The sequence below is a fragment of the Equus quagga genome, chromosome 12, assembly GCF_021613505.1.
Source record: "Equus quagga isolate Etosha38 chromosome 12, UCLA_HA_Equagga_1.0, whole genome shotgun sequence".
Classification (NCBI taxonomy): domain Eukaryota; kingdom Metazoa; phylum Chordata; class Mammalia; order Perissodactyla; family Equidae; genus Equus; species Equus quagga.
Window position 1 is genome coordinate 24,143,778 of NC_060278.1, and position 72,089 is coordinate 24,215,866.

The window sequence follows — 72,089 nt, forward strand, 5'->3', positions numbered from 1 at the left end:
GCAAGACTCAATAAGACCATACAATATGCTCTATCTAATTATATCTGCATGCTTGTGAAATGGCAGTAACTCCAGAGTAAAGGATGGTGACACAATGCCTATTACCTTTGCTGTTTTAAGAAGGCTCTTGATAACCAGGTCCACAAATACAAAAAGGTCTCTAATAAATTCAGCATACATGTCTTTCCAAGTCTTCTCCCCAGTGGTCTTAGTTCTACCTTCCCATGCAGTTCCCTTCTCCACCTGACAGTGTAGCAAAAATGTCAAGACTAATTTAATTATCATATAGCTTTGATGTTTTATTTTTCTATAAAGATTTCTTCTTCGGGAAAACAGTCTTTTGTCAACAATAACCAGTCTATCTATTTTTAAAAAATAGGAAACTTAAAGTTTCCCCTGCCATTCGGCATTCCCTTCTCTTAAGCAAAAGTTTTTTCCAACATAATGTTCCTTCTTTTCCTAACAAATATGTGTTTGCCTTTGTGATGCTACTCTTCAGAGAAAAAAAAGAGAAAGAAGTGCAATGAGGAAAGCATGGGTATCGTTACAGGGATGATGCTGTATCTCAAAGCTCCACTTGGCTTTTTCTCCAGCGGATGTTCGGCGACCCTCTAAATCCCTCAGTCTGTAGGTCTTAGAGGTTTTAGCAGTTGCTCCATCACATGAAAATTGGACACACATGTGCTCCTGTTCATTCACAAATTTTCCATGGAGAATAATTACATGAAACTAACAGGAAAAATCAAGCCTGTTGGAAAATTTTTTTAGTACAAACCTTCTGTTCTTGCTATAAAGCAAAACAAAAAAATATAAAATCCAAGGTTTGACCTCTAAATTTTTATTATCATGTGAGTTCTAATATTTAAAACTTACCTTTAAATACTTTTCTTATTTTTCTACCTCTCGTTTCTATCATTTTTGGTGCCAAAGCTTTTTGTAGCCTTTTCTGAAAATGACTTTGTCATTAAAGTACAATTTTGAAGACTTTCAAAGTACCGCTTGTTTAATTTTGTCAAAAAACCCTTCTGCTTTTTTTCCTCCACACATTTGATTTTTCACACTTGCACCCCTAATTCCTTCTACGGCAAAACCCACCTGTGGCCACCAGGGGACCAGCTCTGTGTATGCAACCAGATGGCATTTTCTTCTAAATGGCCATCTTCCACTGACCAGACTAAACACCCAAACCCAGACCAGGGCAGAAACTCCCAAACATCGCTGATAAATCAATGGGATCAAGGGAATTGTAGGTCTTTCCCTATAAGGTTATGTGGCTTTCCAGGTCCCCTTTTGGGCTTCTGTAGTTGGGATGGGAACAAAAGTCTGAGAGGGATACAGACTAAGTGAGCTTTTAAAGTGGACCTGGTTCTGGAGTGGTAAAGCGCTTTGACAGCAAATGCAAAGAGTGGAAACCAAGATTTTCATGCCTTATAAATCTTTCCCAAATGTTTCATCAAAAGGGCTCTTGGCAAACAGCATTAAGCAATAAATATCCACAGATTACAGAGTGAGTGAACATGTTATTACCATTGGTTTAAAAGAAAATGCCAGGAGAAATGCTGACAAGACATTTTCCCCCAAAGAAAGAGTGGTCTCAAGTCTGCATCCAGCTTTGATCCCATGTAGGTGTTGTGACTTGAGGTGAGCACTCAGAGTTGCTTTGAGAACTTGATTGAAAGCAGCATCCTATCTTCCTATTTTTCTGACTACAGGTTACTACTGAGGCACTTAAAAGAATCCTTGGTTAGTGTGTCCATGGAAATGGTACACATCCAAGAAGTAAGAGTATAAATCCCTAGAAACATTTTATCATCCTCTTCCCATTCATTTGTTCCTAACAGGACAGTAAATGCTGATCCCATAGATTATATTTCCAGTTCACTGAGTGGAGGAATAATCTCCAAAGTGTTGTCTATGTACTTCCAGACAATCACACGATCACAACAGAACCAAAATTTATTGAGTACTTAATATATGCCAGGCTCTGTGCTAAGCTCTTTACACTATATTTTCTCATTTAATCTTTACAGTACTCATGAGAGGGAGGTATTGTTAATCCCATTGACAGGTGAAAAAACTGAGAGTTAAGTCAGTTCCACAGAGTTGCAGAGTCCTTAAGTATAAGAGCCATGTCACTGTCAATCACCACAATTTTCTGTCTTCAATGAGTCTACAATCTAGTTGAAGAAATAAGACATTGTCATGTGAAATGCTGGCCAAAAAAGACAAGACATACACCCCCCCACACACAAACACACATGCAGAGAAATAACATAACTAAATACTATTTTGGAAGGGAAGGAGAGAGTGACCATTACTATGGAATTTTGAGGCACTCAAGAAATCTTTTTTTAAATCATTGAGGTACATTTTAAAAAGGGGAGCTGAAATTGAGTTGATTTTTCTGGCAGATAGAATGAGAAGACCAGAGGGTTTCCAGTGTTGTACAGAGGACCTTAAGGCCGTGTTTATTGTGTAGAGTGTACATACTTCCATTTAATAAGCAGCTTCAGAAAGAGTAAGCAACACTTTCCATGGGTGCTAATGCAGGTGGGAAGTGCACTTCCCTATATGGAGACTTATTAAAGTCCATTCACTTTGACCCTGTAATTCCATTTCCAGAAATCTTTTCCAAGGAAATAAGAAGAGATTCAGAAAAAAATTATTAATTCAAAACATTTTTATTGAGCATTCCCCACGCGCTGGCCAGTGCACTAGACCCCACGGCATGGCAATGAACCACACCAGGAAGTTCCTCTTGGAGTTTCCAAGAGTCTTCACTGAAGCACAACTTATATCAACAAAAAATCGGTTTCAAACTGAATGTCCAACAATTGAGGGATGTTTAAAGAAATGTTTAAATAAACCATATTATTTCCACAGGACTAAACACTAAGCAGCCACGAAAAATCATGTTTTTAAGTATATTCAAGAGCATAGGAGATGCTCACAATAATGTATAGCAAAAAAAATAAATAAATAAAATAATCTTTCCCTCTGGGGCTATCTGGCTTTCCAGGTCAAATTTTGAGCTTCTCTAATTGCAACAGGAATACAAATCTGAGAATACAGATTCGGGCAAGGTAAACTTTGAAGTGGCGCTGCTTACGTTTTGATGCCAACTTTGGAAATATACATGATAATATTCCAATTTTAAATATATATGTATAGCTTTCCCTAAATGTGTGATTATTTCCTGATGGAAGCATTATGTTCAATTTTTGTTTTCTCATTTATGCGTCTTTATGTTTTCTAAAATGTGCATGCTTTTACTTTTTTACTTGTACAACCACAAAAAAATTTTTGAAATAAAATAAGAACAAGAATTACAGTAATCTCTCCCACGTGGTTTGCTGCCCTTTTTTCCATTGGTATCAGAATAAGTAATTGTGATATTTCCTTACATTGGAGATTTCTCCTAAGCTTCTTTAGATTTTTAGTTCCTGTTTGTGGACTGAAAGCCCAAACTATGAAAATAGAGCAGAATTATTTTACATGATAAGATTCAGTTAATTCCATTTCTCGTTCAGTGGGTCTCATATTCAGGAACTGGAAGCACAGGTTCCACCTCTAAGATACCCTGCAATGAATCAGGCCATCCAGCGTTTACGGTTCCATGTCCATCATGTCTGGGCAGTTCCAGCTTGAGAGACAAATAGCCCTCCAGCGAATTTACAAGGTGGATTGCGAGAACATTGCAAAGTTCAGGAAACCACAAGTCACATAAGAAATAGAGCTAAGAAAATAGTGCAGACTCTCTAAACCCACTTCTTAAAAACAACGTGACTAATAGCTAAGATATTTCTATAAACACGCTCCACGCATAGTAGGCACTTAATAAACATAAGTTTCTATTCCACTTCGTCATTTATTTTAATCATATCTTAAAACAACATGCATCCATCAACTTTTATAGCTGAGTCAAATCGTCAGAAAAGTGGAAGGGGTGTTTGCGTTCCCACTGTGAAAATACTGTTGGGGAAAGTTTAGGCCATGAAAGCTTGGGATTCTTTTTCCTTTTTAATGACCTAATAGTCGACACAGTAGAAATACATCACATGAGACTACGTGAAAAGAGATGACAACTGATGAGAACTAGTATTTACAGTGGACAAGTTATTTTTTTTCCAATGAAAGAAAATCTAAACTGAGGATGCCTTGATGGGGGTGAGCATGATTAAATCAGGCTACTTCTTTAAAAGTAGGGTTAGAAGTCTTGCTTCAAAAGGAATTTTGTTACGCCTTGTTCTCCTTTTCATATTCAAACATTGGAGCCAGGATTGCAAGCCGGGATTTTTCGGGTGTCTGCATTTTAAAAGATTTTGTTTATGTTAAGGCTTAGGCCACTTTAATAGGTATGTTTTAAGGGAAACATTACCTTTGTGTGACCCGGGATTTGAAGGTGAAAATGCAGTCACTGGAAAAAAAGGCATCCTAGTTGTCATGGATGAAATCTCTAACCTTAAGACAATTGTGTGTCATCTTGCGATTGTCTTCCTACAGCAATAAAAGACACTTGAACCACAGCTGGGGCAAAGTAGGTTCTGATGGATCGTGATTCTTCACTAGCAAAACACAGACCGGTTAAAAATAAACATGTTAAAGGAAAATAAATAAACTAGTGGAATTTTATGGAAGCAGCAAAACATGTTCAGTGATCCTTCAGAAGCAGCTTCCAACTTTCTCCACTCACCTCCCCCCCAATGCTTAAACTGTTGTTATAAGCTAAGCATTTCACCTCCAGAGAGATGAATAAAATTGTGCTGGTTATCATATATCAGAATTACACAGGACATCATCTGTTAATGATCATTTATTCCTAGCTACTTGAAGAATAATACCCAGTAATTATGGCAAATGTAAGTCAAACAGTAATAGCATACTTTACATAGTATAGTAATTATAAGTTATGTCCATGCATCTGGGACAAGGGTCTTTTATGCTCAGTATTAAATCTATGGTACAATTTATTCATGGTACCGTCACTGGGATTGAAGAAAGCAAGCTTGCCTGTAGAAAGGAAACTTGTCCCCCTTTCATATTTCCCATAACTCATTTGAAGAAAACTGCTCTTTGCATGCCTTGCTAAACCCAATTACCACCAAGACATCATAAACAAATATTCATTGCATTTACAGTTGGTTCTTTATTGCACAATGCAAAATGTATTGTTAAAATTTAAACCATTTAAAGGGAGTAAGCATCCAGATTTCTGCATTCATTTAAAATTTAATTGAAAAAAATCTCAAGCATGTGTTGCAATATTTTCTTATTCAGAGACTGCTGCTAAATGAAGAATCATATAATACTCCCAAGTCTAGCAAAAGCTGGACAAGAATTTGGGCATCTCTGGCTTTGATATTTGTTACAGTGGAATTTACCAGTTTGCTTAAGTAGAAAGATATTATATAAAAGTTTTGCAAGGGCTGGCCCAGTGGCATATTGGTTAAGTTCAGGTGCTCCATTTTGGCAGCCCTGGGTTTAGGGGTTCAGATCCCAGGCGCAGACCTACACACTGCTGATCAAGCCATGCCATGGCAGCATCCCACATACACAAAGAGGAAGATTGGCACAGATGTCAGCTCAAGGCCAATCTTCCCAACCAAAAAAACAAAAGTTTTGTAAAACTTCAGGATGAAATGGACCTTTAACAATAACTCAATGTACCCCACTCAGTAGACTCTGTCAGTGTAAATCTTCTTGAGGCTCCAGGTACACTCAGAAAGAAGTATTGAATGCTACTGATGCCATCCTAACTCTGAAGTTAATAGGTCTGTTAATTATACATGTGTATATATCTAGCATATAAAAAAATATTAAACTGATAAGGAAAAATAATTCTCATTGAAAGAGAAAAGAAAGACTCTTCAAGGCCCTTCAAAATTTGGCCCCTGTCAATCTCTCAGGCCTATCCAACAACACTCTCTGGGCTGCTCCAGCCATAACAAAAGAACTCCTTCCAAGCTTTCTGTCCTGCAAAGGAATCATTCTTTTGTAACGGATACCTTGCGTCTGTTTCTCCACCTGGTAAATGGAAACCTACCGCTCAGGTTTTAGCTTAAATATCTCATCCTCCAAGAAGCCTTCCATGCCCCCTCCCCAACCGTCTGTTACTCACCATGGATGTACTCTGTTAATATCTTTTACTTTTCCCTGATCGTCATCTGTATTATATTTCATGGCAACTGCTTGTTTATTTCTTTACTAAGCCCTTCTCACAGAGGGCAGGCAGGCGCCATTGTTCCAGCTCAACATCAAATGTTTAATACCTACCACAGCGACTGGCACAGAGCGTGAGCCCCGTAGATATTTGTTTTTATTAATGAATGACCCTAGGCCAGGCTTCTTACATTGCTTCCAGAGAAAAACTTTGGGGATGGGGTGGGGAGGGCAAGTTTGCAGGCAGGAGCCAGAAACTATCAGGAGGTGTGCCAGGTAAAGGTCTACCTTTGTTCAAGTAAGTTCGATCACTTAATCTTTAAGTAGGTTTCTTTCTTTCTTTCACCTTCTCTCCTTTATCTATCCTTCCTTACCTAATTTTATACATTAGAGCTTCTCAGAGCCTAACGTTTATTATTAAGTTCCATGAAGGTTATTTTCCAAGCTTCTTTGCCCTTGGAACCTTTTGTTCTGAGAGCATCCACTAAGATATGAGATACGCAGTGCACAGAGAACACAATTTGAGAAGCTCTGTCCCGGGCAGAGCTTTCTGTAATGTTATATTTCTCTCTACATCTATGAAATGGGAATAAAAATTGTCTGCATTGATCTGGTAGGAACAATAAATATGTTATTATGAATCAAAGCCAGTATCTATTGACTTCATTGATCTATTGCATGAGAAAGACTTGCCTGACACCAGACAGAGGGGAAGTATTGCTTGAATGAAGAAAGGAAAAGAATCCACATAGAGATGTCTATGTACATCCATGAATTTCAGTTCTACCATTTTCTAGATTGCCATTTGCCTATCATCAAATAACATTTATTAAGCATGTGGTTCATAATCTGTTTCATGTTTCAGTAAACGATCTTTCAATGAAGGGATAAATGAGTAAGTGAGGATGATCTTCCACAATTTCTCTCTTTATCATTAACTTTAAGATCAAGCCTCACAACAGAAAGTGGAACCAAATGAAGGATGACTTGGGAAGCCTTCCATGCTCTACCACTTTCCAGTCTTACCTCCGCCCCACGATGGGCTCTGCACAGTTCAGATAAAGATGAGATTTTATTTATTTGTTGCTCTGTTTTCCACCCAGATTTGTCTTTCTGGACTGACACTGATCCTAGGCCAACTAAGCCGATATCATTGCAAGGGGCCAATTTCTAACATGCTGGATAGAAGAGGGAGAAGAAAGGGCCAGATGAGCAGATGCTATTGTGTCCAGGAATAAAAGGAAAAACAAGCATAAAATTAAGTCCAAGCCTGTAACATTATTAAGTAATTTTGGAAAATCAAACTGAATTTTCATGGTTTATGCTGCTATTATGACTGTATGTTTCCCAATACTTCCGTTATCCACTGTGTATGAGGGGAGTGGGAACATTCATGAATTTTTTAACCAAACAATTATTGCTGTTTACTCAAGGTGAGAATGCAATAATTTTGAAATTGAGGTGAATTGTGTTCAAACTAAAATTTTACAAAATAGAGGAAAGATCTGGGAAAAGAAAGACAAAGGGCTACAGGGCTTTCCATGAGTCCATACATGGCGATTACCAAAATTAATGACATTAATTAAATCAAAAGGATACAGACAATGCTTTGGATATGGTTACTTTTAAATTTAGCCTATATTCAACATCAAAACATCAGTTTAAAAGGTAAGACATGAAGTTAGTCTTCTAAATATATACACAGTCAGATATACAGATACCTAGAAATAGCTAGCAGTTTGGGCTATATGACTCCATGGTTAGGGTTTTCAAAAATGCAAAAGAGAGTAACAAATTCCCATCAACTTAGCAGCATAAAACAATACATAGTTCTTATCTCACAGTTCATATGGGTCAGAAGTCCAGGCAGGGCTTACATGGGTCCTCTGCTTATGGCTTCATAGAATTGCAATAAAGCCATCTTCCAGGGCTTGGATCTCATCAGAGACTCAGCCAGGGCAGATCTGCTTCCAAGCTCCCTCAGGTTACTGGCAGAATTCATTTCCTTGTGGTAGCTGGATTCATGGAAGTTTGCTTTAAAACATCAGACCAAGGTGGAGCCTTGTATAGTTAATGTAATCTCAAGAGTGGCATCCATCACCTTTGTCATACTCTATGGGTTGGTGGAAAGTCCCAGGTCCTACCCACACTCAAAGGCAGGGGATTATACAAGCACGTGAACACCAGAACCAGGGATTGGGGCCACCTTAAAGTCTATCCACCAGAGCCACAGCAACCTGTGAATTGTACAGCTTTTAGCTTCTACTACTAGGAAAGATGGCTTTTTTTCATTAGTACCAGTTGGAAAAATCCTAGGGAAAGATTCTAATTGGCCTAGCTAAATTTAGGGGTCCATCACTGGACTAGTCCACTGCAGCCAAGGATGTACAGTCTCAAGTTAGTCAGGAAGACAAGCAGAGGGAAAGGTAGAGCCCAAGAAACAGGGGGTAGGGGTACAGGTTCCCAAATCCTAGTTATTCCAAACCAGGTTCCCACTATTTTAGGAAATCTCACTTATTACATTGCTTTATACGTCTTTTGGTCTTGGAGGTCTGGCCTTCACAATTTCAATCAGACTGAGGGAAGAAATAAAGACACCTCCTCTTATCCACAAATGCTGACAGATACATCACAGTCTTAAACCGTAGGATATGGAGGTAAACATTTTAAATCTAATAAATAACATCTGAAATAATTCTTCCATAGCAAAATAAAATACCTTAAAGATAAATCTTAGGGTGTATTTGTTCTAATGCTTGCAATATTTAACAATATCTATTTACTTTCTGCTTAACAACCTATTAAGGTGTGTCTACACTACAGTAAACACACGTTGTAGAGGTAAAAACTAGAATTACAGAACACTGCTTAATTTTCTCACATTGTTAACCACATCAGTGCAAACTGCAAGACTAAAATTCAGAAATTTTTTACAATATTTCTTTATCTCCCTGACCTAACTGAGTCTACACATAAGTAGATAAATAATACTGTAAAGTTAATAAATAGAGATGAGGCGAAGGCAATCATAAATATAATGAAAAGAGAACCTCAGCACTTATAAACCAGTCAAAAACTTCTTTCTCTGTTTGAAAACAGTACTATGAAAAAAATACCATAATCTTGACCTTTTAACGATTTTTATTTTATAGTTTTTATTTTTAGAAATTCAAAGCTATTGAAATCTTCTTTCCTAACCTTCATATTTTCAATTCCATTTTTAACACTTGCAAAACACTAAAACAAAATTTCGCTGAGCTTTAATGATAACAGGAAATACTCCCACCACAGCATGTTCAAAATTAAGAAAACATTTGATCATTTGATAAAGAAGTACAAAATATTTAGATCTGTGATGCAAACTTTAAGAAATGGTATAAAATAAGGGTAGTAAAGAATTTCCAGAAAAGCTGTTTTTGTTTGTTTGGGATGTTAAACCAGGAAAGAAAATTGCCAAATAAGAAGAGAAGCATAAATTAGTTCAAAAGACAGCTAAGACATCTTTATGGAAAGAGAAAATTGATGGATCCAGCCTCAGAGCACGGAGGTGGAGTTAAAGAACATGAGCTTGTCTTCTGTCAAGCAGTCCTTAAAGCCAATGAGCAATAATGTCTCTAAAAAATGTCACTTTGCAGGATATCCCTTTTTATATGCATTTGCCAAGCAAGGGTGAAGCAAGAGGGCAACCCTTTATTGGAGCGGCCAGTCTGTCAGATAAAACCAGACTTCCTGGAACCAGGATCTCAAATATTAGTATGATTGACCCAACCCCTAAGGTTTCCAAGTCGACAGTTCCCTGTAGTTAACACTGCTTTCTTTCTTTCTTTTGATGAGATCTTAAAAATCAAGCCATGTTCTGAATATGGTTATTCCAAGAAATGTTTCTTCTGATTGATTTAAGCATATTCTAAACTTCTTTCTGACACACAGAGCCATAAATTCTTGGACTACAGAGTTAGCAGGCAGCTTAAAAAACAGCACTCTGGGGAAAAACAAAATAATCCTCTGATTCGTGTAGGGTGAAGATGCAGTTTTTGTGGACTTCATGAAGGAGGTGTGATCACATAGAGATCTTCACAAACTTTGGTTAATTGCGGCTTTAGTCATCTCCCAATCCCCAGCCTCCTAAATCCTATGAAGTTGATTATAGTCATCTTTTAAAACAAGAATAAATGGTGCCTTACTATTTCATAAGTAAGATACTTAAAAATATAATGATGGTGATGACAGCTGCTTCCAACTCCTGACTACCTTCTAAGAAGCCAGCACAGAGCAGTGGTGATGAGCACAGACTTTGCAATCCAATTACAGAAGCCTGGGTGGGAATCCCGATTACTTAAGAGTTGGCAAATAACCACGCTGTAAGTCTGTGTTTGTTCGTTTCTCTGTAAAATGAGCCTCAAAATAATGCTACCAGCTGTGGGCATTATCTGAAATAATGTATATAAAGTGCCTAACACATAGGAAAACTCAATGTATCTAAGTTATAATTATTGCTGTGCACCAGGTGTTATTTTACTAGAAATGTTTTATTTTTGGCTCAGTTAGTCCCCAGAGCAATCCATGCACTTCACAGATAGAGGAGACAGACTCAGCAAGGATCAGTAACTTGCATAAGACCACGTGGTTGGTAAGTGGCAGAACCAAAATATAAACTCCAGTCTGTCTGCCCTCAGAGCCTGTGGTCTCCCACTCAGCAAGGTAGAAGGAGGACTGGAGTTTTGTTGGTGTTTCCCTGAAGGGCAAAGAAAATGGTTTCACAAAGAAAAGAAGGAAAGGAATCCTGTATTCCATGGCTCTCCTGATAGATTGTGTTAAAGCTAAGTCTGATGTCAGGATCTAGCAAAAAAATTCTGACCAGTGAGAGAAATTCCTTATAGTCTTTTTAACACTGTTTAGGAAATCTAATTATGCATCCATTCATTCATTCATTCAACAATTGTTAAGCATCTATTATGCACTCAACGACTGGGCTAGGTTCCATGTGAATGCAATCTAATGGAAGTTGACTTGTGTATTAACTAAGGGCATATGTTCCAAATTGGTATGAGAAGCAGAGAAGCTTCAAAAGAAATATAATTAAATCGAGTTAGGAAGCAAAGTAGCAGTTCAATTAGAGAGACGGGTGCCTTCTGATGAATTCTTTGGACAAGTTAGGTAGTGGATGAAAAATTTAAGACCCATGAGGGAAATCATGATAGAAATTCAAATAAAGTTTCTAAACCGGGATCAGTGTGTTGATATTAGAAAAGCGAAGAAAAAGTGATGGATTATTTAAAGAAATATCTCCTTCTCAAAGTCGTATGCAACACTGGTCAATAAATTGGCAAGACTATAACCTAAAAATCTGTACATCGAAATGGATGTTTCCACATTGCTCTACCAGGTGGAAAAGGATTAATTATAGTTACAGAATCAGAAAACTGTTCCTAAAATCTTAAATGTATATGCATCCTTTGTGTTTTGAGAAGATGGCATTGTATTTCTCTCAGCATATGAAATTCTATGCATACATAGCTATTGGACAATCATCAATGTGGCATATATGTTGAATTATACTGATTTATTTTAGTTTTTTTTTTTTGAGGAAGATTAGCCCTGAGCTGACATCCACTGCCAATCCTCCCCTTTTTGCTGAGGAAGATTGGCTTCGAGCTAACATCAGTGCCCATCTGCCTCTGCTTTATACGTGAAATGCCTGCCACAGCATGGCTTGATAAGTGGTGTGCAGGTCCACACCCATGATCTGAACCAGCAAGCCCCAGGCTGCTGAAGAGGAGCCCACGAACTTAACCACTATGCCACTGGGCAGGCCCCTGAATTATACTGATTTGTAATTTTTAGCTCTATTTTGGTTTAACACATTTTCCCAATAGATGTTACATTGTGATTAGTTGTAAAAAAAAAAGGTCATTAGTCATAAATAACACAGTGTAAGGCTGTACACAAAATTCAGGGCTCCCCACTCTGGCTTCTCCTTTTACCTTCTCACTTTCCAGCAGCTGTAGTTGCTCCAAACTCCCAACTCTGCTTCCTCAGGCCGTAACATCTGTGGGTTTTTTGCTGACTTTTAACCACTGAGCACCACATAGAGTGGGCCCTTCCAACCATCTCAAAGCAGTAAAAGCAGGAAACCCACCTGTATCAGTATCAACTTGTTCCTGGATCTGCCTGCTTTGGACTTCCTTCCAATGCCCTTAGATGGTTAATTTTTATGTTTTATCTGGAAAATATAGTTATCTGCAAGAAGGTTAATCCAACTGGAGGTTTCTTGACTATCAACAAAAGCAGGACTCCAGACTTGAAGGTCATAAAGTCAAATTGCACTATTAATATCATTTGTTAAAAGTGCTTCAGGACTATCAAAGTGAAGACTCCCTCAATATCTTTTTTTTTTTTTACTAAATATGAGAAACCTTTATCTCCAACAGAGACTTTCCACACAAAATGAACAGATCTTCAAAAACTAGAGAATCAGCTTGTAATTTCAGACTGATTTGTTTTAAAAACCCAGTTACTACTAACTTTGAATGGTCCTCACTATGGCTAATTTAGGCATTGTGAGTCTTAGGCCACATCTGTTACAACTATCTTGTGAAGATAAACTAGAATTCAGGGAGTTCCAACCATCTCATTTGCTTAATCAGCTTACCGGTAAAGGTCAAGAAGTTGGCCACACAGAAATAACTATCAATAAAAGGAGGCCTTGGAATAATGAAACGTGCTTCTACATGTGTCCTTCATAGAATTTGTAATCTAAGATTGACATGTTTGAGCTTGAGGTTAAGAACTGGAAAAGAGATGCTGAGAAGTAGACACAAGAGGAAGAACCAATCAAAAATCCTTGTCAGGCCATCCTTTTGTTGCTAGTTTAAGAGATTTCACTCAGGTCAGCCTTTGTTTAGTTATCATAGTATCTAACATAGGATTATAGCATCTAGAAATTTGCCATTTATCTTATCAGAAATATGACACAGTAAATAAAATTCTATCTTTTTTCATGAAACAAACCTACCTCTAAATTCCTCCTCCTCATTCTTTATCATCCGTGAAGTAACACTGTACATTATTTCTGCAATTATGCTCAATTATTGTGTTTATCATTACACATAGATCAATGGCCGTAATAAAGATAGCTGTACTATTATTGTTTGCATGTAAGGGATACATTGAAATACCTATTTCTACCTCTTAAGTAATTGGAAATGGCATTTGAAAAACAAACTTCAAAATTAAAATTTAATGAGTCCAATAAAAATACGCAAAGTCGCCTAAAGAGATAAAATGAATTCCAGGCCAGCAAGATTAGATAGTAAACGGATTGTAATATGCCCATAAGAGAGAATGTGTGGACAGAAAGGGATTGCTCAGCTCCTGAAGCAAAGGGAAAGGAACTCCAAAACCAATCCTTAGCAATGTCCGTTCAAACAGGGCAAGACTTTAAGCAAAGAAAAGATAGGATTTAATTTCAGAAAAGATTGTATTTTAAAAAGATCACTTGGCCAGCTCAAGGCCATCACCAGTCAGACCACCCTGAAGTCAGCTGTATCCCTACTATAAAGGTGGGCATATCAGAAAATCTCATTTATTCATTCGCTCATTCATTCATTTATTTAACACCCTTCTACTGAGTGCCAACAAAATGCTGATGCAGAGCAAGAGGCTGGTCATACGATGGTGAGCTAAACAGACAGAACCCACTTTCATTAAGCTTCCACTTGAATAGGCATGATAAGCAATAATTGAATATTCACAGCTAGAATAGAATTACAGATAGGGATAAGTTCTATGAAGGAAATGTCTAGGAGATTATAAAAATATTAAGAAATGGGCTCAGGGAGATTTGGACTCATACCCCACGATCACACTATTCTAAACTGATGGAGTGAGATGTGATCCCAGGTCGTCTGTCTCCAGAGCCCACCTTTGTAAATTACATGTACGTCAGCAAAGTGAGCATGCAGAGAATGCAGTTTTAACCTATTTTTAGGTAAGTCTTTTATTTTCAAATTAATCCTTGCTATAAGGCTGGCTTGTATAGACCTGCCTGTCTCTGGTCCTTTAATGCATCATTCATTTAAATTTTCTTTCCCACAAGCAAATCCTGAAACCCAGGGTCTATCCTCCTGCTGTGGCCATGCCAATCCATGACCCATCGTTGATACTGTCACACAGAGAGAGAGTCCACATTGAAGGGATCAAATTCACAATGTTTTCTCTATAGTGGTTTTATCTCTGTGTTCTGATATTAACACTATAAAGACCAAGGGGCGGGGGGCCATTATACTTGAGAAATGAGTAAAAACAGTATATTCCAAAAACTGCAACAAAAACCATTGCTTTTCATTCCATGTGTGGAATTTTGATGCTAAAATAATTCTTTGAAACACTCACAGGGAATGCAGCCCATTAAGTTCCTTAAAAAAAGGACAATCCTTTCCAGATCCACTGAAGTCGTATGTATGACAAGTTTCATTTCAAACATACTTTAAAAACATGATGTAACCCTGACAAGTCAGACTTTGTAACTTGGCAGAGGCCAAGATTTTGAAATGTATTTATGTATGTGTTGGGTGTAAACTGTTATTGTACTGGAAAACTTCTTGAAAGGGATTTTTATAAGTCTCATCTTGTCACTCTCAAGTGGCTGTTAAAAATAGAGAGTTTATTGGCACCCATTTTTCCTTGTATTAGAGAAGGATTAGCTTAATCCTGCTGGAATATCTTAACACTTCACTATATTCAATTTTATACAACTAAACTTTTATTATGCACAATACTAAAATAACTTCACGTATCCTAAGTGATTCAAAAGTTAGACATTTGTCAGGTTTGTTTTTACAGACCTATGAAACTTAAATTCTATTCTCTAAACAAGGTAATTTTTTGGTTTCCTACCTATACTTAAATTATTTTAACTCTAGGTTAATGCTTATTTCTTTTGTTTTTCCTATAAAATATTAGAAGGTTTCTCTACACATTTAATGCAGCAGGATAGAATTAGTCAAGTAATTGATCTTCAGCACATTGTGCAATTTACAAAACTATTTGAGATCCTTCTTTTTTAAAAAATGTCTTATTTAGATATAAGACATTTCTATGTACTATAACTGTTCTCTCCAATTATAAAAAGTCCAGTTATGACTTTCTGTCCCTCACTCCACATTCTGGGCCAGTCCAAAACTAAGTTAAATAGAAAAAAAATGTGTCCTAATGCCCCATCAAATTTTAGGCTGCTTTTTTTTCTTCAGTGTTTCCTCCATTCATTCTCTTTCTCCTTTTTAAATATCCACTGACCTTCTAGGAACAAAACCTGATATGAAGAAATAATCTCTTTTTGTCACCAATAGAATAATTTGAATTTAGGCTTACTCATTCCCTCTTACAGAGATATTTGTCTTTTAAAACTTATCTCTACTCTTGAAAGGAAAGAATGTGTCCTTGTTAAAGAATTTCAAAGAATTGTTTCTCCCTCGTGCAAAGGAATGCACCTTGTAGCTACATGATTTGGACCAAGGAGCTTCAACGGTAGTGACACAGGGAAAGAGAGAGATGGGAGATTCAGAATAGCTCTTACTTGCCTCCGAAATCATCCCTTCCCTTCCCAGTCCATTGATCAGGACCTGTCACGTGCCCCACCCCATTATAAATGAAGTTAGGAAATGTGAGCAGCATGTGGCTCTCTGATTGCTGAGCAAAAATGATCTTGGTTTCTTCGGCTACCCTTTGCTCCCTTCTTCCTACACAGAAAACACTCTCAACATCTCCCCAATGGAGGTAATCCCAAATCCTGGCTGGTCACTGCGTCCAAACTCGAAGTCTAGACAGTGAGCTGTGGTGTCTTCATCAAGACTAGATATGACTCTTCTTGATCTGGAGATGTATGAACTAAAATAGACATTTTCCCGCACATTCACACCCAAAAGCCACAGTGAAACAATGACAGGAAGACCCCAATGGATACTCCTGTTCAGAAAGGGGAAGAACAGAAGTCAGAAAGCAGCCATGGTCTACATCAATTCTGAGATGCTGCCACAGGCACTGTAAGGCCTCCACCCTGAGGTCTGAAAAGTGCCTCAGCTGGGTCTTGCGCTGCATCCCAGCCTCCACCATCTGGGGATTCTTTCTTGTCCCTTATCCAACTTGGCCACATATGGAGTGAGTGTCGGAGGACAGGGTCTCTGAGGACTGTTCAGCTTTCCTGCCCACTTCCAGCTTCAGGGATTTCGATGACGCAAGAGGTGTTTTAAAAGTCGTGAAAGGTGGGGCTGGCCCCGTGGCCGAGTGGTTAAGTTCGCGCGCTCCGCTGCAGGCGGCCCAGTGTTTCGTTAGTTCGAATCCTGGGCGCGGACATGGCACTGCTCATCAAACCACGCTGAGGCAGCGTCCCACATGCCACAACTAGAAGAACCCACAACGAAGAATACACAACTATGTACCGGGGGGCTTTGGGGAGAAAAAGGAAAAAATAAAATCTTTAAAAAAAAAAAAAAGTCGTGAAAGGTGATTTGCTTCCAGGCTCAGTTTCTTTGGCAGTTCATTTCTCTCCAGGACTAAGCGGGTCTCTGTGATCTTCTTAGTCTGGAAGCATTTGGCCTCTAGCACAAGATAGTCGGTGAACATTGACTGTCTGTCACAGTCATGCATAAATACAGTGCTCCCCACAGTCCTGAGATTAAAGTATTGCCATTTTGACCATTTTAGGGATGGGGAATGTGGGAAAAGTTATTTTGAGAAGCAGAGTATCTTTTCCAAAACACCTCAAAAGAAGCATTTGAGTAATATGCCAATATGACCTTATGTTGGGCCTATTGATGTGCCCGTTTGGTCGGACCAAGGTAACTATGGAGACAATGGGACATAAAATTTGAAAATTAGACTCTTTGCAAAAAATCCAAGACTTATGGTCACTACATGTATGTTATATGTACTATTTTTGCTTCTTTCACTCCACATACATTAGGCTTTGGGTTGGTTGGTTGTTTTTAAGCCAACAACTAAGATGTTACGTTTTGGTCAAATAGGTGCCTGTCTCTTCAATTTGGGGTTCACTGGGAGAGACTGGATACCAGCTATTTGTTAAAACACTTAAAATTTTGCGTTGCACAATTAGAACTTAAGAAGTACCCTTTGCTGATTATGAGAAACAGAACATTTTTTTTACAAACCTTTCTTTCTTGTTTGCCCCTATGGCTTAATCTGTACAAGCACAATTGGATGTGGCAAATGTCTGCTTGTTGTGATTGCTCACCATGAGTGTTAAACAGCTCACACTATGGGACTGACATTTCTAGGTCACAGTCAAAGGACATCACCAGGGCTTTTTGGTCATGTCAAATTCTACACTGCACGTGTGCTACCTTTCCTTCCAGTATAATTTTGTTTTAGAAATGAATTGCATTAAAGCCAACTCAGAAGCACTCATTTAAATCCTGCCCTGCCAACCCTCTTTGGGGGACTCAGTTACATTTCTGAATTCCCTAAATGAAAGTTCTACTTGATTCCAGCGAGTTTTAAAGCAATACACCTCCTGAAAAGTGTGGCCTCATCCTCGTCCTCCTCCGCTACCTCCTCCTCCTCCTAATTTTTTTAAAATTTGATTGATACTGAAGATCTCAGAACATTTCCAAATTCCAGTTCTCTCTGACTCAGGACCCACCCCCACATAAATGGTGGCAGGCCAGGATTAGGACAAAATGAGTGGGCAACTCGTCTGGGGCATATGATTTAATAGGGTAAGAAAAATAGTCATCAAGATTAGAAATATTTAAATGCAATGTATTAAAAAATAAAAATTAACGCAAGATATCCATGATGAACAAAATATCAAATTTTGAAATAAAGACAAAGTGTCATTGTTAGTTTTATCATGGTGCATTATTGTGTGAAGGGAACAGCCATTTCCAATCAGTCTTGGGCTCACAGTCAAGGAGGCCATGGCATTCCTCGTAGTGGGATTATAAAGGGTGACAAATGGCTAGCAGAAAGCTGGGGCAGCACGACACTTTTTATACAATCATTTTTTTTTTATTGTAGAGCTGGTATTACTGTTTCCCCTTGGTTCAAAATATGAGAGGATATTTTGTTAAATGCATTCAGGGGATGCGCATTTTCCTTTCTACTCCAGTTCCAGTGTAGCTTGACCAGCACTGAATGGTGGTCTCCTTGCTTTCTGGCTGTCAGAGCCACTGGTTGCCCATTCAGTTCTCTCCTCGCCTCCAGGTCCTCAAGCTTCAAAACTGTCTAGACTCTCCCCCCCGATCTCATTTCCAACTCCTTTCAGTCAGGGTTCAGGTGGTTCCACACTTTGGCTGCAGAAACTCTCAGCAGGAACTCAAAAGAATCTAGAACTTGGGATCAGAGGTATTCATAGCTGAAGCCGGATCAGAGCTAGTGATTTTAGTGAAACTCAACTGAATTTCCATTTCTATTTTGGCACATTACATATTAAACTGCTGCAGGCCAGCTGGAGAGCTCCCTACCGTCTATCACACTTGCTTCTCTGGGACAGCGTGTTCTTGGTCCTAAACTCACTTACAAATGAACTTTCAGGGGACAGCTCTGTACCTGGATGACGGGCAGGGCTCATTTAGGAAAACCATCTGATGCCAACACTACCTAGAAAAATGCACACAAACAAATCAACGTAAGTCCACCAAATAAGTGTCTGGTTTCCTATACACAATTAAAAAATAATAAATAATTTGATTTTTGAATGTTGATCAGCCGTTTGTTCCATAACCAATTATTCCTTTTTAGTAGAATGCATAACTGGATGTTGTTTACTGATGCTGTGGAAATATTGTTTTTGATTTTTTTCATAGATTTTTAATCCATAAAATTCTCTGACATCATTCTCTTTGGAGCATCCTACTTTACTAGCTTTCATAAATGATAAATATATATTTTCAATTTCTGAGAGAAACATGCCTACATACCCAGGGGTCTTATTAACTCTCCTTGTTTCACTTAGTGTGTATCGATCAAAATAAAAGAGAATGCAGTAAAACGTGTTTCTACTACTCTTCAAAACCCCTGGCAAAGAGAAATATTCACAGTATTGTTTTACACGTCAGTTGGATGGCTATTGATAAAAGTGAATTATTTTGTATTAAAGTATGTTACCAGAGAGTGGCTCAGTGGTTGCTTAACCAGAACAAGTCCCCATTTCTAGAGCACACCCTTTCCTCGAGGAGGACGCTGTAAGCTACTGAAGAATCACAGTAGTAATTGACCTGAGTCTATACATCAAGCCTAAATAGACACAGAGTAAATTGCATAGCATTTGGTAAAACGGGTTACTCACTGTTCCTCTTTCTACCCATAATGACTGTAATTCAATTAGGCTTATTGCCTGTTATTCAATATGATACTACTGTAAAATTGTTCCTTTTGCAATACAAAGTTTAGAGTTAAAGAGCCTGCTTTTCTTCCTGTAGCAGATGGGCCTTCTTGTATTGGAACAGGATTTCATTATATTTAAAAACTTTTTCCACTGTTTACTTTATCGCTGGGGTCAGATAAAGGAGCCAGAGTCAGAATTAGTCGCTTGCTCTGGGATGGGGGAAGTGAAGAAAGAGAAACCCCAGCGGAAATCAGTTGTGGATTTATTTGTATTTCCATAGTGCAGAAATTACAGGGACCTTAGCAATGTTGGAAGAAAAAGTATGGGGGGAGGAAGGTGTCCATATTTTTATTATTATTCCTAAAATAGACTACAAATAATTCTGGGATCTTTTGGTCAGGGTATTTAAAACAGTCTATGAATCATAAATATTTTCAATCAATCTCAAAACTTTTTACTATTAAAAGAAAGACTTCCCAGCCTTAGCCTACCAAAAAAAATTTATGAAGAGTTCCCTTTAACTAACCATGAAAAACACCTAGATATAGAGTTGATTTTAAGATTAAAAAAAAACTATTTTACAGGTTCGAGGAATTTTCATGCAACTTAAATAAGAATCAGATCCGAGTAGATAGGAGCCAGAGGATGGGCTTCAGTTATTACCTCTGTGATGAGTTACTAAATCTCTCTCTGTCTTATAGACAAGTTACTAAAACTCTCTCTGTCTTGTGCATCAAAGAGGATATTTTGAGTAGATGAGTCATGTAAAGTACATGTAAAGCATTTAGAAGAGTCCCTGGTACATTGCAAGTCTCAAAAAAACCCCAACTACCTCATTCTCATTATTACTACTCATTTACACAGAATAACATTGAGTTTGATCATCCTGTGAAGTCTACTTCAGTTCACACCTCCATAGAACTCACGGTGATAATGGAATTCTTTTCAAACAATTTAGTGACTGTGTTATACAATTTAACACGCGATTACATAGCTAAACCTCTGACTAGGAACGTCCTCCTTGCGAATATCTGATAGATATAAACATTTTGCTGCTTCTTCCTCCTACCAGTTTTAGGTCTGAGAATGCTGCTTACATTCCCCTAAGTTAGAATGATACTCTTCGAGTACACACACACATATCTGTGTGGCCCTAACTAACTTACACAATCTAGGGAACCAGGGACGATGACTTGCACCATTGGTACCCCTTACAGTGCATATCACCTGCTAGAAGCTTAAGAAATATTTTATTAAGTTTTGATCTGACCACATTGGACCAACTCTATCATTCTATATCACTACAGGATCTAGGCATTCTGACCTAAGACATAAATTTATACAAAATATTTAGAATATTAAAAAATATATATTTTATAAGAAGAAGTTTTTCTTCCTAAATTGCTTAGAAAATATCCAAATGCCCCTCTCATCACTATTATTCCTAAGCAATGGAAGCCTGAACTTGTTATTTTGTTCAACTATTCTGATATGCATATTATTTGGATTTCTCTGACATTGTATCCAATCGACTTAGCTCAAGGTCACTTATTCTGAAATCACCATGAAGTCATATGGAATGGAATTTTGCACTGAACAAAAGAGCCCAGTTGTAATTTTCCCCTGACATTTGCACTTTGTTTACAAGCATCCTTTAGTTTTAGCATCATGGCAAAAATCAGCCAACTTTCCATCGTCAAGTTTCTTAGCACGTCAGACATCTTGTAAAAAGGGATAAATTCAATTAGTTTGTTCAATATATAGAATGTCAATCAATTTGATGTGTTTCTTTTTCTTCGCCATAGTAAATAAACTAACCAAGTTTCTCTTCCGCCTATCCCCTCTGCTCCCCACCAACTGATATAACCAGGCATAGACATCAGCGTTGGAAAGACTTGGGTTCAGCTCACTCATTTACCTCTTACTAGCTCTGTTCCCTGAACTGTGTCTCCCAGGATAGATTGGTTATTCTTGCTAAATGAGATACAGAACATTAGGCACAGAGCAAAGAACCCAACACGTTGCAGGACCAAGGGACCAAGAAAAAAATTTGCTTGAAGTTCACGAACATGAAAAAAAGAAGTTAACCAAGGTTGTGGGTGGTTTTGGAGATGGTGGTGGTGGTTGTGAAACAAAGTGGCAAAGATCAGAGTGGTTATGGGTCTAGGGAGGAAGGCAATTACAGAAAATAATGTAGGGAAATCCAGAGAATACATTATAAAATGATGGTGGAGCACAGATTAAAGAGTCAAGAAAATATAAAAACCAAAGAATTTACTATGGGCAAGAAACTTGAAGTTATAAGTGAGTCCTGGGTGCATAATCGCTTTATGTGTATAATCCATCCAGGTCCACTGTGCCTCTGCTTAGTTACTGGAATGCTGTTCCCCAAAGCAGTATTTTCAATGTTTCTTACTCCTAATGGCGGAGAAGAAAGAACCCTTATTCCCAGATATGAAAGCACTTCAGCCATCGAAAACCAAGATATTTCTTGGAAGTATCATATTTTACTTTAAACATTCTTGTATAATTTATATGCTGGTCTATAAAATATCCGTGTTCATCTTAAAATTGCTTTCAGCCAAAATTTGGAGAAAATTGAAAGCTCCGGGAACTCCAGCAAGTCAATCCCTGAATCTTTGCAAACCCTTGACAGACTGCCATCTACTCCCTGGGGGACATATTCATGAGTTGGGGCAAAGAGCAAAGACAGACTTTCAATATGGCTGCAAAGCAGAGGATAGAAGCATTAAAGGAAAAACAAGCTTTTATTTTAGGTCATCTGCAAGTTCCCTCAAGGCGTGTGCTTCTGTAAAGTTGGGGATGGAGTTCTCAATCTGTCCTGACAAGCTCAGATCAACTCTTAAGAGTATCCAAGGATTGGACAGAAATTAAGGAAAGAGATAATGAGCTCACAAAATAAACCTTTCCAAAGTGTGTCGACTACCGACAGTTACGTGCTATGAACAACTGCAGGTCGACACTCCTTTTTTTGCCATGACTTCTTTATTTGGACTGCTTGGAAGATGGGACCAACTGTGCCCAACACACCGAGTGTGTACACTGGCACACCAGCTGCCTTACTTATCCCCATGCAATTCCCAGAAAATTAGGTTGTTCTTTAGTTGACTAATGAGAGAAGTGTTCCTTTTCTGACAGTTGACAGACTTATGTACCCAAAAATACCAGTCAAAACGTATGCCTAATCATTTTATAAATTATGTTGTGCTGTCACAGACCTCTTCTGGGAGTCAAGCACTTCTAAGTATTTTTGCTCCTCCCTTGCCTGGGGCTGAGGGAAACACACCAATTGCCACCAGTCTTGTCTTGCTCATCCACCCTTACTTCTGTGGGGGGTGGTGTTTATCTTTCCATCAGTGGGTGGTCCCTCTGAGTCTGCCTTGGATCAGTATAATGGGACACCCAGCTTGACTCCTATGATATATGAAGATATTTCTGAAAATGCTTTCTTCCTGGAAAGGTGTTAATCTTCAACATGCTTTTTGTTCTGCTCTCTTTCTGCCAGAACAATAGGGAAAATCATCTTTCAAACAGCTAGACTCATTTTTTTCTTCAATATGAATCATTATGAGCAGCTTTGTGCATTGGGAATAGAAGCTTCTACTTGAGCCCTAGATGTAGAATTCATCTTTGAAAATGCTTAGAGCTAGGTCTTACCTCTAGAGCTGCCTGAATGTCCACCTGCAAGTCACCGCCTCCCCACACTCCCACACACAGTTACACATATAATCATTACAGTGTAATCCTCCCTTCCTATACTGCTCCTTCAAATTTCTATAACAGGGCACGCGTGTTTCATTCCAAATAGAGGATCTAAGATACAAATGCTCTTGAGAGAAGTAATCATTGTCTAAAACCACAATGAAGACTGAATGACCTAATGGATGCTTCCTCTGTCCATGCGTAACAATTCTCATCCTTTTGGCTGCAATTAACAGAAAACCTGATGCAGCTAGATTAAACAATAAGGAAAATGTCTCAGCTCACAGGAGACATCCAGAGGTAGGGAGGTTCCAGAATTGGTAAAGGTGGTGGCTGAGTGGTGTCAATCAAGAACAAAATTCTCTCCATCCATTTGGTCTATCACCCTCAGTCTGGCCCTCTCTACTTTGGGGCTTGTCCTCTCATCAACAAAAAAATTTCTGCAGCAACTCACATGGTTAAACAACAATTTCAAATTCTAGAAGTGGGTAAGAGGGCACATCCCTTCCAAGATTCTCTTTTTAGGTGTGAAGAAACTTTTAGACTAGCCCTCTAAAGAGTTCCGCTCAGATTTTCTTAGCCAGAATTGTATCATTCATGTATCCTACACCACTCATGGTCAGGGAGAATGGAATTGCCATGTTTATCTTAAACCAGAGGTTCTCAAACTTGAGCCTGCATCACAATAGCCTGAAGGGCTTATTGCAGCACAGGTTGCAGGACTTCACCCCCTGGGTTGCTGATTTAGTAAGACAGAGACGAGGCTCAAGAATTTATGTCATGAGATGCTGATGCTGCTGGTCCTGGGAATCAAAGTTTGAGAACCACTATCTAAGCCTCTTGAAATTGACATACTTACTGGAGCTGGGAAGGGATCCCACATCCCCTGAAATATATGGTGTATGGAGTTCATTGACCTCCCTGCCTTCCCAGGACACTGGGCCTGGGCCCTACACTAAGGAATGTGTCTGGGCTTGGGGCCAAAGATGGCTACTTCAGCCCTGACTCTAAGGCACAAGTTACAAAGAATACATCCTGTGTCATGATCTTTGTCTGGACTGGCCACCCCAATGGGCACCTGACTGGACTTTAGAAACATCCCATCCGTGGGAACAAGAAGAAATAACTCAAAGTATCCAAATGTCTGAAACCCTGAGTCAGAATCTAGAGAAAGCTTAGGATAAAAGGGAGTCACAAGCATAGAACAATTGGGAGTCTCACTGAGGAAAGGATGCTTTGTCTCAGACCCGGAAAATCGGCACTCCCACCTGCCGTACAAACTATTGGGACTTCCCCAGCTGATTGTGGTATGGATATTGTAAGTACCGATTTGTTGTTCCTCTTTATCCCTGCTCCTCGTTCTGTTTCCCTTTATCAATAAACTTTGATTACTTAAACAACCAAATAGCCTTGGCGGTACCTGTTATTCCTTGCCCTTTGTGGCTGCGGACAACAATTTTTGCACTGTGAGCAGGATCCGCATTTATGGCCTTCTTGTTCAAAGACCACTGAAGCTCCTATTGAGGTCCCGGGATGGGAGCACCCTCAGTTTTCTGCCTTGGCCCAGGAATGGAGTCGAAGATCAGGATTGTGTGAGGCATGGAGTAATAAGATCCCTATGTGGGAGTCTATTCATGTAATGAATGGATTGCAGACAGTAAAAGGAAAAGGGAATGTTGCCTTCTTGGCTAGAAGAGGATTGTGTTTGTTACATGTTTACCATAGGGCCATGGAAAACTGGGATCGCATATTAAAAGAGAAGGTGTTATTAGAGCAGGAACTGTCTGATTGCCAGTCTTGGCTGGCTATGGTGCCATGCCAGAATTATGTGTTGGGAGATCAGGCTAGGAGCTACCAGCATGTTGCTGAAAAGGTGGCTGTGAGTGTAGCAAGATATAAATACCGCTGCCACCGGGGGAAGGTGAATGTAAAAAAGGTTCATATGGCAATTGCATCAGCTGGCCCTGATTGGGATCCTAATACCCTGGTGTTTGGTACGCAGTAATTGATTTGGCAAATGCTTTCTTTTCTATACCCATTGCTAAAACAGTTCAATCCCAATTTGCTTTCACCTGGCTGGGACAGCAATATACTTTCACCAGGTTGCCTCAGGGATATATACACAGCCCCACTATCTGTCATAGGGAGGTGGCGGAAACATTGTCCCACGCCTCAATAGATTTAAGTACACAGCTAGTCCATTATATTGATGACATCTTAATTCAAGGATTAAATCAGGAAGAGGTAAATTGTGCTTTGCAAACAGTTTTGGAAACCTTACGGGAGGAAGGATGGAAAACAAATCCTGCCGAAATCCAGGAGCCAGCACAAACTCTCACATTCTTAGGCATAATTTGGAATAAAGGACAATGAGAAATCTTGCCAAAAGCAAAATAAAAGATTTTGAGTTTTGCCCCTCCTCGAAATAAAAATGAGGCACCAATATTTATTGGCTTGTTTGGATTCTGGCAGCAACACATTCCACATTTAAGTCAAATCCTGGCCCCCTTATATCAAGCCACTCGGAAAAAGTATCAGTTTCAGTAGGGTGAACCAGAGAAAACTGCTTTTAAAAATGCTAAACAAGCCATACAAACAGCTCTAGATTTATGGCCAGTATGAGAAGGACCTATTAAGCTACAAGTCCATGCAGCAATTGGATATGCAAATTGGAATATCTGTCAAAAGCAAGATTAAAAAAAGGTGGTTTTAGGATTTTGGACTCAAAAGTTGCCTAAAGCTGCTAAAAGTTATACTCCTTTTGAGCAACTGTTATTATCATGTTATTGGGCTCTCTTAGAAAGTGAGGCTTTAAGTGTGGGGCATGAGGTTATACTACATCCCCAAATACATTTTTTAACCTGGGTACAGGGGACACCTGTGCCTCACCGAATTGGACATGCTCAAGAAGCCAGTATAATGAAATGGAAATGCTATATTCAGGACAGAATGAAGCCAGGGCCCAAAGGGCAAGCATTGTTGCACGAACAAGTATTTGATCCCACACTTCCAGGTTCTTTAGAAATTAATAAAGAAAATCCCCAGGAGCAAGAATCCCCTGTATGGTGGGGACTGCCTTTTCAGCAACTAATGGCAGAATAGCAACAGCATGCTTGGTTCACAGATGGCTCAGCCCAGGTGATAGCTGGAGCTCGTTGCTGGAAGGCGGTCGCCTATAACCCTATATCTCAAAAAACCTTGGAGAAAGGAATGAGTAGCCAGTATGCAGAATTGTACGCAGTTTACCAGACCATCAAACAAGAGTTAGGAGGACAATGTTGTTTATACACTGACTCACGGTCAGTAGCTAATGGGTTAGCACTCTGGATGCCCAGATAGGCTAAACATGAATGGATGCTTGGTAACCGAGAAATTTGGGGAAAACTATTATGGCAAGACATCTGGCTGTGGAGTACCTCAATGATTATTACTGTATTCCATGTTGATGCTCATGTGTTGCCTACCTCTACAGAATACCTATATGATGAGCATGCGGATCATCTGGCTAAGACCACATCAGTGGTTACAACAGCTGCTTCTTCAGAACTAGCCCAATGGGTCCACCAGAAAAGTGGTCACTTGGGAGCCAAAATCACTTCCAGGTGGGCACAGCAGCGTCGGTTACCTGTAATGTATGATCAGCTCCAGAGTGCCTCAAATCAATGCCCTACTTGCCAAATTTTGGATAAATGAGCAATTCCCCATCCCACAATGGGGCAAATCAAGCATGGGCTTTACCCTGCACAAATATGGCAAATGGATTATATTGGACGTTTTCCCTCACATTATGGGAAGATTTATGTTTGTACTGTAATAGATACATTTTCTGGGTTTTTAGTGGCCCACCCACACAGGCGGGCTACCCAACAGACAACTATTAAAACTTTGGGAATTACGCAACTCTATTTTGGCACTCCTCAGCAGATCCAAAGTGATAATGGTACCCACTTTACAGGTAAGTTAGTTCAGTGTTTTGCTAAAACACACCATATTGAGTGGATATATCATATACTTTATTATCCACAAGCTGCTGATCTTATTGAAAGAATGAATGCTCTATTAAAACCCCAATTAAAACGCCTAGGGCCCCTAACTAAATGGATGGATAATTTGGAGGAAGCCACCAAAGTTCTTAATAACCGTGCCGTAGGAAACACCACTCCCCAACAAAGAATGTTGGGAATTACAGGCTTCATAGCAAAGGATATAAAGAAAAATATTCTTTCAGATACCCCTCCACAGCACTGGAAAATATCTCCCTCAGTATCTGTCCCTTATCGAGCTACTGAGGAAGCTGCAGGTGTAGATTTAACCAGTACTATTGAATGTATAATTTCCCCGGGAAAACAACATGTAATCCCTACCGGAATTGGTTTAATATTTCCCCCCAATACCTTTGGTTTATTAGTTGCACACTCTGAATGGTCCTTGAAAGGAATACAGGTACTGGGGGGAGTAATTGACCCAGATTACCAGGGGGAAATCAAATTTATATTATACAGTTCTGCTTTAGAACCCTTCAAGGTAACTAAATATGACTGTATTGGTCAATTGTTGCTCTTACCATTACCACACCGCCCAATTGTTGAAAGTACAGGACCAACAATAGTCATGGCAAGGGAAGCTCAAGGCTTTGGCTCCACAAATTCCAGATGGAAACCAGGAATGAAAGTATGGGTTCGCAAGCCTCCCCATTCAGAGCCACGAGCTGCGGAGGCAGTAGCACAGGGCACCTCCGCCACAGTGGCCCTAATGTACCCTAATGATGCCACCATATATTATGTTCCCAAAACTTTTCTTTCTCTCAGTGAATAGAAATAGCTGTTCATTTGGTGGAAGATCTGGGCTATAACAACTGCTAAAGATTGCTCCGTGATGGTGGAAGCCCCGCCAAATATAACAGTGGGTCAGCAGCTGACGTTACATTGTTGGACCAACTGCATGCATCCCGTCGTTCCTGTGTCAGGGACTCTAAATGGACATTTAATTTTTGACCAAAAATGTATTGGACAAACCCCTTATAAAAATTTAACTGATCAAACTATGCAAAATAATTATAATTTTAGTATACAATTATCGTCAGCCACCCTCCAGAGCGGAAGTATATGTACTTGTGCAAAATATCAAACAGGTACCCCTGATAACGTTCACTTAAAGGTCAGTTAATGTTAGTGTTATTCCTAATCCTACCAGTGCCTTAGGGACTGAAAATTTATGGTTATATTCAACTAACAAAATATTGAATAAGACTGCTTTTTGTTTAAGAGATAGTGATACCCCAGTAGACTTTTGCAGGTAAGCTGATTCGGCTTTGGAGGAACTTACACTGATTTTAAGAATATAACTGGAACTTCTCACCTCACCTGGCAACCAATTAGTGATACAAAGGCTTTAGAACACTTATATATACCATTAACAGGTACCCTTGCTATAGCTTGTCTATGTTTTAATTGCTCCTACATACCTACCTATTGTAATTATTCACAAAGAATAGAAAATTTTACCCCTTGCCTCTCCCCTTGGTTGGTATTGGTTATGCAGGGATACTGCTGGTCTCTACATTCCATTCCCGGCCCCTAAGGCTTGCAGGGTAGGACAAATTGCACCTCTAATTGCAGAACACCCAACTGTGAAACTACGCACCACTCGTATTTAAGAGCTAATTGCGATTCTAGTGTAAATCTATTACCTATAACCACAGTAGCTGCCTTAGCTGCTTTGCTATTACCGTACCTGGTTTAGTTGTTGAATTACACAGAACTGTAGAACATTTAGCACATGCGCTAACATCAGTAATCAGTGACACCACCCATGCCTTGTCAGCCATTTCTTTGGAATTGCAGGAGTTACCAAAAAATGCTTTAATTCACCGAGCTGCTTTAGATTACTTATTTTTGCTGCATAAGTTACCTTGTACCAAAATTTCCAGCATGTGTTGTTTTCATGTTACCGATCGTACTTCATATTTGGATGATATTACTAAGGATTTACAAGATCAAATGCATAATGTCAATTATTCCCCTGGTCTATCCTCATGGCTCCCTACAGGGCAGAACAATTATCTTAGGGATGCCCTTTTACGCATTATAACGGTTTGTCTTCTGTTGCTTGGATGTTGGTTGTGTTATGTGTTTAAAACAGGGGCTTTCAGTTCGCCTAGTGTCCTATGGATAGGTAGGGATGTCAGGGCCCAAGATGTAGAGTTCATTGACCTCCCCGCCTTCCAAGGACACCGGTCCTGGGCCCTACGTGAAGGAATGTGTCTGGGCTAGGGGCCAAAGATGGCCACTTCGGCCCTGACTCTAAGGCACAAGTTACAAAGAATATGTCCCGTGTCATGTTCCTTGTCTGGGCTGGCCACCCCGACGGGCACCTGACTGGACTTTAGAAACATCCCATCCGTGAGAACAAAAAAGATAGAAGCACCCCATCTGTGTGAACAAGAGGAAATAACTCAAAGTATCCAAATGTCTGAAACCCTGAGTCAGAACCTAGAGAAACCTTAGGGTAAAAGGGAGTCACAGGCATACAACAATTGGGAGTCTCACTGAGGAATGGACACTCTGCCTCAGACCCGGACAATCGGCACTCCCACCGCCATACAAACTATCGGGACTTCCCCGGCTGATTGTGGTGTGGATGTTGTAAGTACCAATTTGTTGTTTTCCTTTATCCCTGCTCCTCATTCTGTTTCCCTTTATCAATAAACTTTGATAGCTTAAACAACCAAGTAGCCTTGGCAGTACCTGTCGTTACTTGCCCTTTGCGGCTGCGGACAACATATGGCCACTTGAGACTTAGACAAAAGCAGGCTTCTGTTAGCAAGGAAGCAGAGGGAGAATAGCTGTTTGGTATTTCTCCTGCATTAAAGCAGGAGAAAATAGCTGGATGATCCTCGGAGATATTGATTAAAAGAGGCAACTCCTCATGATAGGAAGAAGCACACTGGACTACAAGAGTTTCTGTAATATTTATACATTCATGCAGGAATCCACTGAAATGTCCACATTGCCTTGAAGTAGAGAATTCTCTCTTCCTTGTGCTGACTATGAGGGGCACATGGGAATCCAACCGTGGGGGCACATGGGAACTCTATGTGACTATTTCAGACCCTTCTACCTAAAACGCACTGAACACATTTCTGTTTCACTCTGGGGTCTTGTTGATCTACTGGTCTCTATCCCAAAAAGTTACAAAGATCCTCTCTGCTCTCAGATCCTCAAACCTATCTGGTGATGGTTAATTTCATATGTCAACTAGAGTGAGCTAAGGGATACCCAAATTGCTGGTAAAACATTACTTCTCGGTGTGTCTGTGAGAGTGTGTCCAGAAGAGATGAGCATTTGAATCAGTAGACGGAGTAAAGAAGCTCTGCACTCACCAGTGTGGGTGGGCATCGTCTAATCCTTTGAGGGCCTGGATAGAACGAAAAGGGGGAGGAAGAGTGAATTCACTCTCACTTCTTGAGCTGGGACCTCCATCTTATCCTGTCCTGGAACATCGGAGCTCCTTGTTCTCGGGCCTTCAGACTTGGACTGAATTATACCACTGTCTTTCCTGTCGCTCAAGCTTGCAGAAGGTATATCTATAATCCCATAATATTCCCATATAATCTCAATTCCCATAATAAATCTCCTTTATATATCTATATATACATCCTATTGGTTCTGCTAATCTGGAGAACTCTGGCTAATACACATGGGATTCTATTCTGTACCCATTTGCCTGTCATGAACTGTGCTGAGCAGAGAGGAATAGACACAAAATGCCCTCTCAAAAGCTGGACATCTATCTCAGTTCCTTTTCCCCCTGGATATTCTCTCCTTCTTCCCTACCTGGGAAATATTTAATCAACTGAAAGAAGAAAAACTAAATTTTTCAATTGTTTTCATTTTATGTCTAGATCTCCATTTTGAAACTCAATATGTAATAATTTGATTTTTTTATTCTCTGATTTTCTGTGTAACAAACTTTCTTATAGGCAATAGGACATAGAAGAAAACAGCAGAAACATAAAACAGATTCATTAAAAATAAAGTGCCGCAATAATAAATTGAAAATCATAACCTATCTCCTGACCCCAAACCAACTACTGTTTCAATATACCATACTTTGGCTTTTCTTGTATATTTGGGAGAGCACTGAACGTAGGATTATGTGTTTACCAATGGAAAAATAATGGTAAAATGGAAAAGGAGAAACTTGACCTAATCAGGATCTTTACAAAAGTATTGCTGTTTTCCACCATGGCACCTGATTTTTACAGCACATTTTGATCCTTCAGCTTTCAGAGAGCTTCCTAGAGCCCAAAGATAGAGCCAAGACTTACACGTACTTTTTCTCCACGACTGGAGGTGATTCACGGCAAAGGGGATGATTTCGGTAGCTCTAAGAATGGGTTATAAGATACATTCTGATAGAGGACACTAGGCATGGGTGGGATTGTAGAAGGGGTTGTGATGAAGTCAAGTCAGGGGATTTTCTAGCAGCATCTGTTTAAGTTTTAGATGTTTCTCTTCTTGATTGATTAGCGGTAGGAATAATCTTAATAGACCAGTAGTAAACACCTTTGTCATTCACTGTAATCGGTAAAAGTCTTTCTAGTTCTAAGTAAGAATATCAGCAGTTGATGAGAAAATTATGAAAGTGGAGCAATTGGAATGGTTATATGCATACGTTAAGTGAGATAATATATATTAAAATACATGGTAAATATTTAAATATAAACTATTAACATTATAACCAATGAAATCTGTTCCCGTTTCTCCAATTAAGATCAAGAATTAGGGTGTTCTTGTTCAAATGAAAATTCAGATTAGTAATGTTGTCTCATAGGTATTCTGGACTGCCATTGTTCATACAAGTAGTGTACCCTGAAATATACAACTGTAACACTACTTCATGCTAGTTATGTCATTGTAAAGATATTTTCCGTATACTATTTCTTAAAGCAGATTACTGCATAAAATATGCAGATTCATGGAATACTGTGCAATATTTCATTTCACTTTGTCATTGAACTTTGCTTTCACATATTCTTTTAAATTACTGTAGATAAAGTTTCTGTTATACATGCAAATGCTACTAATGCTTCAAAACCAGTAAAAATAGAGGAAATTATATAGGCTATTTTTTAAAATCACGAAAATTTGAACTTTAATAATTACCATGGTCCATAATTTTTTAAAAGAATTTTTCTTCTCAGATCATTTAGAGAACTATTTTGTACAATGGGCAAATCCAGACTTGAGCAAAGTAAGACAAGTACAAAGGTTTGTGCATCTCTTTAAATGTTGACACTTCATCAAGAGCTCTACCCTGTCAGTGCAACTGGGAGTCTAAGAAAGTGAAGTGGAGACATGAGGCAATTAAGGAAACAATTCGAACTTCCGCACAAATCTTCTTCCACTGAACACTTTTTTAAAAGCCAAAAACTGATACCCCTGACTAAACTATAAAGACAATTGTGACAATTCTTAATCCTATTTTTAACATAAACAGACACAAGATGAAGTTAAATAATTCATCAATTGTTATTGAATGACAAGGGTCTTTGAAACCAGAGGAGGCCAACACCTTCACAAACTCACCCAAAATTTCCAGTTTCCATTAACCAGAAGGCATGAGACAAAATGTCTCAAAACACAAAATATGAAAAGAAGAAGTAGGAAAGTATACATATTTACTTCCTTCTTTTCATTACGAGATTTAAAATAACTTTTCCCCCTAGGAATTCATGACAGAGAAGCCAAGTGATTATTTTATTGCATTGCTAGATCCAAAAGATGGCAATGTGATTTCCAAGAGTATATTCATTTTTTTAAAAAAATTACATTACGACAACAAGTGTTTTACAATGCTTTTCTGCATCAGTTACCTAAAAGTGTTGGATCCTTCATATTAGATGGGTCACTCTCTCAGAATTATGTATTTTCCTTCTGGGTGCTTGGTATTTGGAGTTATTTCAATGTATTTTTTAAAATAATATATAAACTAAAATTAATGAAAATTAATTAACCATTGAAGTCAAAATCACTTAGAAATATATATTTTTAAAAAGATACTGGGGCTGGCCCAGTGGTGCAGTGGTTAAGTTCGCACGTTCCACTTCGGTGGCCCAGGGTTTGCCAGTTTGGAGCCCAGGTGTGGACCTATGCACTACTTGTCAAGCCATGCTGTGGTAGGCGTCCCACATATAAAGTGGAGGAAGACGGGCACGGATGTTAGCTCAGGGCCAGTCTTCCTCAGCAAAAAGAGGAGGACGGGCAGCAGATATTAGCTCAGGGCTAATCTTACTCCAAAAAAAATAAATAAATAAAGATGCTGGTCCTGCCAGGTGGTTTGAGTTCACATGCTCTGCTTCAGCAGCCCAGAGTTCACCAGTTGAGTTCCCGAGTGTGGACCTACACACTGCTTATCAACACATGCTGGGGTGGCGTCCCACATACAAAATAAAGAAATATGGGCACAGATGTTAGCTGAGGGACAATCTTCCTCACCAAAGGAAAAAAAAAAAAGATGCTAAAGTTTCCTTTGGTTTAAAGAAGTGATTTTCTATCAAATGCTTTCTTTTAATATTTTATTTTGGAGATAGACTTTGAAGTTATTTGACACACCTAAAAATCCAAAAGTCTTATCAACATAGTCTAGGAGCATTTATATAAAATAGTTAACTAAAGAAATGTCTTCTAAATGAAATTATTTCCTATAACAGCTAGTAAAACAGATAAGAAGGGACTGGCCCCATGGCCGAGTAGTTAAGTTCGCGCACTCCACTTTGGCAGCCCAGGGTTTCGCTGGTTTGGATCCTGGGCGTGGACATAGCACCACTCATCAGGCCATGCTGAGGCGGCGTCCCACATGCCACAACTAAAAGGACCCACAACTAAAATATGCAACTATGTGCTGGGGGAATTTGGGGAGAAAAAGCAATTGAAAAAAAAAAAAAAAGATTGGCAGCAGTTGTTAGCTCGGTTGCCAATTCTATAAAAAAAGAAAAAAAACAGATAAGAAAGAAACATATAAAAATTTAATATTCAAGTATAAGCTGTTTTTTATGGCTTTTGAAGCACTTTATTACATTAGAATAGTTTCTAAAACAAGTTTTATCTCCTACATATCCTCTTCTAAACTTAACTTTTTATTTCAGCCATACAATACCTTTAACATTTCTAATATATTATCCTTCTTAAACAGCTGTTCTTTATTCTAACTGTATAGTCACCACTGAATTTAAATATTCTATCCCTCACCTCCATAAATGCTTGCCTTTCGATCATCTAGAACAATCGTAGTATAACACAGGCCACATAAGTAACTTAAAATTTCTAGTAGCCATATTTCTTAAAGATTTTGAAAAATAGATAAAATTAGTTTTTTACAGGAGCTTTATTGAGATGGAAATTTCACCATAAAACTCACCCTTTAAAGTAGACAAGTCAATGATTTTTACTAAATCCAAAAGATGTGCAACCATCACCACGATCTAATTTTGGAACATTTTCATCACCCCGAAAAGAAACCCTATATTCATTATACATATATGCAGCAACATCCCTACCCCTCCTTCCTCCAACCTCTGGCAACAGCTAATCTGCTTTCTGTCTCTATGGATTTGTCTGTTCCAGTATATTTCATTTAAATAGAATCATACAATATGTAGTCTTTGCTGTCTGTCTTCTCAACATAATGTTTTCAAGGTTCATCCACGTTGTAGTATGCACTAGTCCTTCTTTCCTTTGTATTGATGAATTATATTTCATTTTATGGATATATCACATTTCCTTTATCCATTATCAGTCGATGGACATTTGGATTGCTTCCACTTTTGACTCTTACGAACAATGCTGCTATAGACAAGTTTGTGTGGGCACGCGCATTAGTCAGCTTGCACTGCCATAACAAAATATCAAAGACTGGGCGGCTTAAACAACAGATATTTCCTTCCTCATAGTTCTGGAAGACAGAAGTCCAAAACCAAGGTGCCAGTATGGTTGGTTTCTAGTGAGGGCTCTCTTCCTGGCTTGTGGGCAGCCACCTTCTTGCTGTGTCCTCACATGGCCGAAAAAGAGAAAGAGGGCAGGCTCCTCCAGCGTCTCTTCCTATAAGGGCACTAATCTCATGATGAGGGCCCCATCCTCATGACCTTGTCTAAACTTAATTATCTCAAAAAGGGCCCATTCAGAATATAATCACATTGGGGGTTAAGTCTTCAACTTGTTAATTGGTGTGGGGAGACAGAAACATTCCATCCAGAGCTTAACCTACAAAGTCATTAGCAAATAAAATAGCTATCACTTTAAGCCAGTTATTCTGGAGAGTTTGTACAACAATAGACAGTTGATACAGAAATTGTTACAGCCAGGGGATGTGCTTCCGTAAAAAACCTTGAACACGTGCATTTTTCTTTAGGAGTGAGGAGCAGAAAGAGATTGGAAAAAGAGAAAGAAGACTGTTTAGTGGAGGGTGATAATGAGGAAATTGCTCTGGAGGCTGGAAAGAATGAAGGCCAATGTTATGTCATGGCAGAAAAGTTAATGAAACTGCCACCTGTAGTAGCTCAGAATATGGAAAAAGTACCTCAAAACTTGTGGATTTGGCTAAGGAGTTTCCAGGAAGGAATGTTGAAGTCTCAGTTGTCTTCTTTAACTGTAGATAAGGTATTGCAAGAGAGAAATAAGCTAAAGAATGAACTGTTCAGTGTTTAATGAGAATTTAACGGGAATATAGAGTGCCCAAGGAAGTCTCTCCAGTCAGCAAAAGATCCTCAAAGTAAAAAATGGCTTTATGGGAAAAACGCAAATACAAGGCTGCCGAAAGAACTTGGCCTCAGGGTCAAGACTAACTCAAGGATGCAGCTAGAAGTCTTTGATAACATCTCAGAATGATAGAGGTCAGTGACTCATAGATTCTCTCATTGGGACAAAAAGACTTCTATGAATCTTAAGGGTAATGCCTCACACCATCCCACTCACAGGCCAAAGGAGAGAAGGGTCTGTCTTGAAGAAGTTTGTGAGTACAGCTTTTCTTTAATGTATTTGACTATAATCTGATACATAGGAAACCCATAATATTTTAGGATTTTAGCTAATAAACTAGGTAACTCCAAGGTTCAATATAAGAAGAATATTAGAGAATCAAAATGTTCATGTGTGGACCCAGCCCTGATGGCCTATTGGGTGAAGTTCAGCACACTCCACTTCAGTGGCCTGGGTTCAGTTCCCAGGTGCAGAACCAGGCCACTCATCTGTCAGTGGCAATGCTGTGAAGGCAGCTCACATAGAAGAACCAAAAGAACTTACAAGTATAGACAACCATGTACTGGGGCTTTATGGGAGAAAAAAGGAAGAAAAAAGGAGGAAGATTGGCCACAGATGTTAGCTTAGGGTGAATCTTCCCCCGACAAAAAAAAAAAAATTTATGTGCGAAAATTTCAATTTACAAAATTGTCATAGAAGACAGACATAATCACATGATCCGATGTGGAATATATTAAAAATCTATTTTTCCCTCTGTTTCAGCTTATAATGAATAGCTTCTGGCTCTTATAGGTAACTAAATTTAATATGAACAATCTATGCATGTTTAAAAGCTTTATGCACATATCTATATGTATGTATGTGCATATCTATCTATATTTGAGTTGGCTTGTCTTTTGTCATTATGAAATTTCCAGTGTTTTGATGATGGCAAGGAAAGTAACTGATCAGGCTATAATGAAGATTAAATCTACACAAAGCAACTGCTTTAGTAATCCCATACTAACAAGTTAACTTCATTGTCCTGTTTTTCTCTCTGACTGCCATAACTTGCTCTGTAAGAGACAAATCATCATTTAGACAGGTATGTATTTATACCAAGTAAACAGAAAGTAAAAAGTTGATATAGAGGTCAGCCTTATGGACATTACCTGTTGAGCCATATGTGGTTTAGAGTCGACAGTGTCAAAACACACCTGGAATGTTATACATAGAACATGATCCCCTATCTGTCATCTATTTGACACAGGCACACTGATTTTAAATAATGTCTTCAGCTTTACTAAAAAATAAGCCAAAAATTTCAATGACTGGGTCTAATTAAAAAAATGACATTTCTAATCATTTGACAGTTTCCTTCCATAATCTTATCATCACAGCTATAAAACAGCATTTTAAATTTCCAAGGTACAAGCATACTGTTCTTGCTTTCACTTGTTTATATACTCTCACCTATGTTAAATGATATTATAGGGTAGTTCCTTTCAACTCCTATTATCCATAAATACACACGTTACATGGAAGTGTTGGATCTACCTTTTGGATTCAATAAGTGAGAGGTTCATTTTTTTGCGACATCTTTGGGCATCCTTCCACTATGTCAGAACTGTTTAGCCTCTGTAAATGTATGGCACTTCATGTGTTGAGGTGGTGAGCGATGCCTGGATGCATGTATTCACACACACTTGTAGAAAGAGAAAAGTGGTTGGGGGAAAGAAAAAGAAATATTTTCTATTAGATGGTCAATATACTTTATTCTTTTTTAAGCTATTCCACAGCATATTGGAACCAAAGCAGCCCCAACCTTAGAAATTCATCTTCATCACTCATCTCCGCAGGGCACATTAAAGTGCCAAAATTTGTCAAATTCCTTTCTGTGCAAGGCCACTGTTGTTCCCTTATTAGAATCTGTAGCTTGTCAGAAACATTTAATAACCTAAGTGGAACACCCTCTCCTTATAAATCAACTAAAAATTCTCAGCTTATATTTCAATTCCATTTCCAGGCAAGCTTCTGCTAGCCCCTGCTTCCCTCCTCTTCGAGGAACACATGATTTTTTTCTTTCTGAAGCATGTGGCTGACATTATAGCTTGCCCCTCGGGGAGGGTAATTTGCTCATTGTGGATTAGTCGCCTTCAGCAGGTAAGTCTCACCTGGGTCACATCCTTTAAGGGTATAGCCATGGACAGCATTGCCTGAAAACTTTCACTGGAATGTGCAAAATTCTGCCCTGGCTTGTCTTGCTTTATGTTGTACTTTCTTTCCAGGGCCAATTTCCTCTCAGAAGTTAACACTATTATGACTATAGCAATACCTTTTTTGCATTTTATTTCAGCCTTTTTTTGGTTTTCCACGAAGCCCATCAGACAAGCTGTACCTAGAGGAATGCAAACTGGCATTCTGGAAATTTCTAACTCAATTATGACACAAAACCTCTAGAGAAGTTGTACTTAATCTGTCCAGCCTAATGTCTACATAAATTGAATAAACTGGATAATTAGTAAATATGTGCATATGGTTGGGCAGGAGGAGGATTCTTGATGCCACATAGAGAGTATGCACCTAAAATAAGAAATTTGGGCTGTCTGGCCAACAAAATATAAAATATTTGGTATCCTATAATCTGCTTGGTTTAATATCATGTACCTCAGGTAGAAGCTAAATTTTATTGTAAAGTATCTTGCTGTGTTCTGGCACATTTTGACCTTGAAAAAAAATCTCTCTCAACCAGTAGTATCACCAAGAAACAAGTGTTACCATAAATGACTCTCCTCACACTCAATGGTAGTTTAAATGATTAAAGATCATACAGGTTTTTCTTTTTTTATTATCTCTACATGATTGTCTATGGCTTTCCCTCTACATTAATTTCCCATTCTCATTCATCATTCCATTATTCACCATCACATAGAATCCATTACTCAACTGAATCTGATGTGGTGTCCTTGTTAAAGCACCCTAAAAAAGATGGTCTCTATCTCCTGGATGGAATCATTTGAAAAGGAACATGGAAGTGAAAAATATTGTGCAACTACAGGCTTTTTGCCACTTGAATTGGGAGTAATTTGTGAATGATGGGAGAATACAAAGTAGTTTCTGGCAGGAAAGCATTTTACAATAAATTAAAACTAAAAAGTACATGAAAAAGCAAAGTTTTAAAATTTATGGGCCAATAAATTAGAATTATCCAATACATTTGCCTAAATTAGTCAGATTAACTAATTTCTAAAATTCTTTAATACTTTTCATGAAAGTTTTATGTCCATAATATGTTTATAACCCCTGATGTCACAATATGTCTCTCTTGTGCCAAGCGTAGCATTACGTTTATTGAGTGGTTATGAAAATCCCTTTATAAGTCAAGTAAAAAAACATACCTATATAGTTACCAAGCTGTTTACTTTCCAAAATAAGAGGTAAACTCATTTCAACTGTAATTTTGTGATTGCTGTTTCCTTAGATGAATATTCAAAATTCCTTAAAGAACGATAACCAGAAAAATATTTTTTTCAAGACTTAGTATGGTAGCCAGCATCCAAGACGTCCTCCAATGATCTCTGTCTCCTTGGATGCATGCAAATGCTTCCCGGAGCAATTCAAAGTGGGAGAAGAACTGAATGGACTGTTGCCGACTTTGAAGAGAGAGGAAGGGGAGAACATGAGACAAAGAATATGGGCAGCCTGTAGAATCCGGGAATGGGTTACCCAAAAGCTAACAAGGAAATGGGAATATCAGTACTATAACTGCAAGAAATTGAATTTGCCAACAGCTGGAAGGAGCAAAGAAGGGTTTCTCCTCTACAGTCTTCAGAAAGGAACACAGCTCTGCCGACACGTTGATCTTAGCCTTGTGCAATCCATGTCAGACTTCTGACCTACAAAACTGTAAGATAAATTTGTGTTGTTTTAGGCCACTGAGTCTGTAGTAATTTATTATAGCAGTGATAGAAAACTGATATAAGCGATTTTTGCATGTGGGAGGGAAGTGAATTCCTGAGTACTAGATGGTAGACTGTGGTAGCCAGCCTCCAAGATGGCCCCCAATGATTACTGCCTCTTGGTATTCACACCTTTGTATAATCCTCTCCCAGAGTGTACCAGAGATGATCTGTGTAACCAATAAAATATGACAGAATAACGGTACATTACTGTGTTGATTACTGACTGCCTCTCAATTCCAAATTCACCTTTTTTGCCTGCTCTGTGGAAACGGATACGAGCCCTGTCAAGTGTTCTTCCTTTGCCCCCTGGTGCTATGTTAAGCTTTGTCAATAGAGGGCACCGTATAGACCTTGCAGGGGCAAAAGGTTTTCACTTCCTGGTTGCAGTGGGCTCACTTGGCAGACCCCTGAAGCACTTGTGGTTCACCAGCTTCCATCTCCTGCAGTAAGACCAGCTTTTCCAGGACCAAGCTCCTGAAATGTGGGTGGCTTTTGAGTGTCTCTAGTGAGATGGAACCCGTGAAGAGGTTTCTCCAGAACTTTCAAGGGTAGATTTTCCAGCAAGTTGCAGAGAGTAGATTTCTGGCAAGTTCCATAACAGCAATGGCATGGAGACTTGTCTGACATTCAGTAGAGTCATCATCATACCCTCTGCAACAAGATGGCTATCTCATCCCTGGGGAGGGGTCTTTTCCATGAATGTTCTCTCAACCCTACAGCTAACACTTGTTCCTTATTTCTTCCATTACTATATTTTTTAGAGTTCTTTTTAGCTTCTCTCTCATTATCCCGATCCCCTATTATCACCAATGACCTTTTATATTAAACTTTCCCTATTCAAATTGCCATGTAGTTTCTCTCTCCTGACTGGACCCAGACCCAGTCACTTCTGTGTTGGGTTATAAAAAACACTGTGGCTGTGTCTTGTCACACGTTCTCTGACCATGGGCTTTGGAGAAATCTAGCCGCGACCTGAGCAGCAGTTGGAGAGGTCCATGAAGCAAGGAACTGAAGCCCCTGGCAAACAGACACATGAGGGACCTTGAAAGTGGATGCTCCAGCCCAGTCAAGCCTTCAGATGAGACTGCAGCAGCCTTGGCCGACATCTTGACTGTAGCTGCTTGAGAAACTCTGACCCAGAGCTACCCAGCTAAGCTGCTTACAGATTTCTGGCCTCAGAAATTAAGTGAGATAATACAAGTTTGTGGTTTTAAGCCACTAAGTTTTGGGATAGTGTGTTAGGTAGCCGTAGATAACTAAGACACTTGGCTTAAGGCTTATTTTAAAAATAAATTATTTTCATACAAAATATTTACAATGAAACCTCTTTGTAATCAAGAATTTTGATCAGTCAAGAGAGCATCCTTATTCCACAACATACGAAAATTGGACTCAGAGGGCTTATGTAACATAGTGTGAAGGCCAAACGTTCTGTGAGAGGGCAGCCAAAGTGTGACCAGGAGAAGTACTTTACTCCAACGAGCTTCCATCTCTCAAATTATGACTAATACCATCTACCTCAGATAGCCATTAGTGTGAATTAAGTGGGGTAATGAATGTAAGAAACTTAATAAAGCGTTTGGCACAGAGTAGACACTATTAGAATTAATACAATAAAACTTTAATCCACATAGAGAATTAGGATAATTCATAGCAGTTTATTTAATCCAAAACACATACTTTTATGGACTCACCTTCCAAGCATGCTATGCCAGAACTTCGTCACCGTACCGTATTAACTGCTCGTTTATTTAATTATAATTCCCACTAGACTATAAACTTCATGAAGGCAGATATTATGTTACTCTTATTCATGATTGTAGCCTCAACAACTGAAACAATATAATAGTTCTAGTCGGATAACAGTATCTTCAAGTAAATGAGGGCACTATGACAAACAATAACATTCCTAAAGAAATTTTACTTAAAACTATCTTTGGCAGTGTTGAACTAAATTTAAAATCCTGGCTTTCTAAATATTATTAATATTAAATATTTTTAATTCCATCCAATTCTTTGATAGAAAATACCACTACAAATACACTTTATAATGTTTATGTAAATTCAGTGCAATAACACTGTGTCCTATAACAAAATTTCAGACCTCTTCCCACAATAATCCATAATTTAAGAAACTTTCTGTAGTACACTGCTTGCATTTTGTAATTCTTTAGCCCTTAATAACAAGATTGGACATTTTTTTTACCAATAATTTTCATCATAACAATTACTGGTATTCTAGAACAATACTCTTTTGATTGACAGTTTCTCTCCTCACTACTGCCTACGAAGTAGGTGGCTAATGATGTCACCTCTTTCATCACATGGAATTTAGTACATTCAGAGTCAAGGACGATGTGTTCCATATTTACAATGAAATTATGGTTTCCTCATCAAAAGGCAAATCCTTCATTTCAAAAATTTAAATGCCCTTAAAGTAGAATTCCAGATGGCTAAATTTAGTTCCTGAAGGAAGTCTAATTCCGGAACAGTTTCTGGCACCAGTCCCGAAACATTTTCATTTGATTATGGATTGAATATATTTTCATTCATTTTAAACTCATGCCTCTCTGTATGTTGTTCTGAGATAGGCAGACTCATGTTGGTAGACAAATTGGCCTCAAAAAATATGCCACTCTGCTTAAATGATCTATTTCTGTTGACATACTGGAAAGATGGCCTCACACTTGCTGACGAGTTTTCAGTTACCAAGGTCACATAGGTCCGTGGTAAAATGTACATAGGTAGTGTTTTGCTTCGTAACAAATGGAGATGGCAGAATTACAACAGGTGAGCAACAATTCACAGAGACTGCAAAGGCTAGAACATAGAGATCACAGGGAACTCTCTGCTATGGCTTGGTATGTTTTATTTTTCTTATCTTTATTTTTCTTGGTTTCTTTTGTTTTTGCCACGTTTGTCTTAATTTTTTAAATCTTTTTTGTGCATCTTCATCCCAGCTTTACATTGAAAATAATTGTCAAAAGTTTATCTTGGTGCCAGTCCCATGGCATAGCCGTTAAGTTCAGCACGCTCTGCTTTGACGGCCCAGGTTCACGGGTTCAGATCCCAGGCACTGACTTATACCACTCGTCAGCCATGCTGTGGTGGCAAGCCACATACAAAATAGAGGAAGATTGACACAGATGTTAGCACAGGGCTAATCTTCCTCAAGTAAAAAAGGAGAAAAATTGGCAACAGATGTTAGCTCAGGGCCAGTCTTCCTCAGCAAAAACAAAACAAAAGTTTATCTCTTCACTAGTCATTACCATTCATGAATTATTTCAGATTATGCTTAAGCTTTTTAAGGTAGGTTTTCCCTATTTCCTAGAATTGCTTCTTTGTGCACAAAGATCCTCTCCCTAACCTGTTGGAATGGGCTCATCTTTAAGGACCAACTTGGATGCAACTTTCTCTCAGAAATCTTCTCTGACCCCTCAGCTGGGTCTTCCAACTTTGAACTTCTGTAACTTACTAATTCTATTTGTCCCTTTCAAATTCACCATTAGGGTTGTACACTGCAGGCTACTTTTACCCATTGGCATATGTTTATCACACTCCCACCCCCAGCAACCATACAGTGGGTTCCATGTGGTAAAGGCCATGCCTGACCGACCATTGCACCCCTAATACATATTGCACAGGTCTCTTGCATACACCTGTGTGAGGTACGTAATGTGCTATATTTTATCTCACGTGGCCTCTACCTTAATATTGCTGCTGATAATCCTCTTTCTTCTCTCCCTCTCCAAGCTTTTTGGCGTGAGATTCCTTCTGGTACAGAAAAATATTGAAAAATGACTTCAGTGACTTAAATTTAAATTTTATATTTATATCACATTTTTCACTTTTGATTTTTTGTTATAATTTTAATTTTTGTTTCTCAGATTTTCTCTATATCTATGCAAAATTAATATCTCCTCTAGCCAACAAACAGAAAAGAATAAAATTTGCTATAAAACTGATTAACTGAACTGTCTCTCTAAAAAATGGTTCCAGGCACAACTTGAACGACAAACCCCAATTCAAATTTGGATGCAGATTCTGCTTAGAACAGTGCTTGTCAACAAATGCAGCTAATTTTTTTTCCCCAGGTACTTGTGAATAGTTTTCAGACCAAACGTTTTGATTGACAGTGAAAGGGTATCTAGCTTATTCTGCCGTATCTTTAGCATCATCTAGAGTCCCCTTGAGACAACAAGTAAAGACACTGGGGAGAGCAACAGTTTTGTGAAATTTGACAATGTTTTCCTAGGGCTCATCTGCACTTATTAGCTTTTTAAAAATTCCCTGAGAATTAAAAATCAAGAACTTGCTGCTAAAGTATTAATTATCTTCTAAGAATCTATCTTGTGCCCAAGGAAAAATGTTACAATATTTTTTATTTCCCTTGTCAACGTCTTACGAATAAATACGTTGACTTTGGCGTTCAAGAATTGAATAGGCATCCCGTACCTCACCTTCTTGGACTAAGATTTTTTGCTAAACAAAATATTATGCAAGGAATTTCTCCATGATAATTTATCTATCTGCTCCCCAAGTTGTATGTTCTCAAAATACTCCATTAGACATGACTTTTAATAAAGTGGCTGGCCTAAATTTGCACAACCCAAGCAAAGTTCACAAAACATTTTGCAAACTCTGTTTAATTAAACACAAAACTATACCTTTGCTTTACATATAATGATCCTAATTTCTTAACGACAATTTTTAATGAGTTTGCACTTTGCTATACCCCTCATATATTTTCCTCCCCTTCCAGGCACAGGTGATGAAATTGTGACCAACATTATGAAAGTGGATCACAATTATTTCCTTAATCAAAACAAACCAAGCCTTATGCCATAGGTGTGGAAATCCATATTGCTATGCTATCCGATTGTAGTCATATTTTGTAATCAGCACTTTTGGCCAAACACATGGTGTAAATTATATGGAAAAATGAGAAGGCATGTTCTGTCTCATGCCGTTGCCAGGTATGTTTCATATTTAGATATAAACAATGAGAGAAATTCCAATTTCACAACAGTTGAGTCATTTCTGCCACTGTGATACTTGAAGTTTATTTGTAATTTCTCATGATTTTATTAATAGCAAGGCTGTTCTCTTGTTTGAGATTGTTTTTTGCACCTAAGTTATTACACTCCCACCATGTTACCCTTACTTACTTCATTCATTACTAAGCAATAATTCAATAGAAGCCTCTCCCAGAAAGAAACTCAAACTCAAATACTTATCAAATGCCTTCTATGCCCAAAGCAAGGAGGGAGCTGGGGAAAAAATACAATATAAGACATGATCGTGAATTGCTGTTATCTCCTATACGTCTCATCTAAAATCTAGGATTCCTGTGGGTTACTACCTATGACGTCTCAGAGCAATATCCTAAATGCCACCAATAGAAACATCGTTTGCAGCTCTACTGCAGAGCTAAATTGCTTCTCTTTCCTCTACAATTAATGTTAGGGGTTGAGGTCTTTAAGATGACCTTAAGATGACATCTAAATGAGTGGAAGAATTGCCTAACAGTCCAAGAGAATCTTCGGATTTCTACATTAAAGTACTAAAATATATTGGAGCAAAGTCTCTTCTATATGTTGAAAACAACATGGAGGAAACATTTTAAGAATATATTCACCGGGGCTGGCCCCGTGGCCGAGTGGTTAAGTTCTCGCGCTCCGCTGCAGGCAGCCCAGTGTTTCGTTGGTTCGAATCCTGGGCGCGGACATGGCACTGCTCATCAGACCACGCTGAGGCAGCGTCCCACATGCCACAACTAGAAGAACCCACAACGAAGAATATACAACTATGTACCGGGGGGCTTTGGGGAGAAAAAGGAAATAATAAAATCTTAAAAAAAAAAAAAAAAGAATATATTCACCTTGGTCATTCCCATTTTTCTAGTCTTTGTGTCAAACACTGATTTATGGCTCTCCAAATCTTTGAGGAAGGGGAGTCACAACGGTTTAAAAGAATGAATATCCATAAAACAGTGATCACTATTTCTCTTCAGCATTTCCAATGGAAGTCCCCGTGTGAGTAAATATTCTAAATGCCATCGTGAAAACAGTCCATTCATGGTGCTGATATAAAAGATTGAAATTTTTATATGGTTATTTCTCTGCTTTATTCTCTAACTCGTTTCTAGTCTAGAAAATATATCTATTACTGTACAATCTTTCAAATTACATTCTTATTTTAATAATAATCACAAATTAATGACATGTAGTCACACATCCATTTTCTTGAAGGAAAATAACCATATGCTTCAATAACTAAAACTCCTATTTCCACAAACTAATTAAAAGGCCTCGTGGTACAGTAATCAGAAAAACAGGTGTTTCATTTAGTTTCTCTCCCTTCAAGGTTGAAGAGTTGCAATTCAGACTTCCCCGTGATTCCTTTAAAGTCAAGGGAAGTCACATAGCACCACACCGCCTATCACACGACAATATCCCTCTGTCCCACCCCAGGATTCTGACAGAATATAAATCAAGGGAAGAAAGCAAACTGTTTTTCCACTGCAATATGTTAAATTATGAGTGGGATTTTTCACAATAGATTTTTGGCAATTTTAGCTCCACAAAAAAAAAAAAAAAAGGCTCAAATCCTATTTACTTTCCTCGCTGAGAGATTGAGCACATATATATATTTTTTAATCTTTGAAGAGATGTGGCCCGCTATAGGAGATATCTTCCATTCTTCTTTCCCTGAGTGTAATCATCTTATCAAAACCACATCTCTGGGACATGTTCTTGTGAGAACACGGTGCACTATCCACAATTTTACAACGCACACAGTAACTTGGGAAAGCTTCGGCCTGATTCCTGCTGTTAATTATTTAGACTCTGACATAGTGCAATAAAACATTTCATCAAGCACTCCACTCCAGGGAATGATAGGCATCAAAACTGTATTGGTGATGCAAAATAAATGGATCGGGGTTGAAAATAATGAGTTTGGCGGATTACATCTGTCACTGTGGATTATTATTGTTGAACATAAGAGGGTAAAGCACTACAAAAATAAAGCTTGTCTTCTCTAGTTAAAGGTGAGACAGCTAACTCTAATGAGGGACAGAAATTCAAGTGTGAGTTATTAATTATGCACACAAAAGGTTTATCTGTTTGCCCAATCTTACATTTTTGTTATGTATAGAACTATAGAACAAAAAGTCCCCATTGCTAAAGCTGCTGCAAGTTCATAGTGGCTCTTGCCAGAAACTGGAGAGGACATTCCATTTGACTGTGCAGGAAAAAAAAACAACCTTGAACACATGACTAGGCAATAGCAGGCCCGGATTCTGACACTGATTCTTGTACCTATTTGCTCTGTGACACACGTGACTTACCTCTGGGACTCGGATTCATCATCTGTAAAAGAAGAGCCTTGAACTAAACTGTCTTTAAATTCAATGCTAGCTTCAAAACATTCCTTGATTCTTTTTTTTTAATTTTCTTATGAGGAACATTTGCCCTGAGCTAACATCCATGGCCAAGCTTCCTCTTTTTGCTTGAGGAAGAGTGGCCCTGAGCTAACATCTGTGCCAATCTTCCTCTATTTTGTGTATGCGGGATGCAACCACAGCATGGCTTGGTGACCGGTATGTAGGTTTGCGCCTGGGATCCAAACTGGCGAACCCCAGGTTGCCAAAGTGGAATGCATGAACTTAGCCACTATGCCATTAGGCCAGCCCAAATAAATTTTTTTTTAATTGAGTGAACTTGGTAGTCTTTCCTTTCTATAAGCAGCAAGCTTGGTGGAGAACTCACTTGGAGAATAATCACAGTTGTCTTGCTTAGGAATGTAAATGACAGGGAAGTGGATGCCCCTGACTCAGGAGAAAGTATAACAGAATATTTTATTTCACTAGGCAATGTTGCCCAATCAGAGCAGAGGGAGAGGAAGGTTGGAGCTGGGTCAATTTGCACAAAGAGACTTCTAAAAAAGTAAGAATAACAACCCACACCGTTCAATCTGGCAGATTTTGAAGTTAGCACAACCTGGTTGAATAGATTTTGAGGATAACTTCTCCCAAGTTCCCCTGACAGAAAAGGACACCAATGTCCCCAGAGTGGAGAATCCAGGCTGTTGATCAGGGCTCAACATAGGCGTAAGTCTGGTGGAGTTGTGGGAGAGGGGGCTTGTACCATCTTACTGTTGTGTCTTTCTGGACCGTCCTCCCTATTCACCCTGTCTCACTGTTGTGCTCTTGTGAGGAGTAACCATCACGGGAGTATGAACTACAAGAGCATTCCTGCAGTACTGGGAAGAATCCAGAACACTGAGGATCAGCTCAGCAGGTGAAAAGCAGCTACCTGAGGGCACTGAGTGAGGTGTCAAAGCAGCATTTAAAAAATGGTCCCAGTGGACCATCCAGAACTTCCAGTTCTCTCCTCCCCCAGACATGTGGAAGTGATGCCTGCCTATTTGGACCTATTTGGAGTCACAGAAGAGGCTGAGTAATGAGCTTCCTGTTAATAAGGTCAAGTTGCATTTCAAAAGATTCATTGGAAGAAGAAAAGGTTTAATGCGAAGAATTTGTAACGGAAGTTGGTGAGCCAAGTCAATTGGCTTCATCTTTAACTTTTTTATAAATAGAAAGTAATACATTTTCAGTGGGCAAAACTTATAGACTCTAGACAAACAAAAAGAAAAATCAATAGTAACCTCCTTGTTCACAAATAACTACTGCTAAAATCTTGAGTATCCATGCTAGATACAACTCTATCTTTATAAAAATGGGGTCACATTGCTTTGTTTGCTCAGTAAAATACTGTAAACATTTTACCATGTATTTAACAATTCTGCAATGTAACTTTAAGGGATTTATTATATTCCATAACACAGTTCGCCATCATTTGGTGAGCATTTTTTATTGTTGGAAATTCAAATTATTTCCAGTTTTTAAAAATAATGCCAAAAATGAATATCCTTGAACACGACTCTTTACACATATCTCTGATTAGTTCACTAAAAAGGAATTGTTGGATTAAAGTGTAATATCTTGTAACTTTCTATAAGAAAATGTAATCGATACTTTCTCCCTAATAATAAGAGATCCTGTGGTGTAATAAATCTGCAATGTGAACCTACTCAAAGAGACTTGAGAAAAGTACAAAAATAATTGGAAAAGGAATATGGCCCCTTTGAAAGAAACCAAGTTGTGAAGTTGACAAGGAAACCAGAGAGTATTTGAAGAGTTTTTGGGGAGCTATCGGAATGGGAAAAGAAATTTTTTTTTCAGTAAAGAAATAAGCATGGAGGAAAATGAAAAATAGAAATATTTGTACCTTAGTAGAAAATGTAAAATAATGGAAATTTACATTGCCTACATATAATCCAAAAAAGTAATATTTCTCTTTCTACTTCTTCTCATAGAAGAAAAAGCATGAAAACATTTGTAACTGAGGAGTTAGAACAAAGGTCAATGCCATCATCTTAAATAAGCTTCACAAATCAAACATGGAAAGAGATTACTGGTGAGTGACAGGAACAGAAACTATTGACGTCGAGGAAAAGATTTTGGGGAGGACTTGTTGATGCTAAGACTCTCTGAAGCAGCAAAGCCTTGCACTGCTTTATCCACTTCCCAATATGGTGTGACGATCAGGTAACACGTGGGGTAATTTTTCTCAAATCACAGAGAAAAGCTGGGGTCTATAAAGGAAGTAGTAGGTAGGTACAAAGCAGGAAGTAAACTATGTAATTGTCTATATGTACCTAATTGTATTAATGTCTTCAAATTATATTCTAAATTGTAACCTTGAATGAATATAACATTTACATTAACACTGCTCGTGTTAAGTTATTTAAATGGAGTTGTAGTTTATGAATGGAAAATCGTGCTATAATTAGTCACACAAATAGGCATACCCAACTGAAGCCTTGCTCTTGGGCCCATGATGACATAGCTTATGGTTGCACCGTGGATATATATGTGGAAGAAATAACAATAACAATGCATTGTCAAAGGTAAAGTAAAATGGAAGCCTGCCCGGTGGCACAATGGTTAAGTTTGCATGATCCTACTCTGCGGCCCAGGGTTGCCAGCTCGGATCACAGGCACAGACCTACGCACGGCTTATCAAGCCATGCTGTGGCAGGCATCCCACATACAAAATAGAGGAAGATGAGCACAGATGTTAGCTCAAGGCCAACCTTCCTCAGCACAAAGAGGAGGTTTGGTGGCGGATGTTAGCTCAAGGCTAATCTTCCTCAAAAAAAAAAAATTAAATAAATAAAATAAAATAAAGTATATTTATATAATTATCATTTAGCTTTTTTCTTTTGCATCAAGAAAATGTTTTGTTGTAACAAAGGAAGTGGGAAAATATTAGGTAGGAATATTACGCCCGTGTTAAGATATAAGAAATTCCCCTAAAAAAACAGCCTTTGCCTGTTACTCAATAGTGTGGCTACAAGTCCCTTGTTTAGAACTAACTTCAACATCAGTTATTATTTTCATTTCCATAGATCACAGAAGAATTAAAGTTCGAGACAGAAGGAGCCAAAAGGGCAAGACTCTCCCCTCGAATAATCTTGACTTCATTTGGTTTAAGAAAAAGAATTAAATACCTTTCCCTAGCAAAAAAAGAAACGCTCAAAACTGTGTCATTGCTATGAATTCCCAGGCAACCACAAAAGCCAGAATTATACTCCCTTTCCAAACAAATTTGTAAAAAAAGAGCTTTTTCCAATGTACCCACCTCCTCTTCCATCCTCCTACACACAAACACACAATCACAACCATGATGTCTGTCATCCCTTGTGTCCTGCAAAAAATTGTCTGGAAAGAAAGAGCAGATCACCATAAGACGTGTGCGTTAGAGGGGAGCAGGAGCTGGGGAAGAGCTGAGTCCTTTCCTACCACCTTCGCTGCCTGAGATAATGCGTCAGCCCTGAGCTTGTCCTCAGAGAATGCCAGTATGAGGGCCAGGAAGAATATGCGGCCAGACTGCCTTTAAGATCTAATGGCAATGCAGATACGCTCCAATATAAACAAGCTCATGAGTATTTTTGAGCTGTTCAGACAGAAACAAAAACTACTGGATGAAACACTGCTTACCAAGGACAACCAAAACAAGGAACCTAAGAAACACAAATTAAGATTTTAAAGGTAAAAAAAAAAGTGCTTGATAATTAAACACCTGAGACATTGCTACTGCAGGGCAAAATATAAATATATGTATATATGCCTATGTATAACAATAATCAATGTAATAAAAGTAAGATGAGCAACAAAATGATGAAGGCTTTGAGCGAAGATGGTCAGCTGATATGCTTTGAAATTGAAACATAATTTAAAAATTTCATGGCTCTTAACTTTTCATCATATTTATTTCTAAATATTAAATGGCATTCCAGGCACTAATATCCCTTGTGAAACAAATCTGACTTTTAGGAATTTCTGTATCCAATGCAATGAAGGTAAAATTAAAAACTGTTTCAAAAATAGCATGTATATTCTGATCTCATTGGTATAAAACTGTTTCTGGCTATCTATTGATCTACTTATCTCCCTTTGTCAAGGTGTATAATTCTTATATTCTGTTCTGCAACAATTAGTCCCCCTGGTTACAGAGATGTATCTGAAATAATGCTCATTAATGCTGCCTAATTCAGGGTGGTGGGATTGGTGGTGACTGGGTTTTTTTCTTTTTCTTTTTCACCACTTGATTTTTTAAAAATAGACAAATATATTTTATATCTATAAAAGAAGAGATAATTCTTTTTTAAAAAGAAACAAAATATTAACATCTCAATAATAAGTTCTAGAAAATGTATTTGGATCCACTCTTTGTATTCCTAATTATAATCCACTTCCATATGTATTATAATACAGGTAAGCACAGATAAACATAGGGAGGTGTTAGAAGTCCTAGAAAAGCAACTGATCCAACCTTGAGAGGCAAAAGGTGTTGAAGATGGCTTCCAAAGACTGAATAGGAGTTTTCTCGATAGAGACTGATTGAGGGGAGATGTGTGAGGATGGTATTGCTGGTCCAGTGAACCGTATGTGTAAAGAGCAAGAAGTAAGGTAGCATGAGAGTTCACAGAACTGCAAATAGTTCATATTGCTGGAGTGAAGAAGGCAAATATGACTCAGAATGGTAAGAAATGAGGAAAGAGATGTGTACCCTGATGTCACGAAGTTTCCCGTCTACTGAGTGAAACAAGTCAACAGACAAGGATGTGCAGTGTGATAAGCACTCTGATAGGAAAAAAGCAGGGTGCTTATGGGGCTCTACAAAAAGGTCCCCTAGTCCAAACTTGGGGTCAAGAGAGACTTCCTGGAAGAAGTGACATTTAAGCTAATCTTAAGAAGCAGTATGAATTAGTAAGAGAAGAAACCCAAAAAAGTACTCTGGTTAAGAAAAATAGAACATGAAAAGACCAGAGCAGAGCAATAGAGACTGCCACTGGGGCATCAAATGCCAGGGGTGGAGGAGGAAGCATGCATTTGATGGGGTGTGTTAGAGATGTTAGAGGTGAACACAAACAGATCAGCAGAATTTGATCCTGACTGGCCTATCGGTCATGCAAAAGAGATTGGACTATTTTTCTGGGAGTAGCAGAGGCCATTGAGGACTGTAAGGTTTGTTTTCACTTGTAGAAAGGTCACTCCAGCTATGTGTGATTGCTAAGGACAGCCGGTGGACAAGGCAGTAGCAGCAGTCAGTTAGAAGGCAGTTTCTTCCACCTGCCCACCTCCAAAACCCATGCTTACATTCTCTGCTCTTGGAGACACAATCCAGTCCAATGCTCCAAAGAGCCCAGGCTTATAAAGAAAAACTATGGCTTGGATGGAGTGGAGCAATTCCTGCCTTCGATACCAGCAAACAGAAGCCCGCAGACTCAAGATAACACAAAGTCTTGGATGATGAAGGAGCAGAAGATATGCCTACGACTAGTAGACCAAAAAACACAAATTAATGTTGTCAGTTATCTATACAACCTAAATGTCCAGTTATCAAAAGTACTTGCAGGTACTAATTATATTTATTGTAACTCTGCTTATTCCAAAACATAAGTAATACTATTCCTTTGTGGCAAATGTTCCTAAATGTTAATGAAACCGTGAGATCAGTAACAGCAGTATGCTTTTCATCATATACACTTTTCTCTTGAATAATACATATTTTGCTGGTCTTCATTCCAAAGCTGTGAAAACAGAAATAAGTGGACTCTTAGGAGGCAAGGTCGAGCTTCTCGGTTTTATCCACTGATAGCACGCAGTGTCATCTAGTACCATATCTTATTGTATTTGGAGAAAATGTTATTTGATTGCCAGGAATAGGTCTAACTCAAGGCATTTCTCATCTATAAGTACAAGGCAAGTGCATTCTCTTAGAATTATGCCATCTAAAATGGCATGTCTTATTTCAATATTAATTTAATAACAAGCTATCCACAGTAATTACCTCTTTAGTTCTGCTAAAGTACCTTTCCTTGTCTAGACTCGGGCCAGTGATTACTTTAAATTTGCTACAAAGAATCTACTCAATGCACAACTAAAGAGAAAGGAGGAAACCAATCCTTTTCTAGACAGATTTCTCGCAAAAAAGATCAGCTCGGGGGGTGACATTGGGAGCATGCTGTATTCTCTAGTGGAAAGGTTACAACAGCAAGTAATGCTCTACATTTATTTAGAACTGCATACTTATCAAAGGGTTTTCACATACACAATTTCATTCCGTTGACTCGTTGAAAGGCCGAATGGAATCTAAATAACCCTCTGGCTATGCACATTTCATGTCTTTTACGTTCTGCTTATGAACAAAATAGTTTTCATGAGCTTTGTCTGCCTAAAAAGGGAGGTGAACTGGCAAGTGAAAAACATAAGATCAACCTCATGCCAGTTGCCCCATGAAGACATCATTGCCCTCAGTTGTCATGCAAAATACCACACTAGCCCATTGAACCCCATCAGTCCCTCGCGATATAGAAAGAAATTATTGACAAATAAATGTATCATTTATCTTGACGACAAGGTGTTTGAATAAGAAAATCTCTAAAACTATTCCTGCTGGACTCTCAACTCCACCAATGGGTTTAACATTTGTTTAAAAAATCTTTATTAGACGTGTTTATGTAGCAGGCATAAAGTTTGACAAAGACTATTCTAACCTTCAAGGTGTTAAGCTGTATGGTTCTCAGAATAAATCTCTTCATTTCTTACCAAAATATCCCATATTAAACCATATATTAAATACATTAACCATATATTAAAAAAACATAGGAAACCACATTTAGATTTTTTTTCTTTTATTTTTCCGAGGAAGATTAGCCCTGAGCTAACTACTGCCAGTCCTCCTCTTTTTGCTGAGGAAGTCTGGCCCTGAGCTAACATCGTGCCCATCTTCCTCTACTTTATATGTGGGACGCCTACCACAGCATGGCGTGCCAAGCAGTGCCATGTCCGCACCCGGGATCGAACCGGGAACCCCGGGCCGCCGAGAAGCGGAACGTGCGAACTTAACAGCTGCGCCACCAGACCGGCCCATTTAGATTTTTTTAACCTGCTAAAATCTAGGACTTTGGGAGAAGTTTCCTAGATGACAGTATGTTTTTCAAAAGTGCTTAATTGCCCTCCATCTAGAATGGAAAGTACCATAGAAAGAAGTGCCATAAAGAATGTTCAGGCCAATTGTTTATGCTGTGGAAGAACGCTATTTGGCTTACTGCATATTTGCAGCGAGCAGTTCTTCACTGGTGATGTAAAGACGTGGTTGCAAAATCGGCCCCCAGATGTTGAGTTCAGGCTTCAGGTCTAATCTAGTGAGAACGTTATCAGTGAAATCCCTATAGTGAGCACAGTCATGAAGCCACAGATATGTGGCACAGCCGAGGTGCTCTTTGAAAATGAAACAAAAGAACTCTAAGCACAGAGCCCCATGGCACCTGGACAATCTTCAGGTGCACTGTGCCCCTCCCCTGGGTGTGAACCTCTGGCTTCATTCCTTCCTGTGGCATCTCTTTATCTCTAGTTCATCTTTCATCAAGGCCTGTCGGAGGAGTATCACAATTCCTGATCGGGAAAACAATTCTTATGGAGTTAGGGAAATAAAAAAAGTTTCTGGTAATGGAAATCCCCTCCACTTTAGACCAATATTTTATTCATGCTTGGAAAATACCACTTTGTTGCTGTTTCCATTTTAATCTGCTTCAGTATTTCCTGTTTTAATTCAGAAACCAAACGTGTGACACACTAGAAGGGTCTTGGGCCAATTCCAGATAATAAAACCGGAAAGTAACAGCCAATGAACCAAAGTTGCTGTCCTTGCCAGATTCTATGCAAAATTTTAAAATGTGGATATAAATTGTATAAGGCAATTGAACTCAAGAGTTTCAGATATGATTGGTACGAAAGGCAGCCAAAGAGAGTGGTGTCCTTTCTGTGATCATCAGCCGTGTTTACACATAGGCTGAGGGAGATACATGAATGTAGCACAGGATAATATTGTGTTGATTTTATCATAAAAGAAAGAGAATAAATTGCCTGACTTACACATCTGATTGTTTTTCCTTGTTTCTTTCCTCTTGACTTTGCAATTGGAAGAAATGTCAGTCACCATTGTCAGTGGACCCCAAAACTCATTCAATCCCTGAGATTCTGTATCTCTGTAATAATAATAATCATAGAATTAGGGAATTTTAGAGAGAGAAGGAAACTGCATTCAAGATTGTTTATTCGGCCCCTATTCTGGTTGAGGCCCTACTGCAACACCATTTTACAAACATACAAAGCCAACGGTAGATTTAATGACTGCTCGGAGATCACTCAATCAATCAGGATCACAGCCAGGCCTTCAGGCATCCAGGACTCTTGAATCCAAGGCAGTTCTTTTCCCTCTGGACCATGCTGATTACTCTCCTCCAGTCACCTCACCATGTGACATCCCTGGTCAGTGTGCCAACAAGACGAAAAATTGTCTTCACTCGATACACCACTTGAAATTTATTTGGAGAAAGTTTGTAAATAAATGAACAAGTTGCCTAATTGCTAGCCTGGACTAGGGACTGACCTACATGTAGAAAAGAAAGCTACGAGCCACAAATAATAAAAATGTTATTAAAATCGAAACCAGGAAACATGACCCACTGAACAATTCATCAAAAAAAATTATCAAATCAAGTGACAGGATCTTTGTCTGCTGGCCATGATGGGGAAGAGACTAGAAAAAAACTGATAGGTTTGTGGTCTTCTTAAGAAAATTCATATTTAGGCCTTCAAACTTATTTCCTCAAAATGAGTGTGTTAATAATTGTATTTAACTTTGCAGGAGGAATACTGAAATTTGTTATTAAACATCTTAAGCATTTCACATATTTCCTATTTATAAATTGCTCTCTCAAATAATATATCATGTTTCCCTGTCTATTTTTTTTCAAAATTCAGCATTACTATCTCATTCTTTCTCATTTTCAGAAATTAAAATTAATCAGCGGCAGAGTTTCTGCAATTTATAGCAACGTACACAGTAATGAACTGCCTCCCTTTAATATCCTGGCGTATAAGGCAAGAAAAATGTAGCCAACACCCACTTCCCCACAATGGCTTACATAATTTGTCAATTACCTAAAAGCTAGTTTATAACTCTAACATCTAACACGCCAGTTTTCCTTCAGTCAGCTATATGTACTCAGAAATGCAAGCTCATTTTGATCTGTGCCTGATTAGGAAAGGTAAATGAGTTACTAAAATCATCATAATGCATCTAAAAGCCAAGTAGAAAGTCATTTTTAAAAATCATCCACAAAGATATTCTGTCCATAGGCATGGCTATTGAATTTGTTGAAACATCCGAATACTCAGGACAAACTCATTGAACATACTGCAAATTAGAACAGTTTGGGAAAATACAGAGGGTTGCAACCAGATTGTGCCAATATAGAATTATTGTAGGGTTCCACAGCTACCTCTAAAGATAGGGCAATTTCCGCAGGTAGATTTAAGCCATAGAAATGGGGAGAGAGAAGGGGACAGTACTTAAATTATTATGTGACTGCTTCCAGTCTGATTTTGTCTTTAACTGGTCTTCAAACCTTCAAGCTGGTAACTGGAACATGCATTCTGGATGCTAGGACCACTACTGTCGATGATCTCTACATCCACGTCTTGAATTTTGCCAGCTAGCCTCCCAGTTGCATAGCATAATCCTTCCATTAAGCACAATAAAAGTGCTGTTCTACCTTTAACTTTAGTAAAGTTAATTAATTCATTTTAATAAAAATGCCTTGGCAAACCCAGATGAAAACTCTTATATTGATGCAATCAACTACTTTTCTCTAGATAATTGCCACTTGGGCTGAGAAATTGAAAGCATTCCAATTTAAAATGCTTTTAAAGACTTCAATCAACATTCTCTCCAAAAATGAAGAAATAAAAAGCCAGAGGGAAGGATTGTGAATCTCACACTCCACTCTTAACATGGCCCAACAACACATATTTATATTACCCGGACTTGTCCTCCAAATTTGACCTGGGGTTGGCCTCTGAATTTGTACAGGGAAGGGAAAGGACAGGGGCTGCACAGTTCAGGAAAGCTAGAAACAAACTGTCTTATTAAATTACCCATATTTGCAAGCAAGCTTAAAATAACACAGATCTGCCAGCCTTCAGACCTAAGGTCTGCCGCTCATATTCAGATATAATAAAACAATGCTGTAGTTTTTCCCTGATTTATTTTATTTCTTTGACTCCTCAGGCACTTGTAGACAAACTGATTAAAAGTATTCATTTCCTCTCTCAATTTGCTATAAAATCTTGTTTTGAAGCAAATGTATACTTCCCGGAAAAAAAAAAGTAAACATTTTCTTTTTAGAAGCAGCATTTGCAGAAGTTCTGCTAATTCGCAGAAGAATTTTTAGCTACTTAAAAAACAAAACTAAGCATGTATTTATTTAGGAAATTTGGAGTCATTCGGACTTTAAAATACAAAAGAGATGTGGAGAGGTGAAGATACTTGACGTGAGGTCTGTTTTCTCTATGTTCACCCTAAGCAGCTTTCGTGTCTGTTTACATAACTGTCTCACACGGAACCTGGGTATACCAGGAGTCTAATGGAATCAGATCATTCAGTTAATCAATGTACGAAATATACACAGCTTGACCGGTTTGGTCATTTCACATAAACATATCTTTAATCTGGTTATTTTTGTTGAATTCACTACATTAATCTAGTTTATATCTCTTACTACAAGGAGAGTGAGATCAAAGCTACATAAGATCGGAGCCTTATATTATCCTGTCCGGGGTTCATGGTGAGGGACACCTTAGGCAGGAAGAGTTCATTTAATGACACTGTTTTTGTACTCAAGACGTAAATCTGCTTAGAGGAGGTCCAAGGGAGATGAACCCTTAAGTCAAGATTCACTTCATAAAAAGTATAGTAAAAAGTTTATTGGGAAAAAATCGGGGGCTAAAAATGTTATTAATAGATGCTACATAATAAAATCTTTTTACTGAATCCATAATCACAAATGATCTTAACTTGTAAGAATTGAAAACTTAACAGAACTAAATATTTCAAATTGTGATTATACTATTTGGCTCCTATATAGAAAATTACCACTGGATTTTAAAATATCACCCCAAAACTGTTATAACCAAATTCATGAAGAATCTTTGGTTTATAAACCTCATGCTCTCCTCATAAAAAGCCTGTGAGGGGAGGATTTTTCCCATTTTACAATCCCGCCATTTATGTATATTTCTCAAGCTCACACAGCTAATAAGAAGGTCTTTCCCACGTTGTAACTATGTCTTTATGCTTTTGAGATCTGTTCCCGTAATTGCTTTTAAGCTTGGAAATACCTGTTAATGATCCTAAACATTTCTCATTTCCATCTTTACACACCCAACATTTTGGTGATAGACACTCATTAAAGGCTTCATTAACACCCCCAGCTCCTCACCTTGCTTACTTGGGGAAATTAATCTATCTCTGTTTCAGATTCCTGTTCTGTAAGTTGAAGATGACAATAAAAGCTACTTCCTATGGTTGATGTGAAAATTATATGGGATTACCTATGTCAAGAACATAGTAAGTCAAGGATTTAAGCAAACCATAGTAAATGGTCACCCTTAAATCCTTCAACTTCCTCCATTTTTATTTCTAAGCTAAGCTGGTCCCTCACAGAACCTGCTGTGCTTGCAGCACCTGCTGAGAGAAGTAACCCTGGGTTACCAAGGGTTGACCTTGAACAAGAGGTGGCCACTAATTGATCCAGAAGTGATCATTTTATTTAGGGACAGTCAGTCCTTGAGGTTGGTTGGTACCCACTGAGGTGGTTTTGCATAATCGTAATAATATAGTCTTTCGACCCACTGGACTTTGAGATAATGAGAAAACAGTGAGTGAATAAGACAGTTAACAGAGGAGTGGGCCACCGCGGATGAAAGCATGGATTTTCAAGACAGAGAGATCTGGGATCAAATCTGGTTCTTCCTCACTGGGGTCCTTTAGGAAGTCTCTTCATGCAGCTCAGCCTCAGTTTCCTCTTGCGTTCCCATGTCCCCTGCCCTAGTTCAAGCCATTCATTGCCCACCAAACTGGTTTCCATGCCTTCCACTTAAGCATACCCAAACCCATCATCCACACTGCCACGAGAATGAGGTTGCCAGATCAAATGCAGGAAGCCAGTTAAATTTGAATTTCAGATAAACAACAAATAGTGTTTTCATATAGGGATGACCATGCCCAAGCATTATTCTTTCTGATCTGAAGTTCAAATTTAACTGGGCTTCCTCTTCTTTTCCTTTATTCTGAATCTGACAACCATACACCAGTTAACCACCAAAAACATAAATCGGCCACAGTATTCCCATCTTCAAATCATCAGATGGCATTGTCTAAGTGTTCAGTTACAATATTAATCCATTTGAATAGGTTTACACAATTCTCATCAGGACACAACTACTTTTTATCTCTCTGATATCATCTTCCACCACTCCCCACTGGATTTCCTGTTATTTGGGTTTTTTTCTAAATCTGGCAACCATGTACCAGAGTTATCTACAAAAACTGTCATCACATGTATGTATATAGGTATCTAAAGATAATGGAAATTTTCCAGTTAACATTTTAGCAGTGTTCAACAAATGGTCACCCTATATTAACACATGAGTCCTTCTACACTCACAGATCTCTTTATGTTATTCACTCATCCATTCAAGAATCATTTATTCAGTGACTAGTAAGCTAATGTGTTACGTAAAATGTGTAGAGAGACAGAGTGTGAAGGATATGGCAGAGATGAAGTAATTTGTGTGTTCAACAGTGTTCAATAGCCAGAGAAAGCAGAGTCTCTCTCTTTCTCTATCCGATTTCCTTTTTTTCCAGTACATGAGACACTTTGGAGGAATTACTCCTAGAAATGCCACAGCAGCACACTAGTAGAAGATTGTCACTGGACGGAATTTTATTACAGCAGCTATTGTTCATCCTTAGAGATTTGTCAAATAGGAGCACCGTGAAGACGGTCCTTGTTGAATTGGAACTCATACTCAATGGGAAAGGCTGGTGGAGAAGCATCAGTAAAGAATTCTTCAAGCTTTAATTCACAAAAGGGACTGAACCCAAGATAATAGATGTGCACAGACCAACACTGAAAAGGGTGGAGGCAGCAGGAGTTATTCGTGGGCTCTTGGTTCAGACTCTAGGAAGATTCCTGCAGGTCCAAAGCAGATAGAATGAGAGTTAAGGTCACACGGTTCCCATCCTTGGGCATAATGTAGCCATTGGAATAATCAATCACCTCTAGAACTCAATGTCACCAGCATTAGTTTTTTCTTTTTTTAAAGATTGGCACCTGAGCTAACATCTGTTGCCAACATTTTTTTCCCGGAAGCCCCCCAGTACATAGTTGTATATTCTGGTTGTAGGTCCTTCTGGTTGTGCTATGCAGGATGCCACCTCAGCACTGCTTGATGAGCAGTGCCATGTCTGTGCCCAGGATCTGAACTGGTGAAACCCCGGGCCGCCAAAGCAAAGTGCGCGAACCTACCCACTCGACCACAGGGATGGCCCCCAGTATTAGTTTTTAGAAAAGCAGTCTATGCTTAAAGAGAGCCCCAGGGCCAGCCCAGTGCTGCAGCAGTTAAGTGCGCACATACCGCTTCAATGGCCCAGGGTTCACAGGTTCAGATCCCAGGTGCGGACATGGCACCGCGTGGCAAACGCCATGCTGTGGCAGGCGTCCCACATATAAAGTGGAGGAAGATGGGCATGGATGTTAGCTCAGGGCCAGTCTTCCTCAGCAAAACGAGGAGGATTGGCAGTAGATGTTAGCTCAGGGCAGATCTTTCTCAAAAAAACAAAAAAGAAAAAGAGAGCCTCATTTTTTAATCCCATCCTAAAGTACACTTCCCTGGAGTGATCTATTATAAAATTTCATTATTCCTAGAACTTTGCAAATCAGCTAGTAGAGCTTTCTCCTCCATGGAGATTTGCAAAATGACTGGATACTTTGGAAAAATCAAGAGAACTGGTAATGGGTATATGTTTGTATTCCTTAATGAATTCATAGTCAGTACACAATATATACATATTTTTTTTTATGTAGATCTTCCTCCACTTTATATGTGGAATGCCTGCCACAGCATGGCTTGCCAAGCAGTGCCATGTCCGCACTCGGGATCCGGGCCAGCGAACCCCGGGCCGCCGAAGCAGAACATGCGCACTTAACCGCTGTGCCACCAGGCCGGCCCACAATATTTTTTAACTAGTTAACCATTCTCCTATGCCCCCTCCGCCAGCCTTAATTATGATATAATTATTAATTCCCCGAGTCATTCATCCCACATTACTTCATTTCTGCTACCTCGTCTTTCAATGCTGCTGCCTATTTCTGTTGTCTTGCTGCAGACACTCCTGTCAGTAGGCCAATTACCAGCATCTACTTAGCTTTTCCTTCTGACCGAATGGACTCGTTGTTCTCCCACTGATGACAGTCTTAGAAGGCTATAGCCAAACTGGCCGTTAGCTTCTGACCTCTCTATGGTCCATCTTATTATGGTAATTGCAAGGCTGGAAGGAGCAGACGCTAGGCCAATTACACCTGCCCCTGTCCCAAATCAGGCTCGGGCTTGAATGACTCCATAGCGTAGAGAGCGCAACTGGGCTCCGCAGAGCAACTTTTTCTCTATTCTTGTGAAATTTGGAGACAGACATTCCTAATTATGCTTGTCATTAGGACATAATGACCTAGTATTTCTTTAAACGGCATCATTCTTTGCCAAGGAAACCAATGCCCTATATATACAATAATAACTTTACTGAGGTATTTTAAAGCAAACAAATCTTTTAAATGTGCCTCCTCAATGTACAACAAAACATAAACTGAAAACATCAAATGCTTCCCCTCACATTTTAATATTAACACTATACCTAGATGTATGTGAGTGTTTCATATTAATAAGTCTTTATAAATATTATATTTGTATATACTTAAATCTGTAAAACTATGCATAGTTAATTCTGTAAATGGATAGCTGTGTGGCATACATACATAATTATGTTAAAGAATATATATGTGCACATTATGGCTAAATGAATTCGTTTTTTTTTAACTGCATTATATAAAGCCTTAGGAGGGAGAAGCGTTTACATTCATTTGAAAATTAACTGCTGCTCTTGTTGAGCATCCTAGAACACCAATGTATAATAATGTGCCCCTATTAATCTAACCTGAAATTAACTACATATATTCTTTTTTATTTTAGTTAATTCTTAATAGAAGGCTCTATTTACTTTCAAGTCCTATATTTCCAAAAGTGCTTACCTACTTCTAAAAAATTATCCTTGAAAAATAATTTGAGAAGCAAAAATACCAGAGCTCCGAATTGGTTCAGTAATTTGTGAGTCCTTATAGAGATCCCTGAGGACGCTGCTGGTTTGAAGCTCCTTTCAGGAATAGGAATTCTTGAGACTCTAAATCAAAAAGCTTCTCCATCCTTAATCCTTGTGTCACTGGTCCCCCCACCAGTTTTCTTTTTCTTTTTGAAAGATCTCCAGGTTATATTATTTTACTGAGGTATTATGACATCATATTCATTTCAGGTGTACAACATAATGATTCAATATTTGCATCTATTGTGAAATGATCACCACAATAAGTCGAGTTAAAACCAGTCTTTTTCATTGAAAGTAGCCACTTAGGTGATTCTGGAAAGAGCAAAATTGAGCTCTATCAATACCCTACTGCCTTGCATGGAAGAGTTTGTTCTCCTTTTATTTTCTTCTCTATCATCCCCAAGAGACATTAAAGCAAGGTCCTTCTCTGGACTCTGGAAACCTACCAGGATAATATAAGGTTTCCCCTCACAAAGAAATCAAAGCATGGCCTAATTCTTTTACCAGAAAGTGTCTTCACTCAGTCCGTGTGCTTCCCTCTCTACTGAGATCTATCACTGCTTTAGATCTACCGGGGGTCTGATTTCCCGAACAAGCCATAGTTGAAACTGCTTCCTCTCTCTCAGCCTGTTTCTTACACTGGGGGTGAGAGTCACTACCAAAAAGTGGGTCATTGTGAGATTTAGTGAAGTAAACATCACAATTCTTAGCCTCACACACAGTGGGAATTTTATACATGTTAGTATCCTATGGGATGTGCAGTCAAACAGACCTGAGTTCAAGTCCTGACTATTACACTTACAAACCGTAGGAACATTGAGCCAGTCACATAACTTCTGTAAGTGTGAGTATTAAATGAGATAATGTATATAAAGTTGTTAGCACTCCCTTGACCTGCCTCCTCAAATACCTCATTGGTCCCGGCACTCTTCTTTCTTCCCTTTCCCCTTTCATCCTTTCATTGGATAACCAAGTCATAAATCTATACATTGTCTAAGAACCACACACAGTCCCATAATTTGCATTTCCATTTCTCTGGAGGAATATTAGTTTCTTCCTATTTCTCCTGATTGGTCTTGCCTATGTGCTACCTTACTCATCTCCTCTATTTCCAAGGCTAAGACCTCCACTTTTGCAATTCCTGGCATCAGGTGCTTGCAGGCAATCCTTTCCGCTATCTGAGATCATCTCCACTCCCAGAGTCTTCATTCATGAATCAATATCGTCAATCACCGGGGATAATACACTTGCAGTGGCTGCTATATAAAGTCCTTGATGGAACCCCAAAAGACACTGTTGCAACTAAAAGAGGCTTCTGCCCCTGTGTTTACCCTCAGAGTCTTTGAAAGTAAACTGGAGCCCACCTAAGAAACACATCCCTTTAGAAAGCCTCTTTGACCTCTCTCCCCATCCCCAAATTTTTCCAGTCCTTCCTTGTTAAACTCTCAAGTCTGTTTGTCTTGAAATTATGAAGATGTCTTTTCAACTCCAGTCAAGCAACAATTTAGGAGTATCTCTGCTTTGGGGTTTTTATACCATCTGGAACCAAATAGGGGTAGCAAAACAGAGTTGTCCCCAAACCATTGTGATCATTGAGCATATACAGCAGAGGTTCTCCAAGGGAGTGTGCCTCAGTCACCTGCAGGGCTTGTGAAAGCCCAGGTTATTGTATCCCCTTGGAGTCTCTGATTCCATAGACCCGGGGAGGGGCCTGAAGATGTGCATTGCTAAGAAGTTCCCAGATGATGCTGATGCTGGTCCAGGAATCTGTCTTTGTGAGCTATTGATATAAAACACAAGGGATCTTTGTTAACCGCCCTTCATCATTCTGTTTCTCAGCTCACCCTTCAAACTACCTTGGTGACTCAGAACATATGGAAGGCCATGAACCTTGCTGCTTCTAAAGAGGCTACTCTTTGGAGACTAATTGTTCCTGCCTTAAATGGCACTGATGTCTGAGCCCTGGGGTATATAAGGAGACAAGGAGGAAGAGGCAAGAAAAATTATAAAGTGTGCCTCCAATTTCATCATTCCTGCATAAGACCTCATTGATAGCAACATTTACCCAAATCGAAGTTATTTTCCTAAACCCAAATTGAAATAAACAAAAAGGATAGGGAAAGAGGGGAAATCTTTTTTATAACCCAATAAAGTGCACTACAGTTTTTTCCCTCTCTTTTAGATGAACAAAATGTGGTTGCCTGGCCAAAGCTTGTCATCTGTGTTTATCTCATCTGGTTGTCTATAATTAGATTGCAAGCCCCTTTGGGCAGTAGCTGTGTCGTTGTAATCCAATTTTGTACAATGCCTGGCACAGTCTCGTAACCATAAGAGGGTGCTCAATAAATATTTATTGATGATGGTTATCTTTAATTCCTCAGGAAGCCTAGGCAATTCTAGGCCACTCTACTTAGTTGAATGATAATGGAATTGATAAACTATCATGGAAGGAAACACACGCATGGTAGATTTTTTAAAACCAACACATCATCAAATATTCAAAATGGGGAAGTAGCATTTGGGATCCTAGGGGCACTAAAGGTTTAATGTATTACTTTGTGCCAAACTTGTAAGAATAATCTGAGCACTGGAAGAAACAAAACACCATAAACTAGTGAATCTTCTGGCACTTTCCGTAAGTGATGCCGAAGTTTGCAATATTAGAGATTTTCTCTTCACCTACCGAATTTTCTAATCGGTCAAATAAATTAGGCTATAAAGTCAATATTATTTTAATTATTGGCAAGGATATTCATCAAGCTCCAGATGGTGTTTCTTTGTGAATAATTATGGAAGTGACATCACTGGAAATATGATAAACATTTGGCTGATATAGTCTCTTCCATCTACAAAACGTTTCTAACCTTTACGAGTAAAGCATGACACAAGAAGTGAAATAATTGGGGACTTTTTTTTCCTACATTTAAAAAAATTTTTTTAGCTGCTCCTGAAATGCTTCCGAAAACACATCTAATTAAAAGCATAGGTACGGCCAGTGAAGGAGCAGGTTCTATGTCACTTACAAGGGAAAGTGAGACAAGAAATTCTAGGGCACAGGAAAATCTGGGGAGGCTTTCTTTTTTCTACACATGCTTAGTACAAGAAGGAGGTGTGCCCAGATGGTGCACTCAGGAAATATAATGGCTGCATTGGGCAATGCATGCTTGATGGGTAGCCCAGCCAAAGAGAATATTTGGCCATCCTTCTGATATTCTGTTGGCAAGAATTTTGGTGAGTTTGGTTTTGTGGACCTTTCCCCTACTCTTCAATGCAAATATGAGGTTAAAGAAATATATTGTGTAAGAGGTAAAAGGGTGAGAGACAGAGACACAAAGAGTTCAAGAAGAAAGCTTGAGATTGCCCAATATGAGCTTGTCCATTCAGAACATTGTTTGGAGAAGACATAATCCATTGTTTCTTGCAGATGGCTCCTTTGGAATTCTTTGCTTGGCTCCTGAGATTCATTCACCTTGTGACCTTAAATATTTCCCTCACTACCTGGTTCCTTTGCCTTTGTGTCTTACTCTGCTCTTCTGTTGATTGAAAAATGGGTAGAAAACAGAATCCTCCAGCCACGTAGAGAATGAAGACATTTCACCTGGATCTCTCTCACCGGAGCTAAAGTTAAAGAGTCTATTACCTTTCATCTCTTTAGCACTAAAGAAAGATTTTCTCCCCATAGCTAGGGACATGGTTTTTCAGGCTTGTTTTTTCTTGTTTGGGGTCTACCTCTGCACACAAGCAGCATATTAACATTTGGAACTGGAGAGTCAAAAGTCCATTTCATGACTTATGTGGGATTGGAATTTTGGCTTTCAGACACTGCCTTCGGTTTCTTGGAACTGTAGTTTAACATCCTAGAGGCTGAACTGCACTTTTCCTTGGGTTAATTGCTACTATATAAAAAAATAAATGAAACATGAGAATTTGTGTGCATGTCACAGAGGATAACCAGAAAAAATGACAGAGGGAATGATGTTTAGGGACTAGTATGAAATAGTTTTCCTGAAAGAAACTGCCAGTGGTCAGAAACACGCTTTCCACTTCCCCAAGTGGAGCCCAGCTCAATCAAATGAATACTGTGCTGCAAGCTAGGATGCCAAGGTGCTGAACACGTCATTAACTGATTCTATTTCCTTCTGCAAATTGCTTCATGTCCCTGATTTTCAGTTACCCCTTCTATAAAATAAGCAATTTGGCAAAGATGACTACTGACATTCCTTCCAGTCCAAATAGTTCAGGCAAGTAGTCAATGCTCATCAAGATGCCCAAGAGTAAAGATTCTGGTCAAAATGCCTGTTTTAATTCCCTGCTCACTAAATGTACACTTGGTCTTGAGCAAGTGTATCACCTTGCTAAGCCCCAGTTTCCTCATCTAACAAATGGGGGTAATAGTCTCTACCTGAAAGAGTTATTGTGGGGTTAACCAAGATGATGCGTGTAGGGTGTCTGGCACAGAAGAAGAGCTAAATAAATCTAAACCATTATTATAATTTTGTTGTTGGCATTGTGATTATTCTCAGAGCCTAGAGCACATTATCAGAGAGTATTGTCAGTAGCAAGGGATTAAGAGCACAGGTGTGTGGCCAGACGGCCCAGGTTACTGAGGTAACCACACGATGCATGGCATTAAGTTGACAATTCCTATTACCTATTATTGGTCTTTCATCACTAAATGTTTTGTTGCCCTTCAGGGGAGAAGATGGGGGCTGGTAGATTTTTATTTCATCTTTATGCTTTTCTGTGCGTTCCAAATTTTCTACAATGAGTAAAACAGAAGAAAAGCCCTTTTTTGTGTTATAAATACAATATCTATCCACTAGGTCATGGGTTAACCATTAATGAATTCATAAACCGCTATCTTAGGGGCACAAATAATTCCTTTGTTCAGAGGAAAAGTTTGCTTTGTCCTCACTCAAGTTATTATAATGGCGAGGGCGTTTGCCTTTATGAATCTTTGTTTGTAAAAATATTTTGAGGCCTCTGGGTTTCACACTATGTCTTCTCTCAGCAACCTGAAATTTCTCCCCAGAAATTGCTTTAGGATAAGACCTTGTTATACATATGATGAAAACTGAATTTCTAGGAACCTTAAGAATTGTTAGTTCAGCTAGAGACACAAAGAGACCCAGGGAACAGAGGCAGTGGCCTGCAGAGACAGGAACTGTCCTGTGTGTTTTGCCTGAACTGATCATGAATTCTGTGTTACAAGTGCAACTTCACCTTCCTGCTAATGGGGAAGGTAAAAGGCCTCAAACAATGCCCTTGAGCCCTCTAGATCAGTAACTACAATGATGGCTTCTTAGACAAGGAGGAGAAAAACAATCCTAGGCAGAAAGCCAGAATGAACACATTTTCAAGACGATGAGGCAAGGAGTGTCAATCGGTAGGACCGTGGAGGAAGATAGAAAACAGCAAAATGGAAGAAGAAATGATTTCCCGTGGTTAATAGGAATTTATATATATAAAACCTTGGAGTTTATACAAAATTTTACACGTTTATGCTTATCAAACCTTCCCAGTAATGTGTGGCTAAGGACAAAGGAAAGTGACATGTGTGTGTGTCCTGTGAGTGTTGGGGGCACAAGAAGAGAAGGAAGAATGGGTGCAGTCTGTGGGAGACCCCAGAAAGCTTGACATTTCTTCTAAGACTGGGAATTTTATCTTAAAATGATGTTGATTTCTCATTTCTCTACAATAAAAGAATGGAACCAAACCCTGGTTGTCTCATTCTTTGCCCAATGATCTTTGGAATTGATCACACTGCCTTTTTTATGGAAAACTGTGACACTTTGCAGAAATACCATTCTTTGTCCTATTGAACACTCAATTCCACAGATGCCAGCAGTTTATGATAAAGGATGTCAGCGTCCCACGGAGAAAAAAACAAACTGTAAGAGGCAACACCCTACTGAGTGGATGGGAGATGAATATGTATAGTTCTAATGAAGCAAATTGGAAGGAATGCCATCTTACTGGAGCACGTATGCAAGCGATGACTGAAGACCTGCCAGGAATCATCAGACAATGATCACTACCCACTTCTGCTGACTCACAGAGGAACAAACGAGATAGTCATTAGCATCTATAGCATACCTCTTGAGACTTTGAAGTTCAGGTCAGGAAACAGAGACCTGAGGGCACAGGCAGTATCTTCATTTCTCTCTCATCATAGGGCTTGACTTCAGAAAAGAAGATGGAGTTTTCAACAATTAGTTGGTAGAATAAGAACCAACACCTTGTTTTCTAAATTAAGCCCTTTTAACTTATACTTACTGGAAAAAAAATTCCCATATCTATAGTAAAAGAGTCCTTTCCCATGTTAAATTGTGATTTAATGACAACATAGTGACTGGAAAGAAGAGTTTGTTTTACAAAGAACAGATGGGAAATGACTTGTCAGAGACTCAGAGATGCCATCCCCAAACAAATTTATATTGAATTTGAGGAGCAGACAGTAAGAAATCCGGAAAAAAATAACTAAAAACAGATTTTATGGACAATATGACTGATTTGGATAAAGAGCAACACAGTGGAGAAGATGCATCTATAGAGGTGATTATCATAGGAAAATTGTCAGGAACAACATATGAATATTATACAGAGAATCTGGGAAATTGAGTAAATATGGGTTTTAAGTTTTTAAAATGGGAACTAGATATTATTTGTTCAAAAGAAAAATGTCTACTAGAAAGGAAAGCATGGTGAGTTTGTACATGGCAAAGGTGTATACGTGTGTGGAAATCTACCATCTAGAAAGTGAAAGCATAGTGAAGACGATTGAGATTAGGATTCAAAATTACAGAAATACTATCATTGCGGAAGAATAAGACAGCAGGTCAGATAAATGAAGGCCATGCATCATGTTCTCTTTTTATTTTCTTTTTAATTATGAGATATTAGAACATATGTAAGTGTAGGAAACAAAGAAACCCTTTTTACCAATCACCCAAATGACAAAGATATTAACACTTTACCATGTTTGCTGCAGCTTTCATTCTTTTGTTTTTTTCTTTTTACTTCCTTCTCTTTTTTTGGATAGAGAAAGTTACAAATAATAGCAAAAGATCCACACTCCCATCCCATCCATTTTCCTCTCGCTCTAGAAGAGATAACAACAAAGGGCCATCTGTTCCATTCTTTTGAGTTTTATCAAGGTATAAATTCACAGACAGCACACTTAATGGTTTACTAAGTTAAAAAACTTAAATGAAAGCATCAAATGACACATATCCTTTTACAAACGTACTTTTTTTACCTGACATCGTCTTTGGCAATTATCCCTATTAATTCATGAAGATCTAGCATATTTATTTCAACTCTGTATAGTATTGCAAAAGGAAGCTTCCACCACTGATGCACAATTAGGTGTTTCTACTTTTTTTTTTGGTATTGCTTATATTTCTGCAATATACAACATTTTACATATCTCCTTCTACACATTTTCTAGAAGTTTTCTTTGGAAGATAACTAGTAGTAGAATTTAAGGTAAAAAAAGTTATGTACATCTTCCACTTAAGTAAGACTGCAGAATTGTTCTCCAAAGTGGTTTTGCTAATGCACAGCCCCCTTCAACATTTTATGAAAATCTTTTGTTACCACATCCTCAACAACCCTTGGAGTCCTCAGACTTCTACAGGGTTGCCAACGGGGTGTGTGTGAAAGAGCATCCCGTTGTTTTAGTTTAAATGTCCTTGGTTAATATAGAGATTGAGCATCATTTCATCCACTTATTGGCCATTCAGCTTTCCTCTTCTTTAAGTTGTTGCTTATATTTTTCAGTTAGTAGCATGCAGAATGGCTCAAAGGTTTCCATATTTTCAAAATATTTTTTGCTTTTGGAGTCTTGCTTGAGAAATTGTTCCCTCACACAATATTATAACATCTTTAACTAGCTTTTTAAAAAACTTTGTTTTTCATATTTAGATCTTTTATCCATGAGCTAGAGATTTTTCTGTATTTGGAGAGTTGACTATCCCAGAAACACTTATTAAACAGTCTATCCATTCCTTAGTGATTTGTAATGGTCTTTGGGTCATATACCAAATACTCATTTATAATATGTATTTATATAAATATTATATATTACATACAAATTATATATAAATATATTATAGCATACTATATATAATATATGAAGCATAGTATATATGTATATAAAACTGCTTCTAGCTTCTCTATTCTTTTCGGCACGGATTCATTTGTCTTTTCCTTATTTTTAACCCTCTGAAATCAGTCATTATTGCTGTTATTGCTGCTGCTACTGTTGTTATCTTACAGTATTGTTATCATCGTTATTGATTTTATAGTCAACGCTTATTTAAATTTACCCATATGACCACCAATTTCTTTGATCAAAATTACTTATTGCATGCCAGTCCACGCCTGTTTTCTTGGTTAAATTTCTTCCCCAGGGCCAGCCCTGTGGCCCAGTGGTTAAGTTTGCACGCTCTGCTTCTGCGGCCCAGGGTTTTGCCAGTTCAGATCCTGGGCGCAGACATGGCACCCACCGCTCATCAGGCCATGCTGAGGCGGTGTCCCACATGGCACAACCAGAGGCACTCACAACTAGAATCTACAACTATGTACTGGAGGGGCTTTGGGGAAAAGAATTTAAAAAAAAGAAGAATGGCAGCTCTTCTTAGCTCAGGTGCCAATCTTGAAAATAAAAGTCAAAAAAATTTCTTCTCCAAATCATTCCTAATAGGTCTTTCAGAAGAAGCATAGGAATAGTCTCTCAGTCTAAGAAAGTCTTTCTTTTCCCCCAATCTTGAACAATGGAACAGCTGGATATAGAATTTTCAGCTGATGGTAACTTTCTCTCAACTAGAAGAAGAGGTCATTCTGCTATTTTCTAGACTGTTGTTTTTGAGACGTCTGCCATCAGTATAATTGTGCCATTTTTTAGATAAGATTTTCCCCTCAAATTGCTTTTAAGATCTATTTTTGGGTGTTCTACAGCTTGACCATTATATGGCTAGCAGGATTTTATATATCTTGCCGGAATTTGATGTTTCTTCATTCAAAAGATTTGTACCTCTCATCACTTTTGAAAAAAATATCAGCCATTATCTTTTTAGATATTTGCTCTTCCCCATTCTATTCTTTCGAACTCCTTTTCCTATAGACACATGTCAGACCTTTTTCTATTTCCCTGTCTCTTAACTCTTAAGATTTTCTAACTCTCTCTCTTTACGCTACATTCTTTTTCAAATCTGCTTCTTTTCTTAGCGACTCATCTTTCCTTGTGTTTTCTCGTCTTGTCTCCCCTCCTTCACTTTCTGCATTTTTTTAAATTTGAACT